This window comes from Anopheles ziemanni, chromosome X (assembly GCF_943734765.1).
Source record: "Anopheles ziemanni chromosome X, idAnoZiCoDA_A2_x.2, whole genome shotgun sequence".
NCBI lineage: Eukaryota > Metazoa > Arthropoda > Insecta > Diptera > Culicidae > Anopheles > Anopheles ziemanni.
The window spans coordinates 5182705-5253470 of NC_080707.1; the positions used below are offsets into that span (position 1 = coordinate 5182705).

General features: G+C 50.5%; 4 protein-coding genes across 4 annotated transcripts; 2 read left to right on the forward strand and 2 right to left on the reverse strand.

Annotated features, from left to right (window-relative positions):
* Positions 1 to 1155: 1155 nt before the first annotated feature.
* On the reverse strand, positions 1156 to 52712 carry LOC131290625 (F-actin-monooxygenase Mical). Its single transcript, XM_058319787.1, has 16 exons — positions 52616 to 52712; positions 23459 to 23819; positions 21938 to 23387; positions 21248 to 21708; positions 19864 to 20112; positions 18096 to 18617; positions 17319 to 18006; positions 16742 to 16863; positions 7003 to 8226; positions 4690 to 6945; positions 3370 to 4617; positions 3171 to 3203; positions 2124 to 2328; positions 1950 to 2037; positions 1571 to 1878; positions 1156 to 1445 (listed from the first exon to the last, which is right to left on the reverse strand). The coding sequence occupies exons 2-16, from the start codon at positions 23807 to 23809 to the stop codon at positions 1156 to 1158; spliced, it is 9495 nt and encodes a 3164-aa protein (XP_058175770.1). The 5' UTR covers positions 23810 to 23819; positions 52616 to 52712.
* Positions 30590 to 31702, reverse strand: LOC131290627 (MAP/microtubule affinity-regulating kinase 4-like). The gene has a single exon (XM_058319790.1). The coding sequence runs from the start codon at positions 31700 to 31702 to the stop codon at positions 30590 to 30592; it is 1113 nt and encodes a 370-aa protein (XP_058175773.1).
* Positions 52713 to 58215: 5503 nt separating the features above from the next.
* LOC131290814 (2-(3-amino-3-carboxypropyl)histidine synthase subunit 2) lies at positions 58216 to 59801 on the forward strand. Its single transcript, XM_058319995.1, has 2 exons — positions 58216 to 58407; positions 58477 to 59801. Exons 1-2 carry the CDS (start codon positions 58261 to 58263, stop codon positions 59737 to 59739), a joined length of 1410 nt encoding a protein of 469 aa, XP_058175978.1. The 5' UTR covers positions 58216 to 58260; the 3' UTR covers positions 59740 to 59801.
* Positions 59802 to 60655: 854 nt separating this feature from the next.
* On the forward strand, positions 60656 to 62923 carry LOC131290555 (mitochondrial-processing peptidase subunit beta). The gene is made up of 3 exons (XM_058319712.1): positions 60656 to 60838; positions 61117 to 62337; positions 62415 to 62923. Exons 1-3 carry the CDS (start codon positions 60770 to 60772, stop codon positions 62553 to 62555), a joined length of 1431 nt encoding a protein of 476 aa, XP_058175695.1. The 5' UTR covers positions 60656 to 60769; the 3' UTR covers positions 62556 to 62923.
* The last annotated feature ends 7843 nt before the right edge of the window (positions 62924 to 70766 follow it).

Below are 70766 nucleotides of genomic sequence, written 5' to 3' on the forward strand. Positions count from 1 at the left end.
ACCAATCCAGTGCGAGGGTGCGCATGCATTAGGATAAATGCTACCTGGAACTTGCTATACTAGGCTATACGGACTATAGAGGGGAAGGAGGTTGATAGGCAGGCAGACAGGCAGGCAGGCAGGCAGCCAGGCGGGTAGGATTCAACTTAAGACTACTAAAATAAAAAACCCCGTTAACGCGGTGCTTAGTTGTAATAGTATATTTTTCACTCAAGACAAAGTGTGCGTTAGGAAATGGGTTCGCAAAAAGGTAATGTACAAAACTATAAATACAATACGTGTTATGTTAGTGCGCACAATCATCACAATGGTGAGTAACACACACACACGACACCTGCTTACGGGGGAAATGTTCCTAGCAAAAGGGGCCTTTCGGGCCATCAGCATCGCACCGAAGCTTCTGTGCCGTGCTGTGCAACATCATTCTGTGGCGCGATGGGGGGGAGGGAGGGAGGGGGGTCACTATCTGTCACGACTGCCGACTCCGCGCTCATGCTCATGCCATTCATCTCAAGCCTCGTTGAGACCCAATGCATAAGATGATAAATAAAGAACCCCAGCAGCCCAGGAAGATAGGTGGCGCTTCCGCGAGCTGCGTCGGAACCTGATTCGACACCTATGGCAACATAGCGTCCGGTTCCAAACAGTACCATGTACGTGCACGTGCGTGTGTGTGCGTGTGTGTGTGGGTCAAGTTCCACCACGGTGCCTTACATTCCTCCGCAGCAAACCCACGAATATCTCTGTGAAAAGTTTATACAGTTTTACTTCACTTTTGCTTCGATCCGGGGACATATTGGAAAGGTTGTTTAGAACATTACAACTACTCTATCGCAACAGTGCTGTGTGCAGTGATGCAGTGTTTTTCAATTAAACAAGCGCTTAGATGGGTGCAACCTGGACATGGAATACGGTGTGTGAAATTTCTCTACAGCCAAAGTTAGGTATTAGCTACCAAGCCACCAGTTTAGAAGTTTAGTGTGTATGTGTGTGTTGCCAAAATGTGCTATCAAGTGTTGCACACCATGTAAGCGCTGTTTGGTGTGATGTTTAGGACACCATCGTCGTGATCAACGCTATCCTACGATATTGCACTGTGTGTATTAACATTAAAGTCACCAGTCAAGGTGCGCTTGGACGGATAAGCTGCTTAGCTTAGTTAGCGAACCAACTAAATACTACGGCAACAACAACGGAAAACACTAGCAGATAGGTGGCCAGGGGCCGGGAGGGCATAAACGAAAAGGTTGGTGGGATGCTTACACCGGTGTCCTTCGTAACGCGCGCGTGGGGCAGCACGCCGACGCTCGACGATGTCGACGAGGTAGTCGCCGATGCCGCCGCATCGAGCGGCGGTCTCAGCGTCTGCCGTTTGGCCACAATTTCCAGCATCTCGTTGAGAATGGCGCCCTCCGCAGCAACGTCGGAAGAGTTCTTGTCTAGCTCTGTGCAAGGGGGGGGGGGGGGGGAGAAAACAGAAGCTGCTTTAGCGGGTTTGTTGTTTGTCGATAAGGTAAACGACAGGGGGATAGAGAGACCATCCGTGTCGCCGGTTGTGGGTACTACGTACTGCCAAACGATAACCGCCTGTTGAGCTCTTCCTTCAGTTGCGCGTGGCGATGCTCGAGCTGCAGCTCCTGCTGCCGTATGTTGAGCTCGTCGTCGCGCACCTTCAGCCGGGTGATGCTGCTCATGATTTCCAACCACTCCTTCACCAGCCCGTCGTCGTTAGCACCGAGGTTGGCGACGCTGTACTGCTTGAGAGTTTCACTCTCGCCGCGTAGCTCCTTTTCGATCTCCACGCCACGCGCTTCAAGATCGTTGATCTGTACCTCGATTTGTTCCTGTTCTCGTTGTATTTCTTGAGCAATTCTCAGTCTGCGAAGCAAGAGGAGAAACGGTGTGTTTAAGAAGGCATGCATCCCGTGGGACCGGTTCGCGGTTCGCACCTTTTTAATTCCGCTTGTCGTGATGTTTTCGACATTGCACGCATTTTCTTCGATTCGTTGTTCGGTTCGTTCGAAGCACCGTACTCGTCTGCAAGGAGCGAAACACGGAAAATCGATTACGTCCAGGCGGACAGGAGCAGGAGCGGTCCCATTACCCGGGGCCGAGGCACCTACCATCGGATCGCTCGTAGTTCAGCGGCAGCGGCGGAATCGGTGGCGGTTCCAGCTCCTCCGCCTCCTTGCGCCCGATCGGTTTGTAGCTGTTGTGGTGGGCGGCCGTATTCGCAGCCGCACTCCCAGCCGATGGCGACCCGTTCGAGGCGTTGCTGTTCAGGCAGTCTTCCGAGGCGCACCGGCCGTACAGCGGGCCTTCCTTTTCCTGCAGTCCAAGTGATCGAGGAGAGAGACAACGGTTAGTAATACCAGCGATGGTAAGCTCTTGACAAGGCTACGGGAGATGAATCACTATCAACCATGCGGAGCTAGGTATAACTAGAAATAACACTATCGCTCGTGAACAATGCGAATGCGAGAACGAAGCTACCGATTGCGTGAAACAGTTCAACTCAACAAACACAATTTTCAGCAAACATAAATAATTTAATAAAAAAAAAAATAATAATAAATAATAAAATAAAACCAACCATATGCGTTACCGGCCAGAGTTGTACAATTCACTGTAATGAACTAGATGTTAAAAAGTGAACAAGAACACATCCTCGGTTTACAAAACAATGCAAAATTAGCGCAATTGTTCACTTTTCATTTTCTACATGAGTTGGTAACGATTTTATTTTATTAAAAATATTCCATCTTTATCATACTTTCTCAACTCTAGTAGGAACGAAAAGCTGGCTTTACTCAATTAACAATTTAGAGTACATAACAATGACAGCTAAAGTAAAATGTCAACTTGGCCGGTACCACATAGAAAACGAGAGAATCTACAGGAGGTGTGATGGGGGGTGTGCCAATTGTCCGAAGGGAGAGGATCAAAACTAAGCAACAACTATTCGATGATTACGACCCCGAATCTGACAATCTAATGTTTTTTGAAAAAAAAGTAAGAGCTTCTTCAGCGTTCAAAATAAAGAGGATAGGAACACATACACCAAAAAAAAAGAAAACAAACACGCATGAACAGAGAAAGAAGGGGGGCGGGCGGGGTTCGGCCGTGAGTGTGAATGTGAAAATAGGTAAAACTTAGTGTTAAGCCCTTACGCCACAATTAATGCTCCTCAGATCAAAGCACGACTGTGGAAAAGAAGGTGAAATAAATACACGGAAAGCGACAATGAAAGTAGTCTGGCTGGTGGGGCGGGCGAGAGAGAGAGCTGCACGGAACCAGCAAACGGAGCCCATGGGTCAGACGGTGTGTCGTTGTGGTTGGGGTGGAAACTTGGCATGCAAGCTACCGTACCTTTGATTTATCCTTAAGCTTTGGTGAAATTTTGAACCGAAGAAAGCCTCCCGCGCCGGAGTTGGACGAGCCGCCGGTTGGAGTGACCCCGTTCGCGGCGTCATTCGGCTGCTTCGGCGACACGTCCTTGCCACCGCCACCACCGCCACCGGTTTGTGCACCGTTCTCCGCCGCCGCCGCCGCCGCCGCTTTCTTGCGTCCGTTGAAAAACTCCGACACCTTCTCGATGATGCTCTTGCGCCGCTCGCGATCCTTCCGCTTGTTGCGGGTGCGCAGCGGGGCCTCGTCGGCCCCGGCGGCGGCGGCGGCGGCGGCCACCCCCGGTGGGGAACCGGCCTCGTCGGTGGGCGTCCATGCCGGCGCCGCCGTGCTGTGTACGCAAAGATTCGGATCGGACACGCAGTCGGTCAGCTTCTTCAGCGAAGAGGCGCCGGACGAGAGGGGAGGTGCACCGCCGGGCGACGGGGTCTGCGGATCGGCCGGATGCTGATGGTGATGATGGTGGTGGTGGTGGTGGTGGTGCGGCTGGTGCTTCAGCAGTGACACATCGTTGACGCTCTTCGAGCTGATCAGCTTGCTCCGATGATGATGGTGATGCTGCTCCTTGCTCTTGACATCGTCGGATTGGTTCAGCCCGTCGTCGTCGTCGTCCGTTAGGCCGCGCAGATTGATGTGGTACTTTTTGCGCAGCAAGAGCAGCCGATCCTCGGGCGACAGGCCCAGGTCTTGGTTCGATTTCAGCCGCGCCCGGGAGCGCGCTTCCTCGCGCAGCTGGTCGGTCGTGAGCAGCAGCGCATCGGAGTCGGTGCCCGACGCCATCGCCTGCGGACGGGGCGTAACGAGCTGTGGCTCGACGCCGAAATGGCTGGAAGCAACAAGGGAAGGTTCGGCACCCCCGCCGGCCGCTGTATCAATGGTCGACGCCTCCGTACCGGCGGGGCGGAACATCGCACCGGCGTAGGCGTTGTGCACCTGCTGCACTTCCATCGGTGTGTCCGCTCGCTGGGCACTGAGGCTACGCTCGGCAGCGGCCACGGTCGGCGGTGCGTTGGCTGGCGACGCGCCAACGAGCAGCGCATTGTTGCGGTTCCGGCTGCGATTGAGCCGCTTCTCGGCGTTCAGCTGCTTCTTCGTCTGCAGCTTGTCCATCACCAGATCGTGGATGATGTCCTTCTGCTTGACGCGCTCCATCGCAATCTCTTCCATCTTTTTCTCCACACTCTTCGGCGGCTCGGCGGCGGTGGCCGGCTGACCGTAACCGCCGGTCCAGCCGTCGTCGGGGCCAGGGCCACCACCACCGCAGCCAGCGGCTGGGAGCACCGTCGTGCCGTTGCTGCTGGTGGGACTGTCCTCCAGCGCCGTGTTGGGCAGTGTGTCTGCCAGCTCCTCACCGCCATCCGGACCGAGCGAATCGTCGTCCATCGTCGCCGTCCCGAGCTCACCCTTCGACGTCTTCCGTTTGTACTTCTTCACATCGAGCGAGTTGCGCGCGTTGCTGATCTGCTGGATCTTGTGCTGCAGCCGCTTGACGTACTCCTCGTAGCCGACGTCCTCGACGCGCTTGAACGAGTCCCGGCGACCCTCCTTCCGGTCGAAGCTGGTGCGCCGGACCGGCAGCGAGTCGACCAACACCTTGCGCACCGGTAGCATCAGCTTGCTGTAGTCCGGCAGCGCCGGCGCTCGCTTCGACTCGGTGAACGTCGAGCTGAACGACGTGAGGCTGCCGGCGCAACTGCTGCCCGCCTCCACACCACCACCACCACCCGCGCGCGCTACAATGCTCACCTCCGAGCTGACGCTACTGTCCGGCACGGCGCTCACCATCGTCAGGGGTTCGCTTTCCTCCGCGGCCGCCGACTTGGTGCTGGCCGAAGCGCCCGCCTCCAGCATGGACACCGCCAGCACCAGGCTGTCCTCTTCGATGTCGTTCATGGCGGGCGGGGCACGACCGGCGGCGCCCCAGGTGACGTCCCCGGTCGCCTTCTGACTCTGGCCGACGAGCGCTGAGAAGGTGATCTTCGCCGGTGGCTCCTCGTTCATCGGCGTTTTGGTGTCGTCCGGGCCGAGCAGATACGAGCCCTGCTCGATGTAGTCCACCCGGCCGGCAATCTGCTTGTTGATGGCCTCGACCACCTGCAGCGGCTGCTGCAGGCTGGCGGCGGCAACGTTCGCGCCGTAACCGAGGTGCGCCACCGCGGGCAGCGTTGGTGGCGGCGGCTGGTACAGCGTGCGCTGCGATTCCACCCGCGGATCCATGATCTCCACGTAGCCCCGGTTGCGCAGCATCATCCGGTTGGTGGTCGAGTACGTCTCGACGCAGCTCTCCTCCTCCGAGCCGGTGTCCATGAACTCGATATCCTCCAGCGCGAGGTTGCGGATGATGCCATCTTCGGTGGCGGCACCACCATCCGGTGCACGGGCCGCGATCCCCCCACCATTCACCAGCCGCTTCTGCTGCTGCTGCTGGAGCAGCCGAGCCTGCCGCAGTCGCTGATTGCGCCGCATCGTGCGATTGTTCGCGTTCAGTGCGAACTCGATGTCGACGAAGTTCTCCGACACCGCGTCATCGGCCGCCCAGTCCGAGAGCTCCGTTTCGGTCAGGTTGTTCTGCGTCGTCAGCTCCGTGTCGTCCTGCGAGTCGGAGTCGCCGTCCCCATCGACCACCCCCTTCGCCCCTGGCCGTGCGAGCGCGTGCGACATGACGGGAGCCACCGGCGGCTGCGACTGCGGCTCGCTCGCCATCGGTGTACGCTCGTTGTCCGTGTCGGCGTCGGCCGCCGGTTTGTGGTGCGCCACCAGGTTGAGATACTTTGGTTTCTGTGGCGCCGGTGCCGGCGCGTCCAGCACGAACGGCAGATTGCGCAGGGTGTCGATTTTGTTCTCGTTCTTCGTGTCGAACTTCGAGAAGCGCGGATTCCGCTTGGTGACAAAGTCCGACGACAGCGGCGAGATGCGCTCGGCGGCGGCGGCGACGCTCGGCTCGATCGCCGGTGGCGTCGGTGTTTTGGCGCGGTCCTCGTCCGGTTCCGCCATTCGCTCATCACCATCTTCATCATCCATCGGTTGCTTTGGCTGGCCGTTCACCTCCTTGACGTCGTCGGTGTCGCACGGAGGCGGTGGCACCGGCTCGCTGCATTCCACCACCGTGTTGATGCTGTCCTGGTTCATCTCCTCCTGCAGCAGCTGCGCCGCGATCTGCGTGTCCGGCGGCAGCTGTTCCATCAGCTTCAGATCCTCCGGATCGCCGATGTACCGCCCGTCGATGATCATCAGGCTGTCGATCTGCATCAGCTCGCCGGTGGCGTCGCGCACCTCCAGCCGCGGCACAAACCGCTCGTCGTTCTGCGTCTCCGGGCTGGTGGTCGAGTCGAGGATGAAGTGCGGTATGTCCTCGACGCTCGACGTACTGTTGCTGCTGCCGGTGCTGCCCCCGTTCCGGTTGCTGCCCGACTCCGATATGCTGTCCGACTCGATGCCTCTCTCGTCCTCCTCTTCCTCCTCTTCCTCCTCCTCCTCTTCTTCCTTCGTCGCCCAAGGCACGGTCGGTACCTCCAGCGTCGTCTCGTGGCATCCCTCCTCACCGGGCGGCGAGGAGGACGATGCGGACGGCTGCTGTGGCTCCACCTTCACCACCCGGTTGGGCCGGGTACCGTTCACGACGGCGGCCGGGCTCGAGCCGTCGATCTTGTTCTCGTTGCTGTCGATGCGTACGATGTCCGGAGGTGTCTTTCTCGTGCCACCGGACTGTTCCCCGTTGACGGGCGCCCCGGGCGCGATGCTGAAATCGAGTGTCGTCTCCACCAGCGACCGATCGCAGTTGGGTGAGTCGTGGGCGGTGAGATCGAGGTACGCGTGCTTGAGGTTCGAGATGTACTTCAGCTCGTGCCCCTGCTGCTGCTGCTGCTGCTGCTGCTCCCGACCGGCATTCCCGGCCGCGGCCAGCTCGGCCGCGTTACCCTCGCCCGCTTTCGTTTTCTCCGGCGTCACGAGATCGATGATCTGCATGTCCACGTCCTCGTTGTTGTTGAAGTTGTTGTTGATGTTATTGTTATTGTTGTTGTTCAAGCCAGGTGAACGTTCGCCGGCGTGCTCGTCCGGCACGTTCGTCTGTTTCGCCCTGTTTGAGTGACGCGGCGAAGCAACCGGGGGCGGCTTACCGCTCGCTTCGTGTTCTTTGGCGACGGCACTGGTTTGGAACGGTCCGTTTAATTTGGCCTCGTTCAGCTTGTTCTCGACCAGCGTCGAGTTGATGGTTTCCACCAGCGAAAGGCGCTTGGCAGGCGCGTTCCCGTTCGCTGCCGGCTGACCGGCCGGGCACTGGTTCTCTTGTTCGGTGTCGACGTGCATCTTCTCGTGGGTGGCGGATGGCAGTTGCTGCTGCTGCTGCTGCTCCTCGGCCTCAGCCAACCCGCCGCCAACCGGCGAACCGAGGGCCGGTTTCAGTACCGCCGGAATGGCAGACGACGCCGGCGCCGCCGCCGCCGGATTCAGCAACTTCTGGCACTCGGTGATGTTGGAGTGGAAGCTTTTGAACTTCGAGTCCAGGGCCGACGCCGAGCCGGACTTGAGCACACCGAGCCCGCCCGTACCCTCGCCGAGCAGATACTTCTTCTTCAGCTCGAGGCTCTTCTTCGACGCGATACCCTCGGTGCTGGCCGTTTTGCTGAGCCCGTAGTCGCCCGGGCGCGGTACGGCCAGCGGGGCCCGACCCGCCTGCACCAGCTTGATCGTCGGATCCACCTCGACCAGCGGCTTGAACTCCAGGTGGAACGTTGGCGGCACACGCAGCGGCTCCTCGTCGTCGAACTCCGAGTCGGTCGAAATTTCCGTCGAGTTCACCTCCGAGTCGGACGCACCCTGCGGATGGGAGGAACGAAACACAAACGTACATTAGAAGCTGCCCATAACAACAAATATGTGTTTTTGTTTGTGGTTTAATGACACAGACACTCCGCTGGACAGAGGGCGCGCGCATCTGCCGGGGGGGTTGGTTAAATGGGGCCTCAGATACCAGCGCATCATTCAAAAGAAATGCCACGTAGCACAGCGGTTTGACATGGGGGAGTTGCAGGTTAGGCAGTGTCGGAGAAAACAATAAATTTCCACTATACTATTCCTAATAGTGTGTGTCGTTTGTTGCAAAACATTTACGTGAGTCTCGACAGTTACTTGTGACACCAAAGGCAGACCTTAGTTCGTGCCGTACTGTTTTGTCCGACGCTGTCGATGAGTATACCTTTAACAACAACTTACAAACACCGTACGCTAAAGAGATGCCATCGGAAAAGGGCAACAAACAACAGCACATCACACGAAGTTAGTTTTGAATGCAGAGAGCAGCGTAACGAAGCAGCGGGCCGGTTTGGGCAGAAAGTAGGGACCGAAATCATCGAACTTTGGGATTGTCCGGTCGAGCAAGGCAATAAGACAATGGCTCCAGTTAAGGATGAACCTCACACAACAGTTCGTTAGCTGACGTAAGGCATGGAAACTCTCCTGCGTTTTTTTTTTTTGGAAGGCCCAAGGCGGAAAGTGATTTGCCGTTTTCCCTCGGTATGTACATAATTCGTTTGAGCATTTTTGACTAATATTGTTCCCTCGCCTCGCGGAGGAGGAAAGGTAAGAGAAGCGTGAGCAAACGCCAACACCCTCGGGGGGCAAAAACGAGCAAGCGTTTAGAGAAACGCTTCACCAGCTGAAAACAAACGTAAATGCAAATTATAATGAACAGAATTATTAGCGCGCGCAGTGTGAAACGTGAAGTTTGTTAAACCAAAGCAAAATATATATATATATATATCGAAACAACAATCAACTAAACCAGCTTGCAACAACGAAAACAGCTAAAGTAAAAGAGATTTAAGTAAAACAAAAACAAAAAAACGATGGTAGACAAAACGCAAATAAGAACAAAAGAAAAAAGAAGGAAATTAGAGAAGAAAAACAGAAAGGAACAGTCAACACAACCAACATCAGCACACTGTCACAACGGGGATTACCTCCACGCGCTTCTCATCAATTCAATTCTCTCATCTCATCTCTAGTGCGTCCGAACGAACGCAGGGGGTAGTGCCTCCAGCAATGGAATGCGAAACCGGATCGAGCTCGGGGCCTTCAGCGCGCAGAGAGTAGACAACAATCGGTAGCCGAACCCGGGGGGGGGGGGGATCGATGGAGACAGTCGGCGGAACAAAAACACAGGTGTGGAGCCAAAAAGGGACACAAATAAACAAAATCCAATGCCTTCGGCATTCGGTGATCTGCACAGTGGGAAGTGGTTGTTGTGTTGTGGCGGCCAGATTCAAGTAGAGTTGCGGTTGTTGTTGTTGTTGTTGTGCATGGTTGTAGTATGATGTGGCGGGAGGGAGCTCGGGGTGTTGGTGCGATGTGCTACTGTAACGCGGGACTGGACACACACATAAAGAGCGAGGCTCGAGGCACAACAAGCACGACAGGACACGAACGAAAGGGCAGCGCATGACGCTTCCTGAGCACCAAATGGCGATGGGCACAAACGGATGCGGTGATTTGTTGAATGGATCAGCAGGTGCGAAGCGTCGAACGTTTTGCTAACTGCTTCGTGTGGGATGTGTAAGGGGGTTGACGGACTGTTTCTCGTTACTAGGAAAGGCTGCCAGTGACAGTGACTGCTGCATTGCATGATGGTGGAGATGACGTGGCGTGGGTGGAGCTAGAGGTGGGATGTGGATGGATCGAATGGAGCCGGCGGCGGCTGCTTAGGAAATGTTACAGTTTTCTCGCGTACGTGACGTGTCGCCACGTCCCCGCCGATGGTCGTAGGAGGAGCGTGGTCCCGCACCTCCCAACGCCGCCGACGACGAGGAGCTGGCAAGCGGGTACTCCTTGCCACGGTTGGTGTAGTGGAGCATGCGGGACGGCTGTGTGATCGCCTTGGTCTGGATGCGGCTCATGGCGGCGGCGCCCGAGGTGCCGTAGGTCGAGCCGGAAGCGTACGACGTGCCAGCCGTGCTGGTGGTCGGGGCACCGCCGGCACGGTGGTAGTGATGGTGGGAGCTGCTGGCCACCGGGTACGCCAGGTCCGGCTCGTCGTCGCTGTCGTGCTCGAGCATCTCGCGGATGTACGGATTCGGATCGTTGCGCGTCAGCTGCGTGCGGATGTACTTGTTGGTCTTCTCGTGCAGCCGGTGGCTGCGATCGACGATATGGCGGTCTTCGGCGTCGTAGCGCCGCGAGTACTGCGATCGGGCAATGTCGCGCGCCGGCAGATCGTACCGGCTCGACGTCATCGGTACGTGGGCGGCCGTTTTGGAGCGCCCGAGGGGCACGGTGCTGGCGGCGTAGTAGCCACCATCCTCCACCATGGTTGGATAGTGGTGATGGTACGCCGGTTCCTTGACGTACTTGGCAGGTGCGCGCTGGATCGGTACCGGTATCTCGTGGAACACCGGCTCACGGCGGTTCGCCTTCGGGATGTACTCCTCCGGATCGTAGGAGCGTGGCAGCGGCTGCATCGGAGGCGAGTTGTGCGGACCACGGATCGGCTTGGGTACGTACTCGTCCGGATCGTAGTCGCGTGGCAGCGTGGGATCGAGGTCGCACAGCTCCGGACCACGCCTGTTGATCCGCGGCACGTACTCTTCCGGATCGTAATCCTTGGGGATGGCCTTGCGGCGCATCGGGCGCGCCCGCCGGATCTCCAGATCTTCGATGCGCTTCTCCAGTGTCTTGATGTCTGGCTTCGGTTTCGCGCCACCCTCGTAGTAGGTGACGCCCCGGTCGAGGATCGCTTCCCACTTGGAGAAGTCGGTGGTCCTCGGACGGGGCGACTCCCGGTCGATGTCAACCTTCGGCGGTTCCACCGTATCCTTGCGCCCACGCGCCACATCCGTCATGGACTTGTTCTTGCGGAACTTGCTACCCTGGCCCCGCCAGCGTGCCCCGGCCGACTGGTCGCGTAACGTCGACAGTTCCTCGTCCGAGCCAAACTGGTCGAGATCGAGATGGCGCAGGCGCGGATCGACCAAGTGGCGCGAGCGTGCCGGTGGCTCCACCTCATACTCGAAGTCGCGCAGTTCCTCGAACTTTTGCTTCAACGATCCTCGCCGGCGGCTGCCACCGGCACCCGGGACCGCCAGCCGGTCGCAGGACTTCGAGCGACGCACCTTCGTGGAGCCGCGGCGGCGCCCACCGTCGGCCGCCGGATCGGGCACGACGAAGAACGTGTCGACCACCTCCTCGTTCTGCTTCACGAACACCTGCTCGATGGCGATGTTCTCGATGCTGGCCGACTTGCGCGCCCTCCAGGGATCGATACAGATGGAGTTGTCGAAGGCGCGGCTCGCCGCTCCCGGGGCGGTGCTTCGCATCGCCGCCGGTGGCGACGTCTCGCTAGAATCCACCTTTTTCTGGCGTCGCAGCGGCCGCTGGGGCTGCTGGTCGGCGCTGACCATCGCCACCACCGGTTCTTCGCGCGCCGCCTTTTCCGCCAGCAGCTGCTTGTACGCCTGGAACTCGGACCGCTCCTGGTGGACAGTGTCACGCGCCGGCGGTTCGTACACGACCGGCGCTCCAAAATCTGCTCCAACCAACCCGGATGTAATGTCCTTGAGGATGTGTGCGTAATCGCCCGACATACCCTGCGTCGAGGGTTGCGGCTCGCGGTGCTCCTCGGCAGGTGGGGTGGTGGTGTGCAGCGTGTACACCTGTATGGCTTGAGGCATCACCAACGCCGTACTCTTCAGCGCATCCATACATCCCAGGCTCTTCATCGGCTCTGGGGGCTTCTGTACGTCGCTGGCAGGGGACTGTGGCTGTTCGTGGTGCTGCTTCTTTGTCGTCGAGCTAACCACGTCCGGCATCAGCCGGTCCGCTTCCGTCAGCACGGCACTCGAGCTGATCAAATCGGTCGACGGCTTCTTGCTAACATCTTCCACCGCAGCAAGCGCCGTTTGTGACACGACATCAGTCGCAGCCTTCGTGAGCAACGCCTTCATCGGTACTGCGTCCACCTTCGCCTCTGCCTTAGCGGAGACATTCCTTGCAGCGGCCAGTTTTTCCGTCAGCTGCGAAACGGTGGTCTTGAACTCTTTATCCGATAATTGCTTTCCTCCCGAGCCTTCCTTGGTTTCCGGCGGCGCCCGGACAGTGTTTGTAGACACCACTTTGCCCTCCGTCTTGACCGCCACCGGAATACTCTGTACGGACGCACTCTTTAGGTGCCGGGAGCTAGGTCCACCAGCTTGCACTTGCGTACGCCGCTCCAAATCAATGTTCGGGATGCGGTTAGTGGCAATCGATGGAGTGGCCTTACCGACGGGTACCTTGCTTCCCGCAGGTTCGCCAATGTCCAGCAGCAACTTGTCGAAGTCAACCTCCGCTAGGACGGCGGACTCCTCCTCAGCCTTTTCATCCAGCAGCTCATCGAAGTCGGTCACCGGCGCCGGCAGTGGTTTCTTGACGGTTTCATCGCGAGCAAGGATACTCTGACGCTCGTCAACGTTCGCCTTCGGGAGCCCCACGGGTGCCACGACGTTCGGTTTGCGCGGCACGGCGTACTGTTCCTTGATCTGCGCGGAACGCTCCAGCCGGATCTGCATCTTCTCCTCACTGCCGAGCCGCTCGGTGGTAAGGTTGCTGGTGCTGGCGGCAAGCGTTCCTCCCAGTGGCTTAGCGATCACGCTGGCGCCTCCAGTGGTGGTCTTCTTGCCGGGCGCCGCTGCCTCACGGATCACCTCCATCCGCAACTCGGCGGACGTTCCGGCAGTGGTCGCGATCGAGTTCGCTCGCTGCAGCTTGTTGAACTCCTTCTGGAAGGAGGTCTTCTGCCGCTGCTTCGGTATGGGCAGGTCGTCCAGCAGCACCTCCATCACCAGCTGATTGATACCGTCCCGACATTGGGGCGCACACGCCCCACTGTCGCCCGTCGGCTTCACCGCTGGCGTCAGCAGGGTGCTACGCAGTTCCGATAGCGTTCTGGGGACGGGCGCGTTCTCGACCTGCTCCTCCACCTTCTCTTGGCAGGCAAAGATGGCTTCGTGCTTCCGGCGAAGTTCATCGAAGCGCTTCTCGTCCGACGACAGCGTGCGGGAGCGGGAGAGTCTAGGCGGTACCTTCACCGGTTCCTCCGATTCCAGCGCTGGCTGTCGCTGGCCATCTTCCTTGGCAGCCGTCACTGTCGGTTTGGTCGGTTCTGTCTGCGGTTCTGGTTTGGCAACGTCCTCGCGTTTGTTCGACGATGACGCACCCTTCGTCACGTCTGCCCTACCCATTGTTGTTGTTTTGCTCATCGTAGGCGATGGCATTTCATTCGGTTCGCTCGGCTTTGCCTCAACTGGCGTGTCAACTGGCTGCATTTGGCGCAACGCGGCTAGCGGCGTCGGGCCCTTAACCATCGCATCCTTAGATACGACGGCAAAGGCCGACTTTGCTTCCATGTCTCGCTTCGGTGCGGGCGTTTTCTTGGTCCGGGTAGCTTGGCTCGGTGTGTCCGTCTCGGAGGCTCCCGCTCCCGGACCAGTGGCGTTTGGTTTGGTTTGTTCGTGTTGGTTGCGAGTGGCTTGCGGTGACGATTGCTTGAGCGAAATCTGTACGCTAGAGATAGCTTTCCTCGGTGGGCTCGGCGTTCCAGCCGTCGGTTGCGGCGCCCCCGTTGTTCCAGTCTTCTGCACCGAAGCACTGACCGACGTCGCTGTCACCGCCGGACCATTCACCGTCGGAGTCGCATCCGGTGTCCTGGTGCTCTTCTGCGCCTGTGTCTCCGTGCCGCAACCACTCGCCTGCCTCTTCTTCTGCGCTGTCGCCGCCCGTGGTGTACTCGGCGATTTCGGCTCCTTCGCTTCTTTGCTCGTTGTTGTCGTCGTCGTCGTCGTCGTCGTTGTCGGCTTCTGTTGAGGGGTCTTCTGAAAGGGCTGCAAAGTAAGCTTATCACTGTTACCACGGTGAGGGAGGAGGATGGCAGCGGCAGCCGCGTCGTTGCGCTGCCGCTCCCCTGCCTCCGGTTCCTCCTCATTAACCCTACCTAGCTTGACGCCCGACGGAACCTTCACACCTAGGCCGCCCGATTCCACCGTCCGTTCGTCTTCGTGCGCGGTCAGATCAATCAACGAGGAGGATCGCGTGTCCAGCTTGGACAGGCTCGCCAGGTAAATCTCCTCGAGCGTCTCCTGCATCTTCACCGGTATCTCTATCCTGAACGCCGGTCGTTTGAGCGTCAACTTCGGCACTCCCGGCGCCGCCGTCGGCTGCGGATTGCTCACCTTCTTGCCGGTGAAATATCGCTCGTTGTTCCCGACCTCTGCGGCGTTTATCGTGGCCGTTTGCTTCGCCACCGAAGGCAGTGCCTTCCGAGCGCCCTTCGGGCTCGACTTGTTCGACTTCGGTTCGCCGAGAATGGCGTCGAAGGTGTCGACCAGCGTATCGTCGACGTCCTGCAGTAGGTCCTCGAACAACTGCTCGTCGACGTCGGGTGACGTGCGTTCGGGTACCGCCACCTTGGGGTTTTGCTTGGGCACCGGCGGCTTACGCTGGGTAGCGGACGGCGCCGGGGCCGGCTGTTGAGCCACGGCAACATCCGTCTTGGATTTCTTAATCGGTTGGAAGGCCAAAATGTTCTTCTTCGGCGGTGGTGCGACGGCCGGTGGAGGTGGTGGTGGTGGTGCCACCGCGCTGCCCGTGCTGGATTTGCGCACGGGCAGCGGTGACTCGATGCTGCTCTTGCGCGATATGGCCGGCGAAACCAGCGATGAGGGTGGCGTCGACGAGGACGCGTTCGACTTGGCGCCCGCTCCGAAGTACTTCAGCAGGTCCGTCTCGCTCGGCTTCTTGCGCCCCAGCGCGGGCGACCCCTCGACGCTCGAGACGGACGTGGGCGTACCACCACCACCACCACCGGTGGCCGCCTTGCCCGGGAAGTACTTGGCCAGCTTGCCACCCTGCAGCGCCGTCACGTCCTTGTTCGGCAGCTGCTTCGGTTTGCTGCCGGACGCGAAGAACTTGGCCACGTCCTTCTCGCTCTTAACGCCCACCACCTTCGGCCCGCCGTCCACCGCCGACCGGATCGACTGCATGTTGTTCGCGAACTTGCGCGCCTCCTGCACCTTCGAGCGCCTGTCCAGCGCGGCCTGCTCCGCCTTGATCTGGCGCAGAAACTCGTCCGCCTCGTCGCCGTCGGTGTTCGCCGAGCGGCGGCGGTGGCTCCGGGCGCTCAGCGCCGGGCTGGAGCACTGGCTGCCGCACGACGAGATCGGCGCACCGGACGCCTCCTGGATGAGGCGATCCAGCTCCGCCTCGCTGCCGCGCAATGGCGACGCACCGAGCTTGCGATGCTTCTTGAGCGTCGGCGTTGGAGGCGCCGAAGGTACCGACGAGGACTGCTGCTTCTTCACCGATGGCACGGGAGACGGTGGAATCGGCGGCACGGAAGCCCGTGCACTCGGGGACGCTGTTTGCGGCGATGCCTGTGGTGTGATGTTGGTGGTTTTCGTGCTAGTAACGGATGATTGTGGCACGGGGAATGGTAATGACGCGGATGCAAGCGATTGTGACCCATGCGGTCGTGTGCTGGTGGTAGCTGTGGTAGTAGTAGTAGTAATAACAGCAGTAGCTGTTGCTGGCTGTGGTGGAGGCGATGAGTTTTGCGACTTTGGTTTGATCAGTGTGCTGAGGCTGTTCATGAGACCACCGAAGAAGGAGGTACTTTTCGATTTGCTACCGCCTGTGTCCCCAGCAGCGCTACCGCGCAGTCCCGCCGCGGGTGAAACCCCGGCCCCCTCCGGGGACTCCGTCGTCTGCGCGTGGAGCCACTGCTCGCGCACGCTCAGCTTCTTGAGCATGCGCTCCTTGAGGGCCCGATCTTCGGCGCTTTCCGCTGCACCCTGGTGCCCGGTCGCGGTGTCAACGGTGGCACTTCCGGTCGCTTGTGCCGCATCGTGGGGCGCCGGGACGCCCTTCGGGGAGCTAGCGGTGGAAACGGTACTTGCGAAAACCTGCTAAATATGAGTAATAAAACGGTATTTTGGGGTGTGTTTTCGTTTTGTCACACGCCACTCGCACAGTTTGTGGTGAATATTCGATTTATTCAGCATACACCGTGTGTGTGTGTGCGTGTGTACGTGCGGTGTCGCATGTGGGTCAGAAATAAATAAATAAAAAAGAACAATGAAATATAGTAATGCCTCTTCCGCCCCTCTCGAACGCCGCTCGCTTGGAACCGACAACAACGCTCGACTCGTCGATTTCTCTCTAAATATTAAATATGCTGCCAGGGTGGGGGAGGGCTGGACAGGGGTGTAGAGGGGGGGGGGGGGGGCTTGCGGAAAAGAAAATGTCGGGCTACCAACAACACACACACACAGACGAAACGCGCAGTGCGCTGCGAGCCCGATCGTCTTACCTCGGTTTCCGTATCGGTCGGCAGCAGCGGAAGCGGCAGCAGGTTGACCTCCTGGCGGCGCATTTCGCGGGCGCGAGCCAACTCCTCGCCCTCCGTTTGCGACTCAACCTCGTCGTCATCTTCTGTGTCGAAACGTACATGGAACAAACAATAACAGAGACGACAAGAGAAGAGAAGAAAATTAGATGTAACAACGATACTGAACAAGTTCCAGTAAAAAGTGACTGGTTTAAACAAGACAAGTAAACAAACACTAAACGAGCCCAAAACCATAGATACTTCACATAAAGATCAACTTATGACCATCGTTAAACACTTTCAATCGCTTGATGTATAGGAGACTATCGTAACTAAGCAAAAATAAACACGGTTGGCTTAATAGGAACCTCACACACAGCCTGATAATATCAATAACTAGAGGTCTAACTAAACAAATTTGTTACAAAATAATGTGGTAAACTTGTATATACTCTTATGTTGATCAGTAAAATTGTAAACAATGTAACAAGACAGAGTAATAAAAAAAATAGTGGTGTTGAATTCGACCCATTGATCAACTTGCTGTGCGCACCTTCACTGGAGTAGCTGTAGAAGTCGGCATCACTGTCGACCATGTTGGAGAAGCGCTTGTCGCTGATCCATTCGGCGGCGAGCTGCAGCGTTTGCACGCCGAGCGGCGAATCGGCCGTCTCCTCGTAGTCGGATTCACTGTCCGTGTCCGACTCGTCCGAGCTGGACAGCTCCTCCTCGGACTCGTCCGACTCGGTGCCGAAGTTGCGATCGGTCCACTCGTTCTCGTCGATCACCTCCATGTTCGCCTCGTCGTCCGAGACCCGCTCGGGCGTCTGAGCGTCCCGCTCGTGGTAGTCGACCATCGACGCATCGTTGTCGGCGAGCATCGAACGGACCGCACCGTCCACCAGGGCGGCGGTGGTGCGGCCGGCAACGCCTCCGGTTTCCAGCACCCGACCAACCAGCGGACCACCGGAGGCGCGCTGGCGCTGCGTCGATTTGCGTACGGCCGGTTTGACCGTCTTCGAGGGCAGCTTGAAGTGCGGCGTGCAGTAGAACCGACCCTCCGGGGCGTCCCGATCGAACGCGTACGCCCCGAGGCGCAGGTTGGTGTGGCAGTGGTGGCACTTCAGGCACGACCGGTGCAGCGTCAGCCCCTCGGCCGATATTTTCTCCATCAGGTAGACGCGCTGCTTGCAGAAGTGACACTTCTCCGCGACGCCGCTCGCCGACAGCAGCAGTGCTTTGGGATTCTGCGTGTCACAAACGGGAAAGACATTGCCGTTAGTCTCAAACACAACCACCTCGTCCTAGCTCCTTATGTCCTAACAGTTGTACATACCGATTTTTGCTGTTGTTGCTGCTGCTGCTGCTGTTGTTGCTGCTGCTGCTGTTGCTGCTGGCTTTGCTGCTTCTGCTTGTGGCTTTGGAGCTGGCCGGCGAGCTGGGCCACCTTGTTCTTGCCCCGCTCGCCCAGATCGAGGTTGTGGCCTTCCTTCAGCTGCTTATCGATGGCCTTCAGCGAGCTGTCGATCTCCCGGTAGCGCTCCTCGTCCTGCGGCTGCGTGAGCCGATTCTGGCGCGCCAGAAACTGCTCCCGGTTCCAGTTGGGCACCCGCTCCCGGCTCTTGCCGATGTCGGTCGCCTTCTTCGACAGCTCGATCTTGCGCTCGATCTCCTTGACGTTCCAGTCGCTGCTGTCGATCTTGCCGATCGCACGCAGCAGATCCTTCGGCTTCTTCTCCGCCACCGGTGTCGCCTTGCCGCCGATGCGCCGCTCCATCGACTTGATGCGATCGCTGAACTGATCGACACCGTCGGTGAGCCCGCGCGGATAGGCGGCCGCCAGGTCCCGCTCGCGATCCTACGGATTGGGGGTAACGAATTGCAACGCATTAGACACTCGACGAGGACAGCTATCATAGGCTCGGTTCTTGTAAAAGTGTACATGGTTGTCATAGTGTTATTATCATTTCACATCGTCGGACGCGCGGTAGGATGCGGTAGTCGGTAAAGTGTGGCTCGTTTGTGTTAGTGCTGTAACATTTGTGAAACGTTAGATACAACCAGTTTTTGCCGTTGCGCATGCAATTACGAAGCACCAGCTCAACACCCGGGAGTATTATTCTTCGCTTTGGCCTTTTCGAGGGCAATCAAACAAACACATCCGCAGCTCAGGATCACATGCACAGCGCGGTCAAATGGATGGATGGATGGATGGATGGATGGGTTGCCGACTCGTGAGTCAACCCGGCATGACGACCTTAGTGGGCCTACGTGGGGTTGTGGAGCTGTGGCCGGGGGAAGAGAGGGGGGTTTTAAAAGCTAGCACACCATGCGCCCAATGAGCTGGAATGAGGGTTCGAGGAGGAGGAGGTTAGACACATTAGAGGTTATTTACAGACTACCTACATGCCTAGATACATACATACAGGGCCGGCGGCGTATCGCTACGCACCAACCATTTGGCGTTATTTAGGGTAAAGAAGCCTCCCCGATCGCTATATGGTACAGATGAGTTGCAGGCTAGTTTCAGCTCATTACAAATCCTACAAGCATGTAAATTAGGCGACGAAGGCTAGTGGACCGTGAAATATGGTACATTGGTACAAGTAATCCTTGCTAGAAGGGGGCGACCGTCGACGGGAGGGTTTCGTGGAGCGTGGTTCATTAGTTACAATCGGCGAGAGCTTGGAAGCTCTTCACTAACGACAGGAGCAGAGCGGAAAACGTCAAACCAAAACTCATGCAAGGTAAACAACGGCACGACGACAGCGATCGGAACATCGGATTTCAGCTCGGACACATGCAGTTTGAGGTAGCGTTAGATTGCAAACGTCGGCAAAAGGGGCTAGCTCAAGAGTAGGACACATCTACACGGGCTTGGTTTGGCGAACCGGAACAAGTTAGACTGGCTGACCAGGCTGGGAGTTATGTATCAGACATGAAGAGTTCTCTCAGGAGAAGTGCGCATTCGGGGTTTAGCAAAACGATTCCCGCCTAGGGCGTGGGGTGTGTAAGCGTCCAACAAGGCACACACGCACACACACACACACACAAACGACAGACAGAGCAGCACACGACTGGACCGGCTCGCGGGTGTAGCTTACAGGATAGCGCAACTTGAGCTCGAGCTCGCGCACACGATCGTTGAACACCGGCGCCGACTGCCGGTACAGATACAGCGAGTAATCTTCGAACGCGCTAGAGCTATCACTTTCCCGCAGCAAAGTGTTAGCCTGCTGCATGTGCATGCTCTTGTAGAAGTTTTGCGTCTGCTGGGCGCGCGCTAGGCGCCGCTTCGCCTGCCGATCGAGCCGGTTCGCCTCGATATCCTGCAGCCGACGGGTGCGCTCCTCCTGCGGGGTGGGGGAGAGAGAAAGGATAAAGATGGCGCGGAAACACACGAGACACGACCCTTTAAACTCCTCTGTACGCGGGCAGCACGCAACACCTGCTGCTTTGTTCCGCAACTCCGAATCGGAAGGAGGACACTTAATGCTGTACGATTTGAAAAACAAAAAAAAACATGGCGACTTTACACTGTTTGTTCATTGTTTTGGTGAGGTTTAGTGAGGGTGTTAGGTGTCGGTGAGTGCGCTGGGTTACTGTTGATCATGTGCATATGTTGGTGTTGGTGTGAAAAAAAAACCCAATGAACTAAACAAAATACATTAGTGGCTAATGGTGGTTTTTCTTTTCCTTTTTTTTCTGTAATGATTATTTATTAGATGAATAATCGAGACGACAATGACATACACATCCTGAAGACATAGATGAAAACGAAATAATAATAAATGAAAAAAAAAACTATAAACAAACAAACGAAGCTTAAATACGTTCCTCCTGAGCAAATAACTAGGGCCGAACGGTACGTTACGGTACTGCGACCCATAGCGATTTGCGAATACAACCGAAAAGTACTAAACTAAAAAATATATTTCCGTATTTTACAAGCAGGGTGTTTGGTTATAAGTTTTTCAGCGAAACAAAACAAAAAATACACGATATCTTTCCGTTTCATACACTGGGACGCGCGTAGGCGACAACTGAAGAGAGGAGTGAAAACTTAAACGTGATAATGAAGCTTATACTTAAAGGTGGTTTAATTACGAGGAAGGAAATGGTTGATGGTGTCGAGAGGGAGGCGGAGGATTATGTGTTTTATATTAGAATGCGTGATATGAGTGTGTGTGTGTGTGTATGTGTGGAGATTTTTTACAATTATTTATTACCGAACAAAATGAAGTTCCACCCACATGGAAGTGCGGGGACGCACCCGGCCTACCTACATAACCTTCCCACCCTGAACAATACCCATATGTTATCCAGCGATTGACGGTCCGACGATTACGGGTGCGCCGCTAGCGCGGTCACCACCGACTGCGGCTGCAGAAGCCGCCCGTATCCGACCATCCGGGCGAACGGTGGCGTAAATGCAAAGTAGCTAAGACAGAGGGATACGAGAAAGATCCGTACGCTCTCGATACTTACGATGGTTGCGGACTTATCGTAGCTGCGGCGCTTCTTCGCCCGCTTGACCGGCTCGTTCTGCGGCGAGGCGACCGAACCGCGCGTCCGCTTGTATCGCTCCTCCTCCGCGTTCGGGTGGTAGTAGTTGAAGTTGCGCCCGGCACCGGAGGCCGCCACCGTGTCGAGCTGCTCGTTGGCGGCATCGTCACCAGCGAGCTCGCCTCCGCCACCGCCACCCTCGGCCGCCATCGCTGCGGCCCGCTTTTTCGCCACCAGCCCCAGGTTCGCCCAGGACTGTGCCGTCGACGTCTGCTGCTGTTGTTGCTGCTTCTTAAACTCGGCGTAGTCCAGCTTGAGGTGCTTGACGTGCGGTATCTCACCCCGGAACACGTCGCATATCTGCTCCAGGTAGCCGAGCCACAGCTTCTGCTCCACGCCCGCCAGCGTCACCGATTCCGGTCCGGAAAGGGCACGCGGTATGCCTACGGTAGGAAGAATATACGGTGAGAAAGAGTGCTGACCTTCAGACATTCGACCACGTACTGTACCGGATGTGCTTTTCAGATTTAATTTCATATTAGAAAACAATGGACTCTGAGTATCAAGCTAAACATTCCGTGATGTTAGTAAATGATTGAGAGTAAGCCCACTAACTTAAGGAAAGCGACATCCAGTAAATTACAGTAACGTTCACACAGGTCGGACACGTACCGAGGTGGTCCTCGAAGATCATGAACGCATGCTCGTTGCAAACGTCGGCACCGTAGTCTTCCAGCATGTCGAGATTGACCAGATCCGGACGGTAGCGGTTGATGAGCGTGCAGAGCACCTTGCCGTTGGTGAAGCAGTGCGCCGGTTCGGTGAGCTCGTGGACGAACGGTGCGTCCTTCAGCTGTGTCTTCACCCAGTGCAGTATCGTGGCGGCGAGCGACTTCGATTCGATCGTGCGGCGCTTACGCTTGGCCGGCACCTCCGGCGTGGTGTTCGCCACCAGGGCGTTCGCGTCGAACGACGTCTGCTGCAGCAGGGCCGGATCGTCGGTGTCGAGCAGGTGGCGCACCTGCTCGGCCCCGACGGCCAGCTTGTTCAGGTTGCGGTAGCGCGTGGACGGATCGATCGTGTACGAGCTGAATCGGTTGTTCATGTGCTCGGGCGTGACCTGCGGCAGCAGGCGGAACACCGACTCGCGCAGTGCGATCGTCGCCAGCAGGCTGTTGCTCGGGTTGGCGAACATCTTGATCGCGTACGCGGCGTCCATGCTCGAGAGGAAGCCGAACGCGCACCCCGACCCGGTCGGCCAGAACGGCTCGATCAGGCTGTCGCCGACCAGGCACGTCAGCAGGCGATAGTTCTTGCGCACCACCACCCGGCACGAGTACTGCGCGTTGTACATCGACGTAAAGTCGAACATGGAGACGTCCGGCTGGCCGTAGTGGTTGACGGCGAACTCGAGCCGCGGTATGCGGTACTTCGTGGCGAAGTAGGCCGCATCCTTCGCGTACTCGTACAGCATCTCCTTGTTGACGTTCGACTGGGCGAGCAGCTCGGCCGGGTTGGCGAAGTCCTGCTTGATCACCTCCTTCTCCAGCAGGCTGTGCTTTTTGGCGGTCATGACGAAGTAGTGCGTGTCGTCCTTGTAGTAGACGATGTTCTCGAGATCGACGCCGGTGCGCTCGTACAGCTCCTTGAAGAACGCCTGGTTGAAGACGAACGACACGCCGCTGATCTCCTGCGCCTTCACCTCCGCCTCCGTCTTCTTGTTGACGAAGTTGACCGTGATGGCGATGGCCAGCTTGCCGCGCATCTCCTGGTGCTGGAAGCCGGCGATCGTGTTGCGCTTGCCGTTCGCGCCGATCAGCACGTCGAACTCGTAGTGCGAGGCGGCGTGCTCCTCCGGTTGGACGGCCGCGCGCCACCCGTACCCGTCCGCCGGCTCGATCTCCTTCACGAACGACACACCCTCGTGCACCTCGACGCCGAGCAGCAGCGCCACCTTCAGCAGGATGCACTGCAGCTGCCGGATGGAGATGTGATCGATCGAGCCGGCGCAGAACTTGCCGTAGAACATCTTCGCGCCCAGCATCTTCAGATCGTGGATGACGAACGGCCACAGGTGCAGCACGTTGTTGCGGCTGATCCGGTCGCGCTTCTCCAACACGACCTGGTGGTAGTGGAAAGGCAAAAGCTGCTGGATTACACACGCCAAAAAACACCCAACGCTGTGCTACCTACCACTTTGGCACCGAGCAGCTGAGCTTCGATGGCCGACCGCAAGCCGCACGGTCCGGCACCGATGATGAGGACGCGGGTCTTGGCGGCCGCCTTCCCCCCGTTGTACACCCGCTGCGAGGCGCGGTTGTCCAGCTTCTTCCACAGGCTCTCCGCCTTCCAGCAGCTGATCATCGACCGGAGCTTCGGGTAGAACTCGGTGAACGGCCCCGGGCGGATGCCGATCTTGTCGCACATGCTCCAGTACAGCCCGAGTATCTGTCGCTGGCTGGTCGCGCTACAGAACAGGCTGAACATCTCCGTCACCTCCGCCGACCGCACATGCTGGTCCGAGGCGCTCTCCTCTTTGCTCATTTTGGTAACGCTGCAGACGAAACAGAGGGAGGGGGAAAACAGAACGGGGCATAAGCGAAATTGCCAAACACAACAGTGCACCCTTAAACATCTACCTGCGGCAACTGACAGCGAGTGTTATGGAAGAGTAATAATACCTACGAGCTTCGCAAACCTTCATCGATTGTTTCGTCTTACTTCTAGTGTGTTCTTCTTACTTCAACCAAACTCCAGAGTATACAGCCAGGAAACGGTCGACAACTCGTTCCAAATTTCGTTCCACCGTACCAAAAGCCATTCCATATGGAGGAGTCGTTCGATTCGATTGCTTCGTTTCATGAACCGTAAAACTGTTTTCGATACTGCAATTCAATTTTCAAAAAAGCCCATACTCCCAGATAACCAGATACGCGTACAAAACTTACATACAAATTCTCTGAACCGGTTCGTATCCGACGTCGCGCTAAAAAACGCACAGTTTCACGGTCTGCTAAACTGAAGCGTTTACCGGCTTCCGCCTTGTGCTAAAAACAAATTCTAACGAATGACGAGCTTCTCGAAACCTTTTGGCGCAAATACCAACTGCTTCCGAGCATGCAGTTTGCAGTCTGAGTTTCCATTCGGGACGCGAACGCGTCTTTAAATACTGGCCAAAGATCCACTCAGTAGGACGTAGGAATAGGACCAACCGGATCTGCCTAGTCAGAGGCTAATCTCGTGCTTGAGTGGTAGAGCTCATCGATAGTAAGCAAGAATTCGTGAACGCCAGCGAGTCCTTTCTGTTACCAAAATTTGCGACCTTATATGGAGCGGGAGGAGTGCAGAGTGAGATTACAAAAATAAATTCCCGATATGATACGGGGGGATGGGTAACCAGAATGGGTAAATACAGCGTTGCGCGCCGGTACAACCACTCTGTTAAAACACTTTGTGTTTGTGTGCTCAAATCGTAGATGAAGGGCGTCTCCCCGGTGGCGAGCGGAGGGTATATCAGTGTTATCATACGAAACACTCCAAACCCAACCCTCCCGCCTCCGGAACCAATCTCCAGCGGCTCTTACGAACTCTTGCTCCAGCTGCCTTCCCTTTGGAGCGTAAACACACCGTGCTGGAGGGTATAGGTAGCTGTTTTTATTTCGCACCACAATCGCATTCATTGATAGCTCCACCAAGTTCCCCTACCAGGGCTACTAGCTGATAGGGCGATGTCTGTTTTGCTGGCGCGTTTGTGCCCATTTTTCCATATATAGCAGCGAACCGAGTTGCCGCTTCAGCGTGGGATTTTGGTAGCCTCTACCACATCCGAATGCGTATAGACGTATCTGATTCTGACTGCATGAGAGATGTGTTGCTCCTGACGGCAGTAGTTTCTATTGGGAATTTTAGAGTTTGTTGAGCTAATGCTTCGTACATGGAGTAATGCATAACTCAGTAATACCGAATTAGATACATTGCATAATACTAACACATACATGACTATCATGGAATTACATATATTTATTGTCGCTACTCTGAGCTACTACTGCGCTTTTGCGCTACTACTGAGAATTTGGGCTTCTGCAATTACTGCTTCTTCTTCTGGTACTGCAGGGCCACTTGGCGTTCGAAGAACGCCTTCGCCTTGCTCTCCTTCAATAGCTCAAGCATGCGTATTTGTGACTCACGCTGAGCCTGGCTTGTGACCGGGGTAACGGGACGCACCTAAACAAAGATTGACGACATCATGAGGCATCAGCGCAAAGCAGTCAAACTTCCGAGTGATGGAAACAAAATGTTTAAAGAATGTTTGATTACCCCTGAATCGTTCCGGCGCACCGGTGTAACGCGCTTCCTCGGCTGGCGGAACCCAATAAGCGGCGGCTCCACCTTCGAACCCTGGCCCCCGCCGGCCGAGTCCCCGCCGGGACCCATCGGCGACGGGCCTCGTGCTTGTTCATTTTCGGCCTGCGAGATGCGAACGAAACGATATAGAAGTGTGTTTGGAGGATGGGTGCGTGGTGAGGATCTAGAGTGAGGTGGGTGCGTAGGGGCACTGGGAATGGTAGGATCTGTGTACGAGGGAAGTCTTGGGGGAAGAAAACTGTGTAGTGCCAGCTTAACCGATTTACCTTTCCGCCGTCTCCGATAGCTTCGTTATACTCAGTCGACATTATTCTCCTCTAAATCAAATAGAATGGTGAAGAACAGATGAGGTGATGTGTTGAAGGGTGTCAAACGAACAGCGTATGCCCATGCCAAAATGCTCGAGGCGTGAATCAGCTCAAAACCATAATCCTGTCGCGCTATTCCAGCGTAAATACATCTGGATAAGGTTCCGAAGCCTTATCGATTTCAAACGATTGCGATGCCCCACTGGTACTTTTGGCATGGGAAACACTGTAATCGGTGGAAGTAGGTGATGTGTTATACTCTCTATTGCAGGGCGGATACTATGTGCAATGGATGGCGTGAGTGGGAGGTGTTCCCGGTTTGCTGGATCTTCTCTTAATATCTACCTCAAGTTCTAATTAACTCAAAAGACCTGCTGACATTATCAAGAGATGACGAACTAGAGAAACCGAAACACTTGGCAAGGTGGATGGATAAGTTTCTGAAGTTCCTCGTGCGATCCCTTACACGACCTCCCAAACAGTGATGCGAGATCGATGATGTACCCCTAACGACAGTGAGCCGCTCTTACCGATTAACCGGGAAGACGAACGGGTGACCCCTTCAAGGTTGATTGTTGGTTTGTTGATCGAGCGAAACTAGGGCGCTTGAACTCCCTACGGTCGGTATTAATATTCGTTTCGAACGAACCTGAACCACTTTTCCCATTGCGCCATTGCCCGAAGCGAACGAACAAACGAATGTTTCACAACACTTTTAGAGAAAAAAAAACCATAACAAAACGTCTCAAGTACCGGGTGCAGGACAAAGATTGCGCAGGAGATGGGTGAGTCGGTACTGCCGTTTCAACAGAAACATATCAGGGAATCAAAGGTCTCGTCGGAGAGTAAAAGAGGAAACGGTGGTCGACACCGATTGCCAAACGACTGTAGCCAAAACAGTCTGCAACGGTGCAGAGCTAGATCAATGACACACGCAAAACGGTGTGCCTGCACGAGAGGTATTGAAATGAAAATTGAGTCATTAATTGCTTACTCTTTACGCATATCACAAACAAACGACAATCGGCCGACGTGCGACTGCTTCACGGTATCTAGACCGACATTTGTTTACGCGTCGTCAATATCTGCTAGATCGTCTTCTAACCTTCTTCCTTCATAACCTATACACCGGAACAAACCACATCTGTTTTGTTTTGCAGGACTAACTAGCTGTAACCCACTCAACGGGACAAATGTTGGAAGCAGAAACACATGAAGCAAAATATGCGATGCACCGGTTAACGTTTCATTTAGAACATCATTCTTCTGATCGCGGACTTGATGATAACAGCTGTATTCAGTCGTCTTTTGGCTTATCGCTTACAGCATTTTCCACTTAGAATGAACTAGAGAACTATTCTACCCCAAAAAAAGTGAGTGTTGAGAACTAAGTTTTAAGGTTGGAGGCGTTACACGAATTCAAGAGACCTCATATCTGACTGCGCACTCGAACTACAATTTCACACACAACCCGAACGTTTTGCGCGGATGCAACTGGACGTTTGGAGCTTTCCACCGCGCGAATGCGAGTGTTTGGCCCGGCTGGACCGTTTTCCGACTTTATACTCCCGGTAGCAGCTTGGCGGTGTGGCCCGGACAGGGACAGGATTCGGGATCGTGGGGAGGAACCAATCGGGGCCCCCAAAAGCCGGGGAGATCCGATAAGTACCTTTTTTTTATTATAACATAATGTCATTAAACAGCCGAACGCAGCTAGGCTGAGCGGGAAAAACATTGCGAAACAAATAAAAATCTATCCGGTTTCGCTTCCTTCAGCTTCCTTCAGCTTCTCTTCCCCCCCCTCCCCCTCCCCTCTTCCTCGCCTGTGCTACTCGTGTCCTGTTTTCGTTTTGATTAAAAGTTCGCTTACGATCCCCAGAAGTGATGCACTGCTGGTTGATGCAAAACGGAAACCGGTCCAGAAAAGAACTCCTCAGAGGGATGTGAATCAGAACGAGAAATATGGTCGTAAATGTGAGCTCGTAACTTGTTTCTTTTTTCTCTCTCTCTCTCTCTCTCTCCCTCCCTACGAAACAAATGCAAATTGCATATCGCGTGGTTTGAGGGCGATCCGGCGCTTTGGAAGCCCGTTTTAACACCGGCACCAATGACCATAATGTAGCTATAACGCCTGCCGACGGGGCTTACCACTACTAAATATCCCCAGCGGGGGTTCATGGGATTCGAAGGCGGGGGGGAGGGGAGGCAAGGGAATAAAATATCTTCGGGCAAATAAAATATCAATAATTGAGAGGACACTTTTATCACACCGCAAGCAAACCCAAAACCGAACGCACCGCACCCGTCGGACGAGAGATGATGGTTCCTATTACCCCCCCCCCCCCCCCCCCCCCCCCCCTCCTTCTCGTGGGGCGATTTAAACGCCGTTTTATGACCCGTCTTTTTTTAATTTTTAACGGCCCGGGAAATCGGTACCGCCAATAAAAATGCACTTACTTCAATCAAGGACGACGACGACGGAAAACAGTAAAATTAAAACGAAATTAGCAAACTGCACAAGCCCCAAGAGGCCCGAAAGGTTGCACGTTAGGAGCTTGTTTTACCAGAAACAACATCAACAACAACAACATCAAGAAAGAAATCAAACATAAAGTGAATAGTACAACATTAGAGAAGTAAAAAACAGAAAACAAGTGGCGATGCAAAATGGATACTATTATGGAGAGCAGAACAAAACGAGAAGAAGTTAACGAGTACGATGGGAGAAGATTCGGAAAAACTTGTCACCTCCAAACAGGCGATGGAGTGGAAAAGCGTTGATCAGAAAACTTCACTTCATTTTGAAGGTTAAAACGGGAGGCGGCGGCAACGGGGTTCATCGCCAGAAGGCAACGTGACGCAACGGGGAGGAAAACTCCGGGCGAAACAATCGGCATGCCAACGCTGTGGTAAGCCAATCGTGTAACCGTAAGGTGGGAGCTTTTTCCCAAGCTTTTGTGTTCGATGTTTTACACACTTTTTTCGCTGCATTTTTGTTTTCTCCCTCCCCCTTTGATGATGCTTCGGATCGAAGTCATAGCGTAGAGACATTATTTAACCGAAGAGCGAAACAGCGATAACCGGGCACGTATGGTGATGATTATGAAGATTTGCAGACATCTGTAACTTGTTTACTTGTTTCGAAACTTGAATGAAAATACCACGACCCGACGATCAGTTTATTTCAATTATGTGTCGATTCATTTTTCATCGTTTATAAGGTAAGGCACACACGGTCGGTAGGAACATTATGAAACATCTGAAGCAATATTCTTCAGCAGGTACTATTACATATTTTAGCCTTTTTTTTATATCTATGGAGTTTTGTATACACTAAAAATGCAACTAATACTGAACCGTCGATTCTGAAACAGTTCGACACAGTCTAAAGTTTACAACTGTACAGCAAGGTTTATACAACACGAGGAAATCGATGAAATATCTACTATTTCGAATAGGCCGTTATTGTAACTAGTAAATTAAAACATAACTCCCCGAGTATCGAGTTAAAACCATAACTCTGCTTAACCTTTTCTTCGTCGAGCATCGTCGGGACTAGTGATGTGCGCTCTGAGTGAGAATGAGTGAGTGATTCGAATCTTAATATTGAATGAACGATTTAAATCCTAACAGATAGTTTTTGTGACTCCCTTTGATTTGAATCCTTAACTGGGATTCGAATCCCAAAAGAATGAACGAGTGGGTAAAAGAGTCGCTAGTCGCCATAGAGATTCGAATCCCAAGTTGTGATTCGAATCCCAGTTTGGGATCACTATATGGGCGACTAGCGACTCTTTTACCAACTCGTTCATTCTGTTGGGTTGCGAATACCATATAGTGATTCCCAAACTGGGATTCGAATCACAACTTGGGATTCGAAACACAACTTGGGATTCGAATCACAACTTGGGATTCGATTCTCTATGGCGACTAGTGACTCTTTTACCCACTCGTTCATTCTTTTGGGATTCGAATCCCAGTTAAGGTTTCAAATCACCTCGAAGGTTAATAAATCATTTTACACGTTTTAAATCACAAAAGAGTGACTTAAAGATTCGAATCATCGTTATGATTATTCACTCTGATTCAAATCTCTAAAAAGAGTTGTTATTCTCATCACTAGTCGGGACTACTGATGACTAGAGTTTAGAAAAAAAAAACATTATTCACCTAACACTTAAACTTAAACTTAAATCAATAAAAGGAACGTTTTTTCACAGCCTTTATCATCGTCTGGCAATATCAATCCGGTCAAAACAGTAACATCAAAACGGTGTCGAACGCTTTTCTGTTGAAAAGAAGACCACGCTAATGGACTACACCCACGGAACAAGTAAAAGCGGGAGCTGCCTAAATGCAGTGGCAATCAAAAAGCTGAATATTGAAAACGAAAAGATAAGACGAGCAAAGGCGGTCTATCTAATACAATATTCAGCAACTGCCAACGCTATGAACACGGAGCGGCAAACTGTCATAGATCTTCGATCTGTATGAAATGCTCCAGCTAACCACAATTTGTCGCGTGCCCTCTATCAAAAAGGGGGTTGGTGAAAACAAACATTCTGCAAGTTGAATTTATTTGGTTGGTCCTTTTTTCGGTTAAGGACGTAGAATGAAATTAAGGTCATATAATGAAATGAAGGATATAAAATTAAAACAACAAGTAAAGCCATAGCGCAGCCGATACTACAACAAACACAGCGGCTAGGATGAGATCGACGTCTAGAGTTTGTCCACCGCTGAAAGGCATCGGATCTGCAAGATCGGGCATAGGCTCGTTGGCCGGTGGCAGTACGACGCCCGCATAGCCAGCGTTCGTAATTTCGGGCGTCGGATCGTCAACATCGTGCAGCGGTTCGTTGGCCGGTTTCGGTTCGAGGTCCTCGCAACCACCGTTCGTCCTTTCGGGTGCCGGATCTTGATCGGGCGGCGGTTCGGTGTACGGCTTCAGCTCGTCTCCCTCATAACCCGTGTTCAGCCATGTGTCACTCATGACGGATATGAGGCTAGCTCGCAGCGTTGCGTCCCGGAGGAGGATTTTGCGCAGCAAGAGCTGGCAATCAGACGACACGTGCTCGGGAATGGAATACTGTGCCGCCATCACGACATGGCGCAAGTGTAACAGCGTGATGCCATCGAATGGTTGTTTGCCGGTAACTAGAGCGTATAGTATCACACCCAGCGCCCACACGTCTGCCGCTGGACCGTCGTAGGGGAGTTCGATAGCTATTTCGGGCGCAATGTAATTTGGCGAACCGCAGAACGTGCTCAACGGCGTGCCGGGGGTGAACTCTTCCGCCAAACCGAAGTCCGTCAGCTTGCTGTTCATCTGGCTATCGAGCAATACATTCTCCAATTTTAAGTCCCGGTGTATAACGCCCCGCTGATGGCAGTACTGCACGGCGGAGACGAGTTGCCGGAAAACGGAGCGGGCTTGCAGCTCCTGCATTTTACCGTGTTCTAGGATATAGTAATGTAAATTCCCAAGCGGCGCGTATTCCATAATTAGGCATATTCGTGTGGTGCGTTCGATCATCTCAAACAGCTGCACGATGTGCGGATGTTTAAGCTTCTGCATTATTTGTGCCTCGCTGTACAGCTTCGGCAGCGACTCAGGATCCAGCACGTCTTTTTTGAGAACTTTTACGGCGACCTTTTGGCCCGTTACGATGTGCGACGCCAGATGTACGATTCCAAAACCACCTCTGTCGATGGTACGCTCCAGCTTATAGCAGCTCACGCGCTGCTCGCTACATTGCGACATTGTTCGGCGATGGTTCTCTTAAGCAAGTGGAGAAGTGGAGAAGACATGATAAACTAATTTGTTCTATTGTTTCGACGCAGAGCGAGGGGCGGATCGACCGGGTCAGTGCGGCAACAGGCAACCAGAGACAGTGATAGAGAGTAGGGAACAGGTTCTAAGTGGAGAACGATAGCGAACGATAGAGGGGGAGGAAACGTAGAGAAAGACAGATAAGTTCTCCTCGGTGGTGCGCGGGGGACACCCTTTCCCTTCGCTTAGAAGTACTCAATATTTAATGTCCGAACATATCAAGGTTAAAATTAACCAAGCGACATGCCAACAAGACTTGGTTTCTGTCCGACTTGGGTTTTGATAGTAACAGCAGTACCTCTTAGCCATGTACCAAGTCTTTGGCAACTCTTTGCACGGTACACTGTATATACGGTGTAATAAAGCCGCATCGATTTGCATCCGATTTTGGAGAGCTGTCAACGTTGTCACTTGACAATAGTCACATCTTACTGAATGTAAACAAACGTCAAATGGAATGTAAACAAACTTCCCAGATTCGCATGCAGTATAGCTAACATTTATAACGTGTTTATGTCTTCATTTCACTACTAGAGCAGACTGTTTCACTGTCACGTCTCTAATCCTTCCATTCGCTTTTCGACAAACAAAACTCGTATTTTGCGAAAATCTTCCACTCTCACGATCCTCTCCGTTGGTTTTGTTCTAGTTTGCAGGATTTTTTACTAAGATCGATGTGCTTTCTACACGTATATTGAATCTATTAAGGCTAGGTATTTCAACATCGGTTCGCTTCCCGGTGAATGTTCGAACTTCGAACACAAATCGCTCCGCCTCCGGGCGGCATCGGTTGGCTTTTCACGGCTGGAAAATGCTTCACAACTAGCGCGAAGACACGCGCAACGGCGAGAGGCACCTGGCGGCCACTCGGAAGCGTTCCGGTTGCATTTTGCAGTGCGGAAGTCTGACAACAAAACGCTAGGCCAGTGTCCGATGGAGTAACACACATCGATGATCAACGCTGCACCTCCTCCTTCGCGAAATCTTCCAAAACGGCACGAGTCGAATCGAACGTCCACCCACACGCAGAGGGGAGGGGAGGGGAGGGGGGAGAGGGTTGCGGAAAAACGCAACACCCGTGGAAATGTGGTTCATTCGGGTGTGCGAACCGCGAGCCAAACCCAAGGTGTTTCCCGCTGCTAATTAATCCACCAGGCAGATATGCATGCACCGCCCCGCTCTCGCATAACAGCATAACTTCCACCCAAGGAAGCGTGGGGGAGGGAGAGAAAGTGAGGGCAGTCACGCCACACACACACACACACACACACAACGGTTTGTGATTGCACAATCGCCAATTTTTAATTCAAAACCGAGATTCCTGATGCAGGAAGTGAACTATATTTTTTACCTTCGACAAGCGCGTTCATCCTCCCCTCACACACCTCCCTTCCGCCGTTGGTGTGGGTGCGGGAAAAATGCGGTGTGGCAAACGCAATGCCCATCTCTCCCGCAGCGTGCTTATCACGTGCATAACGTGTCCGCTGCCGTTATGACTAACGATTATCACTCGCAAACCCCTTGGCAAAGGAGGTAACACACCCCGCAAAGCAACTTCACACACCGAAAGGTGATAAAAACCGATCGCGATCGCGCGTTTTTCTTTGGTGTTGCATTTCCACCCGATTTGGCTGCCTGTTTCCTGTTTCTATTTTGGATGCTTCCGATGCTCAAGCTCAAGCCGGAAGAGAAAGGCCCGGAGGGGGCAGGAACGGAAAAAGGAAACGTGCATTATGCACGCCGCGAGCGGGATCACGCTCCAATGCACACCCCCCCCCCCCCCCCCCCAACCCACCTTTTTCCCGACAAACCCTCCGGCGTGGGACGCGCTCGATCAGCGTTTGTGTTTGTGATTTTCGGGACGATCGATTTTCCGAGGCACTCGCCGGGGGGGCTTGACACAATATTGTTTAGCTATTGAAGCCGAATCAGGGCATACTAAAGAGTGCAGACAGCAACTTTAATTCAACATTTCAAATTTAAGCGAACTGTCAACCGGCAATTACGAGCGGGTAAACAAACTGTACAGAAATATTAATGAGCTGTATTATTTAATCTACAACATTGATAATAATCATATTTAGCGTTGTGAAGCATGCACGATAGAAAAACGAAAACGAAACGTTTAACGAGCAAAACCATCGAATGAAACCGACACTGAGCAAATCGGTTTGACGTTTTTACAGCATGCTAACATATTTTCCATCCATTTGTCAACATCCAAATTCCACAACAAGAAGGAAAAACACATAACGAATGTTTTAGGAATGGAGTGGACAGTATAATGATGAACTGGCACGACGAGTTGTATCGTGGGATGAAACCTTCGGAGCAAAATGACACACGTTTCGGTTTATAAACACTCAGCGGAAGAATCGAATTCGGAAAGTTACCTCATTCCATACTCGAACAAATCCAAGTGCTTTTTCCAGTTTGTTGGGTAGCGAATAGCTAAATACTATTCAACATAGAACCATTAACACCTATAGTCTGCGAAAACATGAAAAAAAGGGAAACAGTTTGATGTTTATCTCTCTCAATAGACAAGAACGTCACTTCAAAAATTATCCAACGTTCGTGTGCAGAAGGTGTTACTGCTTCAACGCACAAAGAGAACCGCAACAACGATCTTGCAAATTGCGTTGAGATGAGGCGGAATCAAAATAAAAACATCCCCCCTTCCGCGAGCGACGGAAGCAGGAGTTCGTAAAGGGAAGTAGCCACCAGTCCGGGACTACATTTTATCAGCACCCCCTTTGCGCGCCAGAGCAGTATGGAAGGTTCTTTGTTTGGATTTGCCTTTTCTCCCCCTCCGCCCTTTGCTTTTAACTGTATGTTGTATGTGCACCAATATGGAACATGCACCAGAACAGAACTGAACCGAATCGCAACCCCTACAAAACACGTACACACAAAGAGTCAAACATTGGCCACGCTGCAACTTCCGGCAGACGGGGGAAGATACTCGACGGGGGGAGGAGGGAGGGGGATCAATCCCGACGCGCCCCGGGAAGGGAGTGGGTAGTTTTGTGTATGTTTGTGTGTGTGTGGGCACACGAGTTTGGTTAGCCTTTCTTTGACCAACTTTCCGGCGTTCTGGAAGAAAAAAAACAACACCCGAGTGCGTTTTCATTTTACGTCTCGAACGAACGATCAACACCGATCGACGTGATTGCATCTCCAGTGGACGTCACAAGGGAACAACAAACAATTGGAATTGGACGATTGCTTTCTCTTCTCATAGTCAACTATATTCTCGCGACGCAAACCGAAGAATCATCATCATTTGACACATGAATCCAGCAGCCTCCCAACTTTTGACACATCGCTAACCATTTTCGGTTTCCATTTTCCATGCCCAGTGTTTTGATGCAACTGAATTAATCGCTACAGGATTATAGGATTCGTCCTAACGAGTGCGAATAGAAAAGATTTTAATGAATAATGGGGACGCTGCCTACTGCCTCAGGGGTCATCGATCGGCTCATCAGTCAGCTGATCGCTGAAGTTCCCCTTTTTCGGCGTTGACGTTATCAGTGCGGGCTATCTATTCTGAGCCGCAGCAGCTGACAGCTGGCGTTAGGAATCGTCGCTATTCGGGCGCTTTGTTTTATGTTTCTGCAATTTGGCGAGTGTTGCAGCATTTTATGAAGCTACGGGCATTATTTTGTTGTTTGCTGTTGAAAATACAAAAAAAAACTACGCTAAAAACCACAGGATTTCGATAAATATTCGCTTTTTGACGGGACGAGCGGGTTTTGTGATGGAAGCGACTGGAATGTTGCGTTGCGGCGGGAAGGTATGGAAGCAGAACGGTTCGATTGTTTAGCCTCCACTTTCCTCGCTCGGCTGCGCAGTTATCTTCCACCGGGCATGCGGACGCGCCCGGGGTGACAGATCCGAGTTACCGCAGCACACACACACACACACGTCAAATGCGTCACAGATGCGTGAACCAATCGGTGGTCGGTGGCCTCGAGAGGAGCATATGGGGCGCTTTGTTTGATAACAACGAAACTTGCAACGCGCGCGGGAGGGCTTCGAATCCTACCGCCATTCAAGTCAAGGCAGGTCGACAAACGTCTTGGTCTCGTAGAGCAGGGCGTATCGGCGTTGGCCGGACGACGATTGCAAGCGATTGCGCGATTGGCCTCCGAGGAGGAGGAGGAGGAGGAGGAGGCGCAACAACAACACAGCGCACCATCAACCAGTTCATGCACTGATAAACTGGCCGGCCCGATCCCTAGCTATCTCCCGTGCCTTGCCAATGTGCCGCCCCGCCGGGAAAGACTATCGATGTCGATTCGGTCCGTTCCGCAACAGTGACGCTGTAATAAAGGTAAACCATTTCTAACACGCCACGTCATGCCCGCCCGTCAACCGAATTGGCCGGATTGTGTCAGGTTCGTCCTGCAGCAGCAACAACAACAACAAGCACACCAGTAACACAAAGCGCTGTGCGTTTCATCGAGCTAGGTGAGGGTTGTGAACCGCTTCATCTCTCTCTCTCGGGGGAAGGGTGAAATGGCCGATCGAACGCGGTGATGCGTTACACAGAAGCGCAGGTTCACTGGATGCAATGTCAAAGCGACACCCCCGCCGCGCGGCTTCCGATCCCCCCGTACAACCTTCAGCGAAGGTAACGCACAATCTTTTGTTTTGCCCACGGAAGGAAAAAAAAAAAACATGGGCGAGCAATAATCGAGTTGCAATCCTTTATGGTTCGCACACAACACGGTGGTCAGCCGGAGGTGAGCAGGCGAGGTCAAAAGTCTATAAATCAACTATGTGGAAATTGCACCCACAACCAACCATTTTGCAAGCTCACTTAACCCCGTCGTTTGTCGTGTGTTTGGCCAGAAGTAAAACAATATGAGGGAAATGTGTTACAAAGAACCATATAACACACACGTTACCACCTAGGATCGTGTGTCGATAAGAGCTGTAGAAATGAGAGACCTGCCATATTTGCAACATGTATTCTCTTTCAACTTATTGCTTTGCATCTGATACCGGACTAGCATCAAACACTTTACTGCAAAAAAAATACTCGAATACTCCACTTGTCACCCACATCTTGTTGTTTAACTCGTCGACTGCCAAGCGTTTTTAGTACGTTTTTAGTACAATTTTTTTTTATAAAATTTGTTTATAACATTCAATAAAACGACAGTTTTCGATTGCTAAACTAAAACTTAGCCAACCAAAGAATTGATATTAACTATGCCTATAATTTTTAAGCCACATTTTCATTAATTTATGGGACAAAAACTTTTTAGAACTAATGACAGCTAGGCTATCAAAAATGACACGCGTCTGGCGAATACCAGTTATTTATGATGTTGAGTAAACCGTAAGGTATTTGACATTTTGGGTTTCGTGGAGAGTTTCAAAAACTGAAAGTCCAAGTTGGTGCATACGTAACACTGAACACCGCCAAGCCTAATTTTCCTACGAATAAATGGAAAATTGCGGGCGGTCAAATGAATATGATTGTACCATGATAAATATTGCTGTTTTTTACTTCTATTGAACGAGAGACTTTGATCGCGATGTTTGTCAGCAGCCGGCCCACTGTGCACTCTTTGTTGATCGAGCGGATCAGGGGGGTTTCCTCTTAGCCAGTCAAATGTTGACTGTTGACAAACGGGATTTGACAAGCCACTGCCCCCCCCCCCCCCCTCGCTTGGTTTCCCACCTGCCCCACCTGGTTTGGGGCGTGAAAAGATAAATAGAGACGCCGGGCAGCTTGCCTTAGAGATCGCGTGATAAACATTCACAACACACTCGCGTTGTTGCACACGCCACCATACCGCTTACAACCTCCCTCCCGCCTCCCCCCGCCGATCATGGACTCGCGCCCATCGTCCATCATATCTTACGGCGGGTTGCAAAAGCCGCGGGGCTTTAAAGATTTGCGGCGCGACCGTTATGAGCATCGGACCGCGTTAGATACTTTCGCTGCTTTCCGGCGTGTGAGGGGAGTTTGCGCATCTGTCATCTTGGAATTAAGATACACAGTCTGATAGCATCTTCGCGGGGGATGATAATAGGGATTACGAGGATCGCTACCCTCCTCCTGCGCCCTCAGCAGATCACACGGCAAACAGCATATTCCGGGGCCCGTGCCAAACATGCCGGTGTGCGTGCGTGCGTGCGTGCGTGAGCAATTATGCTGCCAGGCCGGCTCTCTGCTGTCGTGTCGCTATAAATAACCGCCGAAACTAGACTATTACAAGCTTGCATCCCCATCCCTCCCCCCCACGTGAAGGTGCAACAACATCTCAGACGTTGACAGCGGCGGCACAGTGGGCTTTTCGCCTCCTCCTCCTCCTCCTCCTCGCCAAACCTGGTCACGGGGCAAAACGATGTCAAATTGTTGAAATCGCTCGGTGGGCGCGAAACGGAAGCCGGGGGAGTTGGGCGAGGGGGCTGTGTGGTGAAGATACGCGTCAACCGCGGGATTTACGGTGTCAAATTTTTTGGTGGGTGCACTAGAGCACCAGTGTGTGTGTGTGTGCGCGCAATGCGTTCGCCAGTCATCGAGTCGAGGTATTTTTGGATCACACGACACTCTCCCTCTCTCTTCCAACGCATCGACGGTGCATCCCGTGGATTGCGACACTCCCGCGCGCGAGAGAAAGAGACGGAGAGGGCATGGTGGAATGAAACGTCATTTTCTAGGCCATTGGCGAGCGATAAAATAATGCGCGAGCCCACCGCCATCCATCGGGAGCATCCGGTAGAAAGGTCAGGTTTTCAGCAGCACCGCGCAAACAATCAATTGACACCGTCGAAGAATTTCGAAACGGAGGGAAGATGTTGTGCAAGACGCCAGAAAATATCGAGAGGAATTATTCGCACGACTTCAATATTATGCTTGGCAAAAGTGGCAATTTCTTAAAAAAAAAAAAAAAAACCAACACGATCAACCACTGTGCACAATTTAAACGCTTGCAAAACCATAGTACACACGGTGAGTGCAAATGGAAGACAAATAGTGTCGGGGCGATTTTCACAACTCTTACCGGTCTGTTTAACTGGTTAATGACTAACTAAAAAAAACAAAGATTCTTAAACGCAGTTAACAAACATAACAAATTATGTTGAAAATGTGGAAATTTCTGCTAAACAACCCCTTAAAAGAAAACATTGCTTAACTCAACATTTCCACTCCAGAGCATAACCCAATTTAATCAGATATGGCAGAAACCGATTAACAACAAAACGCAAATGCAATTTATTCTAGAAAAACAAGTAAACCCCCGACATGGTAATGTTTTGCAAGAGGGTAGAGTTTTATTGCCAAAGAAAGGCAAACATTATGCTGGGGTGCATTCTCGGCTCGAATTAAGTTAATTTGTTTCTAACAAATAAAAACAAACCAGGAAAGGGCAAACGACAACTAGTAGTTTGCCGCAAATTTCATTGCATTGCTAAACCGATCTTTCGCAAGTTCCTTAACTTATCGAACGTGCGGGCAACCGGGATCGTGCTCGTGAAGATTATGTTGTGTGTGTGTGTGTGGGTGTGGAATAAACTTTGGCCATAAAACAACTTTACCACTCGCTCAAATTGCTAGCCGGTTCCACCGTAATCGTAATCTTATCGCCCGGGCTTGCTGGCTGGATATCCGGCAACGTCGTCTGACGGAATTATTTACCGATACCCTCGGTGTAAAGGAGGTTTTTCTTCGATCGGTATGTGGCGAAGTCTTGTCGCTTCCCTTTTTTCTCCGCCATAGAGTGGGAATTAAAACGCGATTTTAATTTTCTCTTAATACCTTGTTTATTGTCGTTTGTACGGGGGTTTTTTTTTTTGTCGAAAAAGATTAAGAAAAACCACTTCTTGCAACATTAAACATGTCAAATATGCGCTATGGGGTCCGGTTGCTTTTTATTTTATTACCCGTCGATCGGTTTAAAAAAATATCGGCGCGGGGAAAAGAGCCGCAAGCGTCTTGGAAAACATGGCTAGGGGTAGATGGCAGCGACCCCCTCGCTGGAAGAGAAGTGGTGCTAATGCAGGACATATTGTCCTACGCGAATGTCTTCCGAAACCTTCATCCTTGATCGGCGAGAAAAATGTGAATGGCTTCATTCGAAGGCAATAAAATAAAGCAGAGCCCGTAAAAAGATCGTTCAACCGCTACCACCTTCAACACTTCCACGGGAGGCGATGAGTGTGTATATGTGTGTGTGTGTGTATGGGGCACAATGAACGGAAAAAAACGAAATGGTCGCGAGATGATTGGAAGGTAAGCAAAACTGCAGGGCAATAAAAAAAATACACATTATTTGTAACGGCCGAATATGACAGTTGAAAATTTATGACACCCCGCGTTTTAATTTACAAATCTAACCTGGCCCCAAACACACATCCCTGGACATTCGCTGCCTGAGGGGAAAATAAATAATATCGAATGTGTAGCGGTTCACTCTGGTAGGTTAAACCGATGTTCGAAAACCCAAGAAGAAATGTCACGGATTCGCTGATCAACACCATGGAGCTGTCATTATTAGTTCTAAAAAGTGTTTCTCCCATAAATAAATTAAAATGCAGCATAAAACACTATAGTAATATTGAAAACGACTTCTTTGGAAAGCTCAGTCTTTACTTAACCTTAGAAAAAAAAGAACCGACGGTTGAATAAATGTTATAAACAAATTTAATCAATAACGATTGTACTAAAACAGGGTTCTCAAAACGCTTGGCTGTCAGCGTGTCAAGCTTTGCTTGGCCTTCGAGAACCAGCGGTTTAACACGTTCTGTACCGCGTCACCCAAATATGGGTGACAGCAGTTTTAGTACAAATAAGTTTTTGACCCATAAATAAATGAAAATACAACATAAAAATTATTGTAATATTTTATATAATTTTTTTGGGAAGCGAAGTTTTTGCTTGGCCTTCGAAAACAATCGGTTTAACAAATATTATGAACAAATTGTAATTTAAAAATTTGTACTAAATTTGTACTAAAAAGTGTACTAAAACGCTTGGTACGCAACGTGTTAATCTATAACGATTGTACTAAAACAGGGTTCTCAAAATGCTTGGCTATCAGCGTGTCAAGCTTTGCTTGGCCTTCGAGAACCAGCGGTTTAACAAACGATGGTAAATGATACTGAACTGATGAAGACTGTACTAAAACAGTGTACTAAAAACGCTTGGCAGAGAACATTTGAAAATGAAATACAATAAACCACAAACCGTGGGTTTTCAAATGATGGTGTGCCTTTGTGCAACACCGTTGCAAGATGATTCAGATACAAAGACGTCTACGATAGTTGAATAGTACTAACCTCTACTTTTCTAATCCTTTAGAGTGCATGTTCGAAAGAAATGTGTTTATTTATCTCATTTGTCTTGTGCTAAAATCCAACGAAGGAACAGTACTGGTGCAGCTTGACAAGGGGGTGAGGCTGTGGTAGACCATCGCCGGGACTTAGTTGAGTAGGTTTTACAACAGTCGATCAAATTTATGACGGCGAGCCGAACGATGACGCATTGATAATGCGTTCAGGATGTGAAAAACCGAGCGAGAAGCGTTTTAGAACGCTCCGTAAACATGCAGGCAAATGTGTTTGCCTTGCGGGCGAGAAAATAACTCCTACAAGAGGCGTCCCGTAGTCCTGCGTTAATCTTGCTTAATGCGACGCTTTGTTCGTGTCTTGCCGTCTGGCTCTCGAGGGGATGCAAATTGTGGGTTGCTTCAAGATCGTAAAATGTTCCCTCGGACGCGAACATCCTTCCCCGGAAAGTGCTTCCAGCTGGCCTCGCTGTTTGTAGAAATGGCGGGTTTCGAACTCGGCTCGGATTCCCTTCCCGAAACCCACAATCTCGCGCCGATCGATAGTCTTCGATCCGCATGACATCATCCACGGACATAGAATCTCTCGCACAACCTGAACGTGTGTGTGTGTGTGTGTGTGGGGAACTATTTCTGCACGCTTCGCTTCAACTTCGACGGAGTAGAAACATGTGTTTCGCGCGCTGCAATCACTCAAAAGTCGGGCGCAGGCCGCTTTTCCGACCGATCTTCAACCCTCCCCTCCCAACCTCTCCTCTCGCCGTACTAATTTCTGCGGCCAGACGTCATCAGAAACGAAAGCGACGCCGACGGTCCCAAACGGCAAACGTCAATAGAAAGTTTTGGTTTTGCGAACCCATTTCCCACCGTTTTCCCGGAGCAGGAGGTAACAAAAAAAAAAAAAAAAAGAACAAGCTACTGGCTGTGGGAAAAGCGAACCAATCAATCAGGCAAGGTCCGGTGTGTGTGAGTGTTTGTGTGCCGCGACAAACCCGCGGTTTAAATTATTTTCAGCCGATTCGGAAATTTGTTTCCACCTGGAAGCTCGTGGTTTTAGTTGTCGTATTTAATTTTATTTTCACTTCAAACGCATCATGAGCTTCTGGTATGATTTCCCTTAAACGAGTGATTTTTCGGACCAATCTGTTTTAACACCAAGCTAAAGGAAAGGTGCACCAGATGTGACACAAAACCAATATATAAAGTAGCTCCAAAGCCACATTTAAATGACTCTTGATGATCGCATACATACATATTCCGTTGTACAAGATAACAAACTCGTTTTTTATCGGTGAAATGAATTAAAATTTAAATAATGTAAACATTAAAGCTTCAGTTTATCTTGTTATTGACTATGAAAGAGAAAGAGAAGCAACAACAACAAAAAACCAAATCGGTCAAACACAACCAACTTGTAGAGAAGCTTCATTGATTAACAAACGAATTTGAGAAAACTGATGACAATTTATCAATTTAAAAATGGATTACTAACGTTCAAAAGTACTAAAAAAATTGTGTTTCCGAGAGATCATTAGAGTGGTTTGATACTTAATATAACATCAATGATGATAATTTCAACGAAAATAATCAAGCTTTTGCGACACAATTTCCTAATTGAACTAAAACTCCCTATACGAAACGACAATCCCTTAAGCGACAAAGTGTAAATAATTTCACAACGATTACCAGGAGGGAATAAATTGCAGGTTTGCCGAAAACAACTGTTTTGCAGTAAACAGGGTGACTCACAGATCGGAAGGCAACGCTTGGTAAAGGAAAAAAACGGTTGTTTGCGAATTCCGAACGCGAGCAACATCGGGGCCCCATATTCAAAATTGGCACAGTGGGCGGTCGCGCGGATGTTTCGTGATATTTTTACAAGTGCTTTATTAAACAAAATTGTTTTTCCCCTCGGTGCGGCAACGGGATGGCCGCGACTGTTTGGGGGAAGGAAAAATATCAACCGAAAAACTGCAGCACACATGCCGTTACAATGGAAGCGGTTGTTGGAAAATGGCGACGTGTTTTTTTGTTTTGTTTTTTCGTCTTCTTCTCCACCCTTACCCGAAGGCCCCCCGGAAAATGGGAAAATTGCGAGGGGAGAAAGAGAGAGGATAAATAAGCCAAATCTAAAATCGAGTGGCACAAATAACGAAAACCGATTAATTCGCGCCCCTTCCGCGATGGAATAGAAAATGGTCGGCGCATATGATGCTGCGCTCACTGGGATGGGTGGAAAGAGAGGGGGGGGCATAATGTTGGTCCCTGCAGCCACCAACCTCTGGCTGAGGGAGGGAAAAACAATAGAAATTGCTTCCACCTCATTGGAAGAAATGGAAACACAAAAGCAGCAAACACAAAACAAAACAAAAAAAAACGAATAAAAACTGGAAAAGCTCGAGCCAATAAAAAAGTAATATGAAAAAATGCACACACACACACCCAGAAACATAGATATTTGTAACGCGCGCACCAACAAGTAGATTACATTTCGCTCATTTCCGATCGAAATGCCAATACGGCAGAGAGTGCGAAAATGTTTCTACCACAAAAACGCGGCACGCGGGCAAGCGGAAAATAAGTAATATGCGCACAGGGGAGGGGGGGGGGGAGGGGGGGGGGGAACTGTGTTACGGTTACGGAGACATCAAATGCAGCCGCGGATCGGGTGGTAGAAATCGGTATCCAACATATTTCCCGCCCGGATTGTCAACCAGGTTGGAAAAGCATTGATTTGTTCCGTTTGGCCTTAAAAGAAAAATGCCTCCCGCCAAGCGATTCAAAAATTTAGAAAAAAAAGAAAAAACAAACAACGAGCTACCTACTGTCTCATTTGTACATCGCGACGAGTGAAGCATTGGCGTGAGACGAGATAAAGCAAAAAAAAGGAACGAAAAACTATCTTGATGCTGTGTGCGAAGTATAAGGACAATAAAAACCAGCTCGGGTGAAGGGGAGAAGACAATAAAAGCGCATCGGGGGTAGAGAGAAATGTGAGCGCGTATGGAAAAGTGCATATGTGTGTTTTGTGTTTTCCACTCCCCCCTTTTCCTTCTGGATTTTCATTTCACCGAAATTAAGCCGCATTTCGCATCTTACGCTAGCTTTCCTTTCCCTTTCCCTTTCCCTTTTTTCCCTCTTTCTCGCCCGCCCGTATAGGTACCGATCCGATGCACATTCTTTCTCACCCCCCCCCCCCACCCTCTTGAAAGGTGGCTCAACATCATCGAAATGCAGTTTTCCGCCGAAAGTAGGGGAGTTTAGTTTAACTTTTTTCTTGGGTAGGTTTCGTTTCATCGCTGTTTTGATTTCATTTTACATTTTTGTAGTACGGAAAGGGAAAGTGAGGTAAAATTAAATCGCATAATAAACTTTAAAAGAACTAACAGTTACAATATATCCTGCATGGTAAATATATTACGATTTGTACTTAAAATTATATGCCAAGCGTAATTGAACCGTATATTTCCTCGATCGTTGACGTGGTCTAAAAAGCGTAGCTAAAGGGCTTTATTGCAATGTATAGATGAAAGAGCAACGTGTGAATTGTAAAGCAGAGTGCATTTTAGCCCAACCTCCCCTATTCGAATGAAGTCATCCGCCTTCGCTGCATCCTACACTCGATCGAATTGTAACGCGCTTTGCGCAAACGCCAGGTAAGATGATGTTGCTTTTTTTTTATGTGTGTTTCAGCGTCACCTCCAATCCCCCCCCCCCCCCACCTCCTCCTCCCACCCGCTCTTTCCCTTCCTTTTATCACCCACTTTCGTGATCTCTTTTTGCTCGTCGGAGGCCTACGCTTTCGGAGGGGGAGGGGAGGGAGGTGTGTGCGTACTGTGCCATCAATTTCCTCACCGTGTTTGTAACAAAAAAAAAAACGAAACAAAACCAAAACCAGAAGAAAATCGCGAAACATAAAGCCGTTGTGTATGAATCAGTGGAAATTTAAAGAAAGAGAAAGAAAGAAAGTGGTAGAAAAAGAAAAAGAGAGAGAGAGAGAGAGAAAGAGAGAAGGTAGAACCTGTTCTGTAAACAAATGAGTCGCGGCTTCTCGTGGTGCAGGAAAAATCGATTGCGTGGCGGTGCGAAAATATGAATGGAAAATCGATCGACTGCGCACGGGCATAATTTTCACGAGTGTATCTCGATGCTTTAGTACCTCCTTTTCCACCTGCGTTGAGCCGGGGCCCGTCTCGAATTTCCCAATCGAAAGTCCATGTCTCGGACTCGATATTATGATTCGAATCGGGCGTACGGCAATTATCGTTCAGCGGTTGCTAGTTAATTTTCTCCGGCGATTTTCCTCCTCCAACCTTTCACTGCTGTGCCAGCTGTGTTTTCCGCCCGCTCTCCAGAGTAGGCAAAAACAAAAAGAAAATAACAAGGGTGTGGTGCGCGCGTGCGTAACACAGTTTTTCCGCGTGTGCGCAGTGAGCGACATTGGGGAGGAAAAAATAAAAAAAAAAACCCCCGGTGGTAGGAAAACCACACACACACATTCCAAATTTGGGCACCAATTTGAAGCGGCGGCAAGAGGAAAACATAAAAATTGGACCATTTTTTTTTTTACTTCCGTGCGCTTCTTCGAACGACAAAAGTGTTCGAAAAGATGCTTGCATTCACCTTATCTTTATTAAATATTGCGGCATGTTTAATGTCATCAGCACGAAACAAAACAAGGTATTGGGGCAACGGCCGAATGGCAGACATGTCTTACCATGTGGACTGCCATGTCACCCAAAAGTGGGTGACAGCAGTAACTAGATCTAAAAAGTTTTTGTCCCATAAATAAATGAAAATGCAACATAAAAACTATAGTAATATTTTATACCAATTCTTTGAGAAGGTAAGTTTCTGCTTAGCCTTCAAAAATCGTTGGTTTAATAAATGTTACAAACAAATTATATTAAAAAAGACTGTACTAAAAAGGTGTGCTAAAAACGCTTGGCAGTCAACGTGTTAACAAATCTTATAAACACATTTTATTGAAAAAGGTTTTACTAAACAATCTTTTTTAATGAAATTCTTTTGTAACATTTATGAAGGCTAACCAAAACCTTAGCTTTCCCAAAGAATTGTTATTAAATATCACTTGAATTTTTATGTTGCATTTTCATTCATTTATTGGGCAAAAACTGTTTAGTACTAATGACAGCTGGCTATCAACTAATTATAGCCAGGGCAGTCAACGTGTTAAGATGTGTCAAAGAACTGCTAGTCAGCTACAGCCAACAATGCCAGCCAAGTCCAAAGCGTATTCGGATTATCTCAAACCGTTTCGTACCATTTTGGGGCGGTTCCATCTTTATACCTTTGAAGATCTTCCCAAGCTAACCTTGCTGCAGCGTAAACGTAAACACACATTCGTCGCTAGCGCGCGCCAGGAAAACGAAAGTAAAGTAAAAGTAAGTTTGAAAAACCGGCATGCGTAACGGATGGCGATCGTCCACAATATATATTTTCATTTGAATTATATATTTTCAAAGGCCAGCATCATGTGTTCGTTTATTCAGCTAACTAACTAACTCGTTTTTGATAATGTTTAACACGTTGACTGCCAAGCGTTTTTAGCACACTTTTTTAGAACAATCTTTTTTATTTTAATTTGTTTAAATTATTAATTAACCAACAATTTTTGATGGCTAAGCTAAAACTTAGCTTCCCAAAGAATTGATATAAATTATTACTATAATTTTTATGTTGCATTTTCATTTATTCATGGGTCGAAAACTTTTTAGAACTGAGAGTTTTGCTGTCAACCACTTTTGGGTGACATGGCAGTCAACGTGTTAAAACAAAACCATACGAAATTTTTATCAAATCAATCCCCCAATATTTGTGTGTGAATCCGAGTTTGTTGATCGATTGACTTTTACCTCCCGCGGGATTCGAACCGACGCTCGAACGGATTTGAGAGTAGGTTTGCGGAGAGAGGCTGCGCCGTTCTCTCACCTGCGCCACGGAGACCGACGCTCCGGTACCATATTTCCGAGCCAATATAAGCCAACGCTTTTGGGGCAGACGCGTCTCTAAATCGCGTGCGTGCGTGCGTGCGTGTGTGATTCCGTGGTTAGAGCAAAAACAATTAACCGCTGTTCCGCACAAAACACCGAACACCGCTCGCAACGACGTGTAAAACATTGTAATTGCCGGCAAGCTGCGAATGGACAGCAACCCTTCGTAAGTGGGATAGGGTGGGAGGGGTGGGGTGGTGGTTAGGAATGCGAATGGCAAATGAATTCGCGCTCGAGCCACGGAATGTTGCGCGGGGCGACTAATTTTAGGTCCCGCACGGTTCGCCGCATCCGATGAAACCGACAACCACAGCCAAATGAAACTGACCGGGGGCAGTCCATCGCACCCTCGGTGGGTGGCTTCTGATAGTTTTTGTTTTTTTAAATGTATTTGATCACCCCCCACATCCATTCACGCCACTCTCTCTCCCCTCGTTTCTTCTTCCCGCGAATCTCGTTCTGTCATTCGAAATTTTCCTCACAGAACGCAGCAGGGGAACCTAGCTCTAGGGCGACGGCGTTACTCGATACGGGGCGTGTGTGCTCCGAAGACAGATAAACATAACTATAGCGGTACGAACAATGGAAGAAGAACACACACACACCCAATTGCCAAATGAACCAAACACACGATAATGAATTCTAAATTTAGGCTGCACCTACTTGGCGCGGTTTGCCAATATTTTTATTCGTCGCGCGCTTCTTGGCTTTTCCCTCCCCCCCCCCCTCCCTCCTTCCCTCCCTCCACCCTCCACGACGTGTGTCCGGTTGCGGGCACAATTACGCAACGTGCACAATCGAACCGAGACGGGATCCAAAGGCTCACAGGTCAAATGGACATCGTCTTTATAGGAATAGTTGAGTTGCAATTTCAGGAAACCGGAGGACATGCAATACTGCTTATTTCAGGGGTCGGCAAAGCCCTTCGCGTCGGTAGAAAATGGAAGTAAGTCTTCTCGAACAGGAAATACGGTTGGAAAAGAAAAACGTATGGAAGTAAAATTGAAGGCTAAACAACGAGCTAAACCCATTCACATCAAACAAAAACTTGCTTATGAAAAAAACAAACACTTTTCGATAACTTACTAGAATATCTATTTGAATAAGTTTATCTGAATGTTGCAGTAGAATCAAGTGTTTATATCCGAGCTATGTTTAACACGTTCCGTACCGCGTCACCCAAATATGGGTGACAGCAGTTCTCGTTCTAAAAAGTGTTTGACCCATAAATAAATGAAAATGACACATAAAAATTATTGTAATATTTTGCGATAAGTTTTTGCGAAGCTAAGTTTTTGCTTGGCTTTCGTAAACAATCGGTTTAACAGATATTATAAACAAATTGTAATTTAAAAAATTTTACTAAAAATTGTGCTAAAACGCTTGGTACGCAACGTGTTAACATGTTGACTGCCATGGCAATCATTAGTACTAAAAAGTTTTCTATCCCATAAATGAATGAAAAAGCAACATAAAAATTAAAGTTTCATTCAATACCAATTCTACCAGCCTTTGTTTAACATTTGAAAACCGTTGGTTTCATAAATGTAATAAACACATTTTATTAAAACAAAGAAGATTGTACTAAAAACGCTTGCCAGTCAACGTGTTAAGTGTCAAATCATATCACTTGCAATTTAAAATAACAAAATAAACTAGTTGGTGGGGCTGTTGTGAACGAACGGTCGCTTCACTAAGGGAACGTGTGGCGACCCCTGACCTAGACGACGCGTTGGTTGGGGGAAGAAAAAAAAAGTGCGGACATAAACATCTTTGGCCATAACCGAACCGAATACGAACGGAAGGGGGGAATTGTCCTTGTCCAGCTCGCAGACGCATCCTTCCACTACCCCCCTCCCCTTCCCAACCCCCGTATGCAGCAAATCACAACAAATCGTCCAATGAAGCAGGCACAACCCCGACAAAGGCGTTTGCGGGTCGCGCCTAACTACAGTTAAGCACATTCACGACCTAGAACCGGTTTGGCCTGGGCCGTCTGCTGGCTGTTGCGTCCCACCACCCCGCGAAGGAAAGGAAAGAATGGCCAACAATAATCCGCGGCGTGCAGAAAAGCATACGGAACCACCATTCGGATGTCGGCGAAGAACGTGAATCCGGGGGGTTTTTATTTTTTGTTGGTAATGTCCACCAAAACCATACCATGCCTGGTGTGGGCCTCCCCCCTTGTTCCCATATCCCGTCCAGGCTGGACAATAACACGACCTTCACCGACGATCAGCCGGGTCTCTCTCTCCTTCTCCGGCGAGGGAGACGTGAACGTGAACGTGCCGTTTCGATGAGCCGTGTTGACCTGAAGGGTGAATCGCTTCAACGATCTTCTACCGATGTACCGTATATCCCTGATCTGAGGAAGATTGATTTTACGGTTCAATTTCGCAACCGTATGAGCGTAAGTAACTCTTCAGAGAGTAGTTCCACTTCTGTGGTTCATTTAATTTATGTATTTTTAATCCACAGCTGAGACGGCGTCACTCCACGGTGTCCCGATGTAGGAGATTTTATAGTTAAGTTAGGTTATTAATTGCCAACAGGATAGATAAAGGGCATGTAATGGCATTCCACAAGTGCAATCAACCCGAAGCCATCCAGCTCGCGGTGCCGAGAATTCGAAGGTTGACACAAGAGCGCAAACTTTGACAAGACGACCTCTCGTCGATCATATGAGGAAACATGTTCCCCCCACCGCTCTAGCCGACAATGGGAATTTCCTGCTCGAAAACGATTTTTAAAACTTGGCGTAAGCCGACGAGATGTTACCATCTTAACGGCGGCAATTAAATGGTTTGCGCAAAAGGGTAGAAGAACGTCTGTTTCCTGGGTCCTGTGTGCCGGAAAGTGGCACCTTTCCGTGCAATTAAACAACGCGCCGCGTGTTGGATGTGGTTGAACCTCGGCGCCACAGCGCATATGAGGCAACACCATCCGCGTCGTCCGCCATCACCGAAGGGGACGAACGAAAACGAAAACAAAAACGACCGGCAGAAGGATCTCACTCCTCCTTCTCGGAAGGGGAGGAGGAGAAGCCGCAAATAGTCAGTCCCAGAGTCAGTCAGTCGGGCGGTTTCTGCTTTTTCGTGGCGTGAATCATCGGTCGCCGCGGTTTCTACGGGTGGGTTTGGCTCCGGTGGAAGGGTAGAGAAAATTTTGGTTTACGACCCACTCGAGGTTATAAATATACCCGGCTTTGCTAGGGAAGCAACTCGGCGCGCCGCCTTGGTTATCTTCCTTTTTTCCCGTTTGCCTTCCGCCCTCCTCAGAGGTTTGGGGTTTTGGCATGCCAAAACTGCAGGCCGTGCGTGGAAGGCAAGCTGGCGGGGCCCTGGACTGACGCAAAAGTACCTCCGACTTCCGCTGTCGGATGTAAGGGGTGTACGATCTGCCCGAGAAATAGTCCAGATTCGCGAACTGATCGCCCCGCTCATTGACTGCTAATCGCTGGTAGAATCGGCGGGGTAGCAGCTTGCAACACACAGCTTCCGCCCCTCCTGCACCTAGGACAGCAGGGGGGGGGGGGGGGGGGGGGATAGAGTCTACCCTACGCTTGAACGGCGCCTGAACTGAAGCGCAATATAGTCGAGAGTGGTTCTTTCCGAGCTGGTATGCGCATGAATCACACCTACTCTCTACGTCCCGCACTGGATTTTCCTCTTGCGAACCGTTCGCGTCTTCCTACGATCGCGGTATCTACGGGTGGGTCAGCAAACTGGAGCGACCAGAGCGACTGTTTGGTATATCTGCACTGGCTAAACCTGTCAAATTTAAAACGCCATCAAAGCGCAACTCGGATTTTGGATTTTTGATGTTTGATGGATATTGGGAGTTTATGCGAAAGTGAAATATAGCACCTGAAGCTAGCTATAAACATTGCGACTTGCGGAGGTTTATAAAAAGTACTCACGTCAGCAAACTCGTGAAAATTGCCTTCCTCGCAAAATACCTTACCGACGAAACATATTCTGGAGAATTCTGAGCCAATCGACGCTTTTATCTTTCACACGCTCGAGTTGACCTAATGTCGAACCGCTATAGGCCGCCTTCTCTTCAGCATGCGGAATGCGGGCGCTGTGGGAGCTCACATACGGCTCGGTGTCGGTACTCAAACTTCCACACCGTGTGGGAGGTTTTTACCCAAAGGGTTTGCTCTCGGCGCGATTTCGATCAACCTCACACATCGGCAGCGTACGGTACCGGTTGCCCCTGAAGCGGTGGTGTAATGCCTTCGAAACCCGGGGCGGGCTGGAGTCCATAAAAGGAAGATTCACCTAGCGCGTGCCGTGTTCCGCCGGTTGTAGTTTCCGGGGGCACCGGAGTTTTAGCGGCAGGTGGCCAGTGTTACCGTCTCCGAGGCGAAAAAGGGCAAACCAGGGTCTGTGTTCCCTCGCCGGCACGGGTAACCCACGGCGGGGCCGGCGATGTTTTCAAAGCATTCCTGAGTTCGAACACCCGTTCGTGTTTGGTGCAAACGGCCAGTGACACCTTCCTCCGCACCGTACAGGGGAAAGACACGCAAACAAGATAGCCTTGCTGCTCGGCGTGTCGTGAAGCCAGAGTCCACTGTAATAGAGGCCAAGTGCGTTCGCCAACGAATGAAGGCACGGGCATAGCTTGTCCCCTTGTAAGCGAATACACGACCCGGTGGCTCCTTATCGAAGGTTGGAACAAACGCGGAAAGCGCAACTAACAAGCAAAATGCCACGGGATTTAGCGGCAGCGGGCGGTGATCAGCCGGTTTCGAGTGGAAGATGGAGCTGCACGCCTGCCATCGACTCGCTGATAAGGTCTCCTATACCAGACCGTCGGGCGACGGCGTGGCGGCATTGTTGGCTTTACTTTATTAGCCTGACCTGCCGAGGACTTTGATGTCACGGACAAGCTCCTAGGGCTGGCTGAGTGTGAGAGAGTGTGTATCAAATCATGGAATCAAAGAGTATTGTGACTAGCACAACTTTGCGGCCGAGTACTAGACGAGACGATCAGGTACTAGGAGTACCTCCCCAGGACTAGAATATTTGGTAATCTTAGGTTTAGAGAGTGTATCAAATCACAGAATCAAAGAGTATTGTGACTAGCACAGCTTTGCGGAAGAGTACTAGACGAGACGATCAGATACTAGGAGTACCTCTCTAGGTCTAGAATATTTGGTTTCAAATGATAGAATCAAAGCGTATTGTGACTAGCACAACTTTGCGGCCGAGTACTAGACTAGACGATCAGGTACTAGGAGTACCTCCCCAGGACTAGAATATTTGGTAATCTTAGGTTCAGACTTAGCAATCGGTTTACCAATTGGAAGACGATGTGTCTACCGTGTGTTGCCTTCGGTTGGTCCTATTTGCTTCCAACAATTTTGAGGACATTGAAACAGCAGTGCGAAGTAAGGTTGCGTATAAGATATTCTCTGCACGGTTAGATTCCCTTTCTCGTAGACGACTAAAGCGAAATGTATGTTCTACAACTAGTTAGCCTATGGTCAATAAAGTTCGCCGTTAGTCACTCACCTGAGTTTTGTGTGTGTGCGGGTGTGGGTGTCTCTGGAGGGTTTTGGATGGTGGCGAATCTACTGCGTCACGTTTGGACACACTCTAGAGCTACGGCATCTGCTGCTATCTGGCCGTGCCGCGCGCGCGCACATACACACACACACAGAAGAGTCAGTCACCCCCGGGGGTCGCACGGTACGATTAATTATTTTATTTGATATATGGATTTTTTTTTCGTTTGCAAAAACAACACGCACATACCCACACCGACCGGTGGTCGTTTTCGGGGGGTGGGGGGAGGAGGGAGTGGGTGGGCCACCGGAACAGAAACGGAGAAAAAATGGAGACCGAAAGATTAACTTAAAATTTACGAATCACACCAAACATAGTACACAACACGCTCGTTGGTCAGCACTTGGTCAGCATCATTAGCACACCGCCAACCGCACCCCACCTGTTGGCTCCGCTCCCCACTGCTGCTGTCTCGCGCACCCCTTCACCCACGCACGACGCGGACGCATCTACAACCGATGGGGGGACACGGACGCACACACACACACACCAGGACTCGTGTATCCTCTGCCGCAACTCCTGCTCGTCCTGTCCGTCCTACTCCTGCTCCCGCGTGTCTCAACCCCGCTCCCCCGGGGCACGGTCGGACGGGTATATTCCTCCGGGCGACCGGGTCAGCGGTGCAGGTGACGTCGTGTGTGTTTGTTGATTGTATGGACCGTCCCGCAACCTGCTCTGCTCTTCCTCCTCTTGCTACTTTTTTTAATTCTTTTTTTTTCTTTTCTTTTTTTTTAGTTGGCGTATGTAGGTAGGTGGGTAGGTGGGTGGTTTTCTCGGTAGTGGTGGTGGTGGTGGTCGTGGGTCGTGGTTGATAGTCGTCGCGCTGTGATAGCAATCCGCGCGAAGTTGTTGGATGTTGTTGATTGGTTGTTGGATGATTTTTAATATCACACTATCTCTCTCCCCCTCTCTCCCTCTCTTTCTCTCTTTATTTCATTTCATTACACCTGCCCTGCTTGTAACAGAATAATCACTTTGTACATCGCGCAATCTACGTACACCACTCGAACGAAAAACCCGGTTGGGGGCCCGAAAAGAAGTGACCCACAACTACTGTGTGTGTGTCGGTGGGCTTACTACGCAACCGGGGGTGGCAGTCCCGGGGGTTTACTGGGAGCCCGGAAGTGTCACTAGAGCAAACACGCATTTGCTCCCGCATATAACAGTTGAGCGTTGGAATATCTGGAAGGTTACAAAACCTCGGGTACGATCGGGTCGGTTGGCCAAATAAAACAACAACAAAAACCCGGGCACGCCATCGAAGTGCAGCGAGCACTACTTGCTACACTTGGTGTGCACGAAATAATCCAAACGGAAGAAAAACGAATCATCTAGCGAGATTACTTCAACGTACCCCAACGCGATCCTACGGAAAATTAACAAAAAGGATCAACAACGAAAGCGATCAACGGGTAGAAACTCGCCGCACGCCATCAGTTTAAAGAAAACAAAAAAGCTTCTAGCGGGTTTTCAATGAAATTCTTTCTCATACCAACAACAGCAACAACAACAACCAAAAAAGGTAAAGACACAGAGAGGCGATGTAGGAAAAATCGTAAACAGCGGTTTACCATCGGCAAAACAACGCAACCCTATATCACATGTCACACGTTTGCTCCTAAGAAAAAAAAATATATAAAAATCGTATCAAAATCCTTGGCAGAATGCCGAATTATTAGTTTATGAAACAAAAAAAAAACCACCCACAATTACGAATGTATGTGATAACAGAACAACAGCAACCAATAAACCAGGCCGATTAGGAGCGATTATGATGCTATGACTAGTACGTGTTAATGGTAAGTAAAATTGTGGAAAATTAGTGCTACAGCAACCCATCCCCCGCTAGGAACGGTGCATTTTTCCCGCATTGTTGATCAAACAGCATCACAGCTAATGCACGGACAAACACTTGCCGCCCGACGGGTGCGCTCTAATCGAAAGGCAAACAGAAGAAAAGTGTGGCTAACGGCAAAAACACAAACAGGTGCGAAAAAAGATGATGGGTGAAAGATTTGCAGATCGGCAAACAAAACACCGCCCACCGATCAAGTGTCTCCACCGGCGGGAAGGAGCTTAACTTAAGAGGACGCACTATTACAGAATAGCAGCAAACTTGGGTGTGGCGACGCCACCGAGGAGTGGAGTGGATCCTCCAGGACAAGCGCCCCTAAGTCGGAGGAGTTGTGGTAAGTAGAAGAGTGTGCAAGCGGCACGGAAAAAGGAGGAAGGAAGCGAAAGCCTGAGGTGGAAATGTAACCAAAACCTAGTGACTGTACACATGCCTGTTTATGTACATGTTAACAACGAAACGGGACAGGGATTGTGGTTAAACTATGTTATTGGGGCAACTGACCGAAATTATTGTTACACTATAACCGCCATGCAACAACTAAAATAAAAAGGGAAAATAAAGTTCTGGTACTTACCGTTTCGCGATGGGACTACTATGCGATGGGATGATCGATTACCTGTTTGGAGAGAGGAAAAGAGGAACGCGTTAGAATACGGGCAACTGCATTGAAAGAAGGCTGAAGTGAAAGTGGAAAAGGTAACCAAACGCCCGATCAACACGTAACTCACGCGGGTAGGGAAAAAACCACCCGAAAATGTTGGTACTTGGATAAGATTCTCCGATAACACTCCACCAATAGTAAACTGCTAAACCGCACAAATGTCTTTGGAACACTGTTATCCGCTGAAGAGAGCGTATATGTGTTTACCGTACCGATGACCGACCGAGAATGACCAGGACGATCCGCATCCGGCTTCTCGGACGTGCGCGGTTGGGAAAAAGTTGGACCTGCAAAAGGGCAAGGAACGTGACCCGCGCGCGCATCGGAAAACATCGTTCCAGCCAGCCCACCCCTCTCATCTTCTCATCGGAGCAAAACTTCGCAAAACCTGTGGCGCTATTATACTGGACCGGCGCCATTGTGTACAACTTGCCAGTAGTACTACGTCCAGCACCGTGTGGTGGAGGGAAAACGTGTCCAAAGTTCTCCATTGAAACTGGCGCAGAACCGGGCACGCGGCCACCAGAAGGTGAACACGAGGCCCTTTGAGTACAAACGCTCCTGCAAAAGCAGAACGGTAAGAAAGCGCCGCTGGAAAATGTCACGCAAAAGTTTGCGCGCAACCCCAGCATCATACAGCTTCTTCAAACGGTTGAAACGGGTGATATCGTAGAATTTTCCGAGCCAAGCCGATACCAGGGGAAAGCGTTCGCAGGACGTGGTGGCTGGCAGGAATGTGTTTTATTTATTCAAATGCATACAAACACACCGGGCGCACACGCACACACACACACTCACCGGGTCAACCAAAACTTTCCACCGGATGAAGCCCCACACTAGCGAGAGATTTTCCGGCTGCGCTCTTCTTGCAAGTGAAGGAGGTGGAAAACCCAAGCAAAAAAAAACTTACATAACCATTGCAACCGGTGAGCCAGCCGGACTTTCAAACTCGCTTTTCTTTCTTACTTCTTCGGTACCGTTCTTTACCGCTGTTGGATGTTTTCCCCGGACGTCATCAGTGGCTCAGGGTCCGGTCTTTTGGTTTTACATTTCATAAAACCAATGTTCAAAATATCTCTTCCGTATGAGAGAAGGATAGAGTTTCACAAAACATCCCCAAAAGATTACATATTTTGGTGCACAATTATCTCTCACAATTGTGCCTTATTATATCGTTTTTTAAACTCGAACAAATTTTCACTCAAGTAGAAATACATGAGGTGTTCCTTAAAATATTTACCTCATTTAAAAACTCGCGTCTTCGGGGGTTATAGGTATTTTAACTTCAACTGTGTTAAAAGTGCGCGTGATACTGTACACTATGGAACCGTTTGCGGGCGCAGGATTAGCGCAGAGAAGGAAGGAAAAAAGTGGCTGGTGCATTTAACAAGTAATTAGTTCCTCTGCGGAGAAATCCAGGCAGATTGGAAGCATCAAAGTAAAATACAAGAAAAGGAGAAAAATAAACAAATTTGATGAATGATGAATGACCAATAACATCACATTTTAATCGAAAACAACCGAAAACTGGGTGCACAATTCAGACCACCAGACAGCCTCTCTAGCTTAACCACTGTGCGTACGGATGTTGGAAACACTTCTGGCTTCGGCTGGGCCGTGACCACCGGAGAGCGGGTTGACTCGTGGCTCGTGCAAAGTATCGATGCACTCATGCACGACCTTTTATCCACGATCCGTGTTTTCCATCCAACTAGACAACCAAGTCCAGGCGGAGGAAATTTTTCAAGCGCTGCGAAATGTAAATGGACGCAACTGAAACGCGAATGATAGACGACGTTACGTCCCGGAAGATCGTTCTGGCGCTGGGCTGGCTGCACCAATCGGACACTGTTTCCTTGCCACAGAACACACCCGACAGGGTCGAAGCGAGCTGGCCAAACCCGACAACGACGACGATTCCGGCAGTCTTCCGGGGCTGGAGCTCCCGTCATTGACCGCACCAAAAACACGCACTCACGCACACACACACACACACACTCGTTTAAGGCGCATACTGGCCGCTAGTCCGCCTATTTTGGTGCGGTCGTCAATTATTCGGCCCGTGGGGGCCCACGGGACACGGGCAAAATGGGCGAACGGAGATGGTCCACCTTCACCGAGATGATTCAGCTAAGAACTTCTAACTACATCTAGCTACAGGTTTGTTTACGCGCACGCTACGGCAAGGTTTGTAATTACCTAAAGACCAAGCGATCACGCAAACAATACCATTTAGTTCTACTTGGACAAGAAAGTCCGGAATTAGAAAAATGTTTCTTACCTTGCTAGTTTACCGCAGTCACTGAAATCTACAATTCGACTGAAGGAATACGCTGTGTGTGCTGGGATGCGATTGAGCACAACGACAGCTCTTGGGCCGCGTTTATACCTGCCGCGCTTAGCGCTTACCGCTAGCGCTACGTATACGGGTGCGAGTCAATCGCACGCAACCGCCCGTACGTATCCGAATAATTTATTTTAATTCCATAATTTCGATTTTAATAAGTGAGAAATAATTTATTTCATTTAAATAACATGTAAAATAATTTTAGAAAGTCAAATCGATAGCTTCTTATGCTTTAAATTATAATAAATATATATGAATGGCGTAGATTTATTACCATGGGTGCACCCATATGAACAAACATGAACAATTTTAATTTGTTTGTTTCTCGTCTTGTGTGAGTAAATAATCGTGATTACACTTTGAAAAATATAGAATTTTTTAAATGTAAAATCTATTCATTTACCAGCGCTAAATTACAATAAACACACATATGAACGACATGTTAAAAATCCATATTTATTTTCAATATGAGGTCAATTGAAACATTTATTTATATTATTTCAGGTTATTGTGCAGCTTTTATGATAAGTTTCGTGTAGATATAATAACATTTGTTTATGTAACCATATTTACGAAGCTAAACTCGAATAAAATTTGGTATTTTTCATTTATCTCCGCCACCAACCACTAGGCACGCTGCCGTATGGAGTCTGTCATACGCTCGTGGTCGGACCAAAACAATCCGGTGGTGCTGGCCAATTCCGATATTCTATACCCCAGCCGGCAAAATGACGAGTGCATTCAGCTCCAGTGATTCTATAAAAGAAAATCAATGCGTTGTCGCTGTGAATGATTCAATATTGTTCGAGGAAATCTGGAACGATGAGCAAACGGAGCGGTGCCTTCACTGGATTGAGGACAATGGATTTGGCCGGGTAGATAGAGCGCTATTTTGGACGTGACTATAAATCCAAACTGATTCTAATTTTGCCTTAAATATTTAGGTGGCCCTACAGTTCCCCGATCAACTCATACGATACAGCGTCCAAATTGCGGACGAGCTGCAGCGGTCAACAAGGGAAGGTGTACGCATTTACGTTCTAGGTGACACTTCGTACGGTAGCTGTTGCGTGGACGAGATTGCCGCATCCCATGCCAATGCGGACAGCATCATACACTTTGGACATGCTTGCCTGAGCAGAGTGGTGCGGATTCCAACTTTTTATGTGTTCTATCAGTTTCCGCTGGACGAGGCGCACCTGTTCGGCGTGCTGGCGCACGTGTTTAGTGATGGCAATACACGTTTCACTTGCTTTTACGATGTCGGTTACCTGCATGCCGTGACAAAGGTAAAGGACAAACTGATTCAACGTTTTCCACAAGCGAAGGTAGCAACATTGGCTAGCCCACACGAGAAGCCGGATGTTTTGTGCTGGAAGTTTGAGCAACCACATGCGTCCGATTGTCCAGCGATATACATTGGTAAAGATAATCTAAGCTTCTTCAACACGACTGTCGCTATTGAAACGTTACAGTGGTATCTTTACGATCCCTCGTCGAATGATCCAACATTGGAACAAACGAGCGCGATCGGAGCGAAATGGATACGTCGGCGAAACTATGCTATCGAAAAATGCAAAGATGCTACAGCCATCGGGATTGTGGTAGCCACACTGTCTACCGCAGGGTACCTGGAAATTGTGACCCGAATACAACGGTTAGCGAAGGCGCGTGCTGTTCGCTCGTACATCATCTCCATCGGCAAGGTTAACCCGGAAAAGCTCGCAAATTTTATCGACATTGACTGCTTCGTACTGGTGGGCTGTCCTGAGAACGATACCTTTACATCGAGAGACTTCTACCGGCCACTGCTATCCGTTTTCGAGGCAGAAATGGCACTCAATCCAACGTGGAGGGAAAAGTTGTGTCTGCACTACACTACGAACTTCACCGAGCTTCTGCCAGAGGGCCGACTATTCTCGGATGTTGAGGAAATATCTTATGCGGAAGTGGATAACGATGCCCCGGATGTTAGTTTGATAACTGGAAAGGCTCGTGGTGCAGTGCGAAACTTCAAAGTGGAGCCAAGTTCTACGTCGCAGGAACTAGTAGGGAAAGGGAACAATCAATTGGCGCATATAAGCTCCGCGGACCATTTTGCCAATCGCTCCTGGCAAGGCTTGGAGCCAAATTTAGGCAACGATAAACCGGCTCTCATCGAAGAGGGGCGTTCGGGAATACCGATACGGTATGAAAACGATCCATAGGAAAGTTAAAAAGTTATATAATTAAGAGAATTTTCACCGATTATGTTTAAGATGGTGCGTTATTGTTGGAAATATATCGGACAGGGTCGGAACTGAGGGTGAGAAAAAGTTGAAGATGTTCACAGAAAACTATGCTTAGCTTTACAGCAGATGTGTCCAGGAAAGCTTTGACAAATACCTATAATAAAAATGCTCTACTTTGAATTTATTATTATAATTCATGGTTTACATTAGAATTCATACTATTGTTCCTGTAGCGGTAAAGTATAAACGAAACTGACTTCGATGATTTATTAACTAAACGGAGGCCGTTATACACACTACAAGACGGTATTTTCTTTTAAAATTTGCTGTCGGAAGTCATATCTTCCACTCGAAATTTACGTCCCATGCATCCTTCCTACTTAATTGGCTCGAATAGCCTGAAGGATGGTTCTACGCCATCCCTCCGACTCGATTTAGCCATACTCCTTATCCCACCATCGAGATGCACACAGTTGATTCAATACTATTACCGTATTTATTTATGTATGATGATGTTACGAACGATGCCATATTGTTAGAACCAATATCCTCCGATAAACATTATGGTTCTCAGGACAGCATCCAACATTATATGCAGAACAAATTCCGTTGCGAACGAGTCAACCGCTGGCCCGGTGCAAAAAGTTAGACATCCTTCCTCCTTAGCTGTCTCTTACAGGATAAAGGATGGCTCAATCTACGCTATCCCTTCGACTCAATTTAGTTCTCCTACTCATCTCACCATTGAGATGCACACAGTCCATCCAATTATTATTTATAAAACAAGTCCCTTCCGAAACTGTACGCTTGAAAGAGTGCAGTGCTAGCCCGGTGAAAAAAGTCACACTGTGTTTACTTCACAAACAGACGATTTGTCAAAACAGCCCGAAGGTGGAACAGCGAACCGTGCAGAACTTGTCTCCTACAGTTCGACGGGCGAGCTGTGCCTGTGATTTTCTGATATCGTTCTCCCTGTGCAATCAATAGAAAACTTCAACACCAATCAATGGCATCCCTGCTGAAGTTTTCCGCCGGTCTGCGGGCGTACAGCCGCGGCCACCAGCTGCTGTTCCGGGTAGGTACATGGCGGCGGTTCACATTTCCGGGCAATTGTCGCGCAATATGACGGCCCCTCTCAGGCGATGATGAAATTGTAATTACGTAATTTAAAAGATTCTTTCACATCTGATAGATTGGAAGAAGGAAACTGCACTGTTATCAAAGATGGATTATCTATTAGGATGATTTTCATTGTGCATGTTCCGCTAAATTGATTGGTGTTCGGTGTATTATAAAATAAAGCTTGCATATCTCGCGAAAACTCATTGTTGATGTATTTCTGTTGCTTTGCAGCGTACCAAGGTTTCGAATGCTGCCGAGTTCCGCGCCGCCCTGGTCAATGTGCCTCCGACGGAGGTAACGACACTCGACAGTGGACTGCGTGTCGCCAGCGAGGACTCTGGCTCGCAGACGGCCACCGTCGGGCTGTGGATTGACGCCGGTTCGCGCTACGAAGACAACAACAACAATGGCGTTGCGCACTTCCTCGAACATATGGCGTTCAAGGGCACCGCGAAACGATCGCAGACCGACCTGGAGCTCGAGGTGGAAAACATGGGCGCTCACCTGAACGCGTACACATCGCGCGAGCAAACCGTCTTCTACGCCAAGTGCCTCTCGAAGGACGTCCCGAAGGCGGTGGAGATTCTGTCCGACATCATCCAAAACTCGAAGCTGGGTGAGGCGGAGATCGAGCGCGAGCGGGGAGTGATTCTGCGCGAGATGCAGGAGGTCGAAAGCAACCTGCAGGAGGTGGTATTCGACCACCTGCATGCCACCGCCTACCAGGGCACCCCGCTCGGCAACACCATCCTCGGGCCGACGAAAAACATTCAGTCGATTGGCAAGACCGACCTGCAGGCGTACATCGACGGCCACTACAAGGCGCCCCGTATCGTGCTGGCGGCATCCGGTGGCGTGCGGCACGGCGATCTGGTGCGCCTCGCCGAGCAGAGCCTTGCCAAGGTGAGCTCTTCCGTGGACGGAAAGGCTGCGGCGGCCGCACTTGCTCCGTGTCGTTTTACCGGCTCGGAAGTGCGCGTACGCGACGACTCACTGCCGCTGGCGCACGTCGCTATTGCAGTGGAGGGCTGCGGCTGGACCGACCAGGACAATGTGCCGCTGATGGTGGCGAACACGCTGATCGGTGCGTGGGATCGCTCGCAGGGTGGTGGTGCGAACAACGCTTCCAAGTTGGCCGTCGCCTCCGCTACCGATGGGCTCTGCCACAGCTTCCAGTCGTTCAATACCTGCTACAAAGATACCGGCCTGTGGGGCATCTACTTCGTGTGCGATCCGCTCAAGTGCGAGGACATGCTGTTCAACGTGCAGAACGAGTGGATGCGCCTCTGCACGATGGTGACGGAGGGTGAGGTCGAGCGCGCAAAGAACCTGCTGAAGACGAACATGCTGCTTCAACTCGACGGCACCACGCCGATCTGCGAGGACATCGGCCGTCAGATGCTGTGCTACAACCGTCGCATTCCGCTGCACGAGCTGGAGCAAAGAATTGATGTAAGTGTTAGGTGCTGTTCTGAAACCGATTCCGACGTCTATTTATATCTTTTACTATTTTTTTAACGTCGCTACAGAACGTAACTGCCCAGAATGTGCGTGATGTAGCGATGAAGTACATCTTTGACCGTTGCCCGGCTGTCGCCGCCGTCGGACCAGTCGAAAACCTGCCCGACTACGTCCGCATTCGTTCCTCCATGTACTGGACGCGCCTGTAAGCGCCCAGCCCGAAACATCCGCGCTGCCCGGACCCGTGGTGTAAGTAGATAGCCCATTCAATTTAATTCGACATGGCGTGGCATCAACCGACGATCCCGAACCAGTTTCACATGCATATGAAAGAAATAAGTTCCTTATAACAAAAACAGCATACAAACCTTAGGGAAAATTTAGACCTGTGGCCATCCATCGGATCGTAACCTTTAACATTTGCCCTTGCGAACCTTATGTGAGGAAATAGTAAAACCAAACATGTGAAGTAAACTGTGCGTAGTCTGTGCTAACGGTTATTTACTTTCGCTCTATACGTTCTTGTACAGATTGAGTAAAGTGGATTTGAAGAGGTAATTATAATAAAATCAACAATCGCCCAAAAAGCCACCCTTTTACATTACTTTTCTTTCGTTCGTTTCCAAATATTCACGTTGTTCATTCTTATGTTTAGTTTAATTTTTGCAAACAAACAGGATATTTCTTTTATATGCATGTAGTATCATTATTTCTTAATATTAATAAGCGTTGGCTAACGTGTTAAGGGAAGATCTATAATACTACACTCTTCGGCAGTGCAGTTCGTTGTGTAATATCACAATTTTGGTCGTCAAACAGCTGTTTTTAATTTTAATAGTCCCTTCGACTGCCCTATATTGTGTTGATGTCCGTAATCTCATCAGTTGGGGTTTAATCATATTGAATCGGTTTAGCAATTTACAACGACAATAAGTCAAAGATAGTGGACCAAACCTGGTTCTGCAAATATTCATCAACATATCCATTGCTCAAATCGGCGTAAAAGGCTCTAAGAGGCGAATGAGTGATCCAAAACGCTGGTCAATTCCACCGAACCATTGAATAGGACACTCAGCTCGTGTTCGGAGAGGTCTTCGCTGGCGTGGCATCTTCTTGCAGCTTTTGCCGGATGGTTTGGGCACAAGCGCGTGTCGGGTTTTGATATGTGCCGTAGGGCACCGCTTCCGCTTACAGGTCACGTATTTCATATGTTTCAATTTCTTACCAAAACTATCGCCTCGCCCAGCTGCTCGCATTTCTTACTCCTTCTCGTCGTGAGCGCTAAAAAACGAGCCAACAAGCTCGGGCGCGGGAACCGATTTCTAGCGCTCTCGGCACCGATACCATCGTTTTCGCCGCCCCTGTCCCACCGTCCGGCGGTACGTGGATGTGTTCATCTACGACGTAACGTGATTGGGATTGAAAATCCTGCGATCCACAACAGTCAGTCTGTAAGCTCGCGCGTCCTAATCGTCTCCCCTCCTCGCCGTTTCTTTTTTTATCATTTCATTTCTATGAAATTTGTGTGTTTGGCTTCCGTCTGACGTCTCCCTTTCGCTTCTCCTGCCCCAGGGCTAGGATGCACACAGCGAAAACTTAATGTGCGCTACCGATACCGGTTCGGCTTGAAAACGTTACAAACCATTCACGCTTTAATCTTGAAGTTCTGACATCTACCGTACATGTTTCGCTTCCGGAATTTACAGAAGTATATTAATACTGGATTGCCATGTTTCGTGGATGAACGTCACACAGTTTGATGTAATTAAGAGAAGCTACCATACCGAGGCAAGAGTTTCGCTTTCGGGGATATTCTCTTCTGCAATTGTGATAAACGTTTGCGCGTTGGGAAGATATAATAATAGTTGCCATACATCGACTAAGTTAAACTATATAAATGCTTTTCAGCTTTGAAGGTTTATGTTGTATGATAGTTGGTGTCAATACGGTTCTTTGGTGATAATTTTTAATGCAACTGTAATACAAATTCAATACATGTTGTGTTAATCAAACGATTGGTTGAAAACCAACCAACCAACGAACTAAACTGAAAAATCTCGTTCCTGTTAAAAAAAAGGTATGAGATTCGTTCAATCATTCACGTACATTCGGGTGTGGCTAGTAAAAGAAGAGAAGATGGCAGCGTTTCATTTGCAACCATCGTTTAGCATAAAATAAACAGCGAAGCGATTTAAAAAGAAAGAACCGTCACGTGTTGAAGAATAATGACACGGTTCAGCAGCTAACGAACAAACCGCAAACTATTAAACATAAGCTATTAAGCAGTGTAATCTTCCATAATTCCTATTTGTCTGTGTGCTGGTGCTCCCCAGCCCCCTTCGGTATGGGGTTTTCCTATTTATTTATTTTTTATTCATTTGCCTTTCCCAGCGCCGTTCGCCCGGTTCGGGAAGTTGGCGGAAAAGACACAAAAACAAAAAAAAATGGAAATGGCGAAAAACAAATAATAATATTCGATATGGCGGCCAACGAGCTTTGTGTGAGGGGGATGGTTTGGGGGAAATTGAAAGCGTAAGGAAAGCGTCCGCGCCGTAGGTAGCCGATTGAAACAAATCGAATAAATAAAATAGCCAAAAAGAGGACGGCCGCCAGTCCACCCGCCCTCCGCCCTGGCGTTCCTCTACCACTAAATGCTATTTCATGCTCCGTTGACGACGTCGTTTGAAATACGTATCAAAATTGCCTTCATCTGTTCCAAACGACACCGCAAGTTGTTCATTCCAAGGGACGCACGGTGGGAAGGAGCCGGATGGAGGCGGGTGAAATTGCACAGCGGGTCATGCCCGTCTCCCAACCCTCCTCCAACCCCACCCCTCGGGAGCTGGTCGGATCATCTTTCCCCGGGTCGTTTGCGGAAGTCCTCCCCGGGGGGATGGGGGGGGGAGGGTTCGCAAATAATTGAATATCGAGATTGTATATGGATTCATTTTAATGCCAAGGGGAAAATCAATCCGCACGGTGGCATATTTTGGCGCGCCGCCGAGAAACAGCGAACCGGCTGTCACGGTTCGGGGGGGGGGGGGGGGGGGGGGCAGTGACCCGGAGATTATTCGGTCAGTCTCTTTCGAGTTGTGGTACACTAAGTAGAAGTTGGGCAAAGCGGGAAGCGAAAACCGAACCAAATCTAGCATAAACAGCCCGGGCTTCCGGGGAGCGGTTACTATGAAGGAGCGTGGGCTGTTTGAATTGCCAATTCCGAATCCTGCCGAAAGTTTTTTGAGGGCTACCGTCCTCATTCGCCACTGATGTGGATCAAGCCGATCAGCAGCAACAAAGTCGGTAGAAACGAGAAAGACAGAGACCGGCGGTAAGGAATGTAAGTGGAGCGAAATCGAGCGGAGTGAAAGTGTGCGGTGGGTAGGGAGACCAACGGCAGGGTTCCTCCATTCGGTGACGTTTCGTCGAACGTTTCCAACTGCTTTAAATTGCTCGAGACGCTTGCAGCACTCTCTGTTGAAGCTCAGGGCCCGGTTTAGTTAGGCACGGTAGCAAAGCATTTGGCAAAAAGTCGGAAGATAAAGCACACTAACGTAGGTGGGTTCCCGTTCCGATGGCCGCCTCTGGGGCTCCCAAGGAAAGTCCAAAGAAACAACCCCCCCCCCCCCCCTCCCCCGATACGGCAGAAGTGCTTTCTCCCCGAGCCCTGCCTTATGCTTAGCCACTTAAGATCTTCCTCGTTCGCTCGTTCTCGTTGTTTTTGTACCTACCAACCCCTCCAACAGCGCTGAAAAGGCCGAGTTGGAGCGACACCCCGAGGATACTTGCGTGCTAGAACATGTAGGGTGGCGTGAGGCAAGATGGACCCGTTCATTTTGCCAAGCGTTTTTAGCACACTTTTTTAATCAAATGTGTTTATAACGTTTATTAAACCAACGATTTTTGAAGGCTTAGCAAACACTTACCATCCCAAAGAAATGATATTAAATATTACTATGATGTTTTTGTCGTATTTTCATTTATTTATGACTCAAAAACTTTTTAGAACCTGATTTCTGCTGTCACCCACTTTTGGATGACATGGCAGTCAACGTGTTAAGATGGTTTTGAAATGTATGACGTCATGAAATTGTGTGAGTTTCTACACGGAACTTAACAGAGAAGAACACAACGAAATACATCTGAAACCATAATACATGCTGTGAACGTATTTGAGGATTAGAAGTGCTGAAAAGAGATATGGCAATAAGTCGATTAATGAATCTCACAAGTTCATTCAACATGGCGCAGTTGAAACAAATGAATATTTTAAACAAAACAATAATATATGATATGGAAAAAGTTTATTCCAATGAAATGGTTCTAAAATTGGTGTTAGAAACAAATCTTTTTAACTATAAATGTGATGAAAAGTATCAAACAGTAGAACTGTTAACATTCGTTGAAGAACTAACATTAAAAGTATATTTCTTCGAATGGACTACGAGCAATGAAAGTAACCATTCGTTGGCGAGGGATGCATATTGCCTCAGCGTACCTTACCGCTAGTACAGACAGGATGGGGTGACACGAAAACACATCCGAAGGAATCTCGGAAAATCTTGGCGAGCCGCCGCCGCCGCAAGTAACGCCAGAGTAGGACCTGAAGGCTCCGGCCACCGGGAAGCTCACAGTCGCCTAATAGTACACCGGCAATGGCTGTTCGGAGTTGGCCTACGGTGGGTGGATAATGTTATTTATAACAAAACGATTTTAAATTGAATGATTATTCAAATTACACTCTGATCGAAAAATTAGAAGGAAGGAAGTTCGTTTTTCGTTTTTGTTTGCCAGTAGTCGGCGATGGCCCTGGGAACCTGGGAAGCGCCAGGCTCGACGACGCTCGTTTCGCTTGGATGTTGCAGAGATGAGAGGCTCGGTTTCCCAAACTGTTGAAGCCGTACGTAGGCCTAGGGGAAGGGAGTTCTTGAAAAGTTCCTGCACTCTCCCGGAGGCAGAGGCCCGGCGGACCGGTTGGTGTGCGACTAATGGGCGAGATTTTTACTACTGATTGGTCCGTCGTACCGTTTTATTATCCGACATGGTGTGGTGCGCCGTCTATCGTCTAGCGAAAGCACTATGGGCGTCGTATATCGATGATAAATGTTTGTTGTGTAAAACCACCACCGCCGAAACCGAAAAGCCGCCGAGAGCGAGCGAGGTCGTCGCAGCGTCCTAACGAGATTTCGTCCGACATCTAGCCTACGTTTAGGCTGCGAGGCAGATATATGTATACACTATCCGTTTCCAGCGGAACCACACGCGAACCACTCCAAGCGCAAACATTCGCTTGACCTTTTAGTGCTCCCCGTACCCCGCTCGCCACTTTCCGGCCGCGGAAAATTGAACGGGAAATCAGTCAAACCGGGGCGATGTGATTTTTACCCCGCACCTGCCACACAACCTCAACAACGCGCGAACTTCAACTATTCTCGCTCTCAGGTGTGTGTGTCAGTCGGGGGTTTTTGCCGTGGGGAGGCGTTCGGTAATCTCACCACATCCGCCTGTCACGTCACCGGCAGTGGCCACGCCGACCCGTTGTTGATTGGACCACCGAGCCTCGGTGCCAGTTAATTGCATACTTAATGTGGCGGCCTGTCACTTTCGTACCTGCCCCTTGTTGACAGTTGGGGTTTTTCGGTTTTGAAATAATATTACCACCGTGCGTGGTCTGCTCGGGGCAGGATTTATTTATCCCACCATTCGGTGTTTTTTTGTTTTCCTCTCCTCAGCGTATGCAGCGTGGCGTTCCTCTTGTTTGCGTTGCGATCGAACTTCATTTGTTGTTCGATGTTTTGCTTTCTAATATAGCGTCACATGTTTCCTTCTCTCGCGTATCGTTTACATTTCAACTGACATTGTACTTGTTGAATTTTTACAGCTTATCGAACACATTTCCGCGTAGTTAAACCACGTTAGACGTTTTCCCCAAAGAAGAGAGTTTTGTTCTATCGCTAAACGAAAGAGACACACTAAGTTGGTTAAACTAAGCCATAATCCAGTTTCGTCGGCCTCTCGTGTTGGTTCTCACCAGCAAAGTCACGCTCCCCAGCCTCGCCGACGGGTGAACGGTGATTCTGCCAATGATAACATTGCAAACGTTAGTGCGACTTCCCTTGTGGTTGAACGATGCACCTTCCGGGAGTTAATCACAGTATCTAACCGGCTAGCGACTTTAACCTGCCTCCTGGCCACTGCCGGCATATGTGATTCGTCCTTTATTTGGCTGATTGTAAGCTTATTGAATCACAATCCGTCCGCCTCTGGGTCCTGTAACGACTAGCAGTGCGGGGAGGGGGAAGAAAACCCGAACGACACCTGATAAGAGGACCTAAGGACGTAAGTGCACCTGGTATGCTAATGTACAAATGTATGCCAGACTCTTCGGCAGGAAGCGTTCCGGTTTTCCGACGCCACGTCGTCATCCCATGATTCCTAGCAGCAGCAGCAGTCGAGTCCCGCCGGGAGAGGACGGAAGCATATTAGTTTAATGTGTCTAGCACTAATCAAAACACAACCATCTCAAGCCAAGCCGGAGTTCGTACGTAGTGTCTTGTGTTCTACTTCGGCGGCTCGGAGGCAGGGTACTTGAGTTGTTCAGCACTTCCGGGCGCACGACCCCTCGAAGAGGTTGATTGCTTACGTAACGCGTGCCCCCGTACTCCCCTACCGCTTTCCCCCCCTCCGGCGAAGGTGGTGGTGCCGGGCTGGCTACGTCAAACCTTTCTTTAATTGAAAATAAATATAACATTTATCTTAAGACATGTCCTCTGTACGCATCCACCTACACAAACAACCGCAAGAAGCTGATCGGTTTTCCCTGGGAGCTGCTCCGGTTTGCCATATTGATGGTACTCCCCCTCCTCCCCCCCCCCCCCCCCCCCCCCTCGACGGGATTGCTATCGTGCGTAAAAAATCAATCGAATTTATATGCCAATAGCGTCCGCCGCTCCTTGCCCTAGGTCCGAGGATAACCCGGCGGCCAGGGCAGGGACTCGTTTAAGCCCGACATGGAGACCGGCTGGGACGCTGTCGATCACGGGAGAGAGCAAGCGGGCGGCTATAAAAACATCCTTTTGCTCCCCGTGTGTGCAACAAAATCTCGACTCCATCGCCTCGCACCAGGAGATAGGATGGCGTTAGTCCAGTGGAGTTGAAAGTCAGTGCTTCTTCACCTGTGTCGCATTCGGGGGGGGGGCGTTGAGATTTAGGAAGCAAAGAACTTCAGATGTCACGGCTTGCACGAGAAGTTCTGTAAGGTAAAGTTCGCTGATGTGAGAGGTCCAGAATTTGGGAATCGGCGGATATTGAAGGTACTCCAAGTATTTCAAACTCCCCTACCCTTGTTGGTTGCGAACGACTGTCCCCGTAGCTGCTCGCCAGATGCTAGTTCCACTGGTTGGTAGCATTGGCGTTCGTCCAAGACGATGGCCTTCCCGTATCTCCATCCATTGGCCTGGGAAAACTCTTACATTCCCCCCCCTCCTCCCTTCCTCTACACACACTGAGTGCATGGTAGAGTAGGACGGTACACACGGTGTACCAGCTGAAATATTATTTATTATTATTATGAGTATCTTACCGTAGAGACTCCTTGGGTCTTCGGATTACGGCGGGCATCGTTCCGTGCCAACGGTACGGCACATAGCTCGTAATCGGCAACCGAATGAAAAATGAAGGTAATAGCCGGTCGCAAACCGGAACCAGCCAGACCAGGCCAGCTAGACGCAGCACAGCGTCGTTTTCCCTCAGAGACCTCTCCCGCCAAGCACTACGGCGCTCTTCGTTCTACTTGACTACGCCCGTGTTCCACGTGAGTCGCCCGGGCAAAACCGATGTCATGCCGTGTATTTCACCCCAGCACCCTGCCCTTCCCTCCATACGTTCCTCCATACCCCTCAACACCCCTTCCGATAAAGCAAAAGAAACAACGTTGTCTGCGTGTCCTTAAACGGTTGCAAAAACGGATATCTCGTACGCTTTGGCAGAAGGGGGATGGAAACCGGTGCGGAAGCAAAACGAAATCGAATATCGCCAGTTTCCATTACGCGCTTACACACCCGCTCACCTCGTCCCTCCCCCCCGCCGCCGTAAAAGAGCGGCGGAGGAGATTAGTTTTCTTTTTCCGGGCTTCCGGCAGAGAGATAGTCGTTGCGCCCGGGGGGGGGGGGGGGAGGAAGACGCGGCAGGGGGGAAGGATGCGACCATGTACACGATTTATGCAAAGCGATCTGCCAACATCTCAATTGGCTGCAATTGAATACCCGGGTCTGATTGCGCTGCTGTGTAACCGATTTTCCGTGTCGTTGCCATCCATTGCGCTGTAATCGCTGAAGTTCGTGGGAGGTTCCGGGGGGCGGGGGGGGGGGGGGGGGCAGGTTGTTGTTTTGCGCGGCAGTGTGCGGTGTTTACAAAATGGTTAT

Bases quoted from the DNA above. Each gene is read 5' to 3' on its own strand.
- LOC131290555 (XM_058319712.1), top strand. From the start codon at position 60,770: ATGGCATCCCTGCTGAAGTTTTCCGCCGGTCTGCGGGCGTACAGCCGC. The intron at 60,839-61,116 runs GTAGGTACATGG...GTTGCTTTGCAG, and splicing joins GCCACCAGCTGCTGTTCCGG to CGTACCAAGGTTTCGAATGC. The intron at 62,338-62,414 runs GTAAGTGTTAGG...ACGTCGCTACAG, and splicing joins AGCTGGAGCAAAGAATTGAT to AACGTAACTGCCCAGAATGT.
- LOC131290814 (XM_058319995.1), top strand. From the start codon at position 58,261: ATGACGAGTGCATTCAGCTCCAGTGATTCTATAAAAGAAAATCAATGC. The intron at 58,408-58,476 runs GTAGATAGAGCG...TTAAATATTTAG, and splicing joins AGGACAATGGATTTGGCCGG to GTGGCCCTACAGTTCCCCGA.
- LOC131290625 (XM_058319787.1), bottom strand. From the start codon at position 23,809: ATGAGCAAAGAGGAGAGCGCCTCGGACCAGCATGTGCGGTCGGCGGAG. The intron at 18,007-18,095 runs GTATGTACAACT...TGTGACACGCAG, and splicing joins AGCAACAACAGCAAAAATCG to AATCCCAAAGCACTGCTGCT. The intron at 16,864-17,318 runs GTGAAGGTGCGC...GTTTCGACACAG, and splicing joins CGACTTCTACAGCTACTCCA to AAGATGACGACGAGGTTGAG.
- LOC131290627 (XM_058319790.1), bottom strand. From the start codon at position 31,702: ATGTCGCAATGTAGCGAGCAGCGCGTGAGCTGCTATAAGCTGGAGCGT.